The 72,089-nt window shown below is 39.6% G+C and overlaps 2 long non-coding RNA genes and 5 other non-coding genes across 7 annotated transcripts; 6 read left to right on the plus strand and 1 right to left on the minus strand.

Moving 5' to 3' along the window:
- Positions 1 to 10,082: 10,082 nt before the first annotated feature.
- LOC137186794 (uncharacterized) lies at positions 10,083 to 12,052 on the plus strand. The gene is made up of 2 exons (XR_010929108.1): positions 10,083 to 10,203; positions 10,302 to 12,052. It is a non-coding gene; the product is annotated as an uncharacterized lncRNA (long non-coding RNA).
- Positions 12,053 to 39,159: 27,107 nt separating this feature from the next.
- Positions 39,160 to 39,558, plus strand: LOC137186795 (uncharacterized). Its single transcript, XR_010929109.1, has 2 exons — positions 39,160 to 39,236; positions 39,358 to 39,558. It is a non-coding gene; the product is annotated as an uncharacterized lncRNA (long non-coding RNA).
- A 5,060-nt stretch (positions 39,559 to 44,618) lies between these two features.
- Positions 44,619 to 44,692, plus strand: trnai-aau (transfer RNA isoleucine (anticodon AAU)). Its single transcript has one exon. It is a non-coding gene; the product is annotated as a tRNA-Ile (tRNA).
- A 219-nt stretch (positions 44,693 to 44,911) lies between these two features.
- On the plus strand, positions 44,912 to 44,984 carry trnar-ucg (transfer RNA arginine (anticodon UCG)). Its single transcript has one exon. It is a non-coding gene; the product is annotated as a tRNA-Arg (tRNA).
- A 1,083-nt stretch (positions 44,985 to 46,067) lies between these two features.
- On the plus strand, positions 46,068 to 46,141 carry trnai-aau (transfer RNA isoleucine (anticodon AAU)). The gene has a single exon. It is a non-coding gene; the product is annotated as a tRNA-Ile (tRNA).
- Positions 46,142 to 46,370: 229 nt separating this feature from the next.
- Positions 46,371 to 46,443, plus strand: trnar-ucg (transfer RNA arginine (anticodon UCG)). The gene has a single exon. It is a non-coding gene; the product is annotated as a tRNA-Arg (tRNA).
- Positions 46,444 to 47,353: 910 nt separating this feature from the next.
- Positions 47,354 to 47,426, minus strand: trnaa-agc (transfer RNA alanine (anticodon AGC)). Its single transcript has one exon. It is a non-coding gene; the product is annotated as a tRNA-Ala (tRNA).
- Between the last annotated feature and the right edge of the window lie 24,663 nt (positions 47,427 to 72,089).

The following is a 72,089-nucleotide window of genomic DNA, read 5'->3' on the forward strand; positions in this document are numbered from 1 at the left end:
GTGATTAAATGTTGAGTAATGTAGTGATAATAGTTTAAAAAGGAATAACACATGATTTACATGATGAGAAGACCTGACTGACATGAAAGGTACTTCCACTTGAACAACATTAGTTTGACAGTTCTGCTATTTCACCAGCTGCTGTGATACTGGGTTGGGTGACATCGTCCTTCATTATGAAGAGTTTGGTCACATTCATTTGTATAGAAACGGTTCCAAAGACAAATAGCAGTGACCACAGGTGAGAGACTGTATTTGGTCTTTGGAGCCATGATCAAACTCTTCGGTGAGGGGGAAAACGCTGCCTCTTACTAACAGGCACTTGCTGCTGAGCTCGTTCAGTTCTCGACTCGACTTGACCCAACTCGGCTGCTGTTGATATGGATACCAGCTCTCGTACAGACTCGCTGCCTCCACACTTCTTGTACAGTAGCCTGTAGATACTTAACAGTTCCTGCTGAGACTCACTGCTGCAGTTTGGTTGGTAGTTAGATGAATGTCGAGCCTGTTAGTGTTAATAATTGTTTGCATTTTGATTTAAATATCTTTATTGTGTTTATTTCTGCTACTGTCATGATACACCATACTTACGAATTAGTAGATTCTTTATTTACGGTAAAAATACACATGCACTGTAGCATCAACACAATTATCACAGTAAGTAAAGTCATATTGATTTCATAAGTTATCAGCTTCATGCAGCATACAACCTTTTTTGGGAGGATAATGACGCGTAATTGCTTTTCCTATTGAGTCCCACATATCCTGTTAGTGTGTCTTGCATTATAGTGGCCTGAAAGGTCACCACCCACTACTGCAAAACACTCAGACTTCACAGATGACCAAAAAAAAGTTGGTTTATGCAGACACACAGACGCGTTTTCGGATCTGATATCAGCAGGATTACATTACCAGTTCAAAAATACAACCCCTTCGTGATCTGACAGTGGTACGGTTACATTTTGGTTTAGTTCTGATGGCAAAACAATTTGGTCATGATCATGGTTTGGGTTAAAGTGACAAAGGTAACGTGACCTTCGTTGTCATGGTCACAATAATAACTTTGTTAAAGTCTCGCTCCACTTGAAAATATGTTTTTGTTCTTGTTCTTACAGTTGAATGTTTGAGCTTCACTGCACAGAATGATGCAGGGTTTGACACTAAAAGGTTGTTTTCACATTCATCTGCTGAAAGCAGAAAGTTTCTCTGTGTTCACTGAAGATCCACTTTAAGGGGCGGGCCTTCGATTGTGATCTGTGACATCACAGTTAGTTTGGAAGCCAATCATGGTCCAGTTCAGCTTATAAAAGTGTGATGTGGAAACTTGAAGCCTCTAGTGCACAAACACTGAGATTGGACTTTTCAGTAAAGTAGGAGACATTTGGTATCCAGCAGTTAAACTTGAAAAACGTGAATTTTCACACACTCACAGCTGGACTAAACCGTCGTCTACAGCTGGTAACACAGCAGCTCTTGCAGAGTTCTGCTTTCCTTTAGTCAGTCTTTGGACTTGAACCAAGAATGTTCCAGTAACAATCTTCTCTATTCTCTCCTCGTCTTCTCTTGCTGATTATCATCCTGAAATTACATTTCTTGTTAAGTGGATTGGTAATTTTTTTTTTTGTGCTGTGTTAAGTTTTACAATGTCACCCTACGGCAAACTGAATTCAATTAGATGAGGAAAGTTTTATGGCATAAATGTAACAAGGGGAAAAAAAAAAACTACCTTCCTTTGCCTACTATATTTGGCCATTCAAGGGGCACAGAAAGTGTCTTCTGAACTGACAAGATAATTCTAACTTATTAAAACGTGGTTCCTTCATTACTGTTGGTATTAGTCTCATCACAGTCACATCTTTCATTTTTAATTCTTACGTGTGAAATTTATGACTTCTGTTACTTCATGGCTGCTGCTGCTCATTCACCCATTCACACATCAGTGGCATTAGGGTGCTGGCACAACCATCAGGAGCAATCTGGGGTTCAGCATCTCGCCCTTTGACACTTGGACAAGAGGAGTCGGGAATCGAACCGCCGACCCTCAGATTAGTGGATAACCTGCTCTACCTCCTGACCCACAGAAGCTGAACATATCTAATAAAGGATTTGAAAGTATCTGGATCTGATGAGTGGATACAATAAAGATTCAGATTTGATAACCCAAACAGTCTTCATGCAGCAAACCCACCCATCTGCCCATTAAGCTGGATGAAAGAGACACTGAGTATGTTTCATCTGTTGTTTGATTCACTGGTTTGATCTAAATTAAAAGCAGACACCAGTCAAATTGACGAAATGTGTCTGATTATCTCCCTCTCCGTCTTACTTCTCTCTCTCTCTCGTCTCTCTGTTTGCCACCAGGCATCGCCTAATAGGACCTGGAATGAGGTCTTCACATTACGTGAGACCTGGGAAAGACTCCCACAGATCTGTAATAGATTCAGAGTGAAACCATCCCTCCCTCGAACTGAGCTAACTTGTTCCATTTATCTCCATCCGGCAAGCTGCCCAAATTAATGACGCAGGACGTGTCCTAACGAGGAGCCAGTCCCTGCGGTCTGATGGCCTCCGTTCCGCTCCGCTGCTCGGATGTCATTTTTGTCTTTGCGCTCGACAGCAACCTAACAGGCAGTCCATTCCCCTCTACTCTGTGGGCCGGGCCGGGCTAATGTCTGATGACTTGACATGGACAGGAAGGATTATAGGGCTCCAGCAACTCACTGATATGACCTCAGAGGTTTTCATGTGGCCAAACAGTCACAGGTTTGAGCTGGATGAATCTAGTCAATGATAACACCTCAGCTCTGATTGTGTGCAAAGTGGAATTTGGTGATTTGCAGTTTAGCAAGTTTATCTGTTGTCTGATATTTTAGTATTTAGTGAGACTCTGAATCAAGATTGAACTACAGTCATTAAAGTCCTTTAGAGCAGGTTTTAAAAAGGGTTTAATTTTGGTTTTATAACTTTATTTGTTTTGTTGTTGTTTTTCTTAATAGTCAGATTTTGTTTTTCTTGTACAGTACCAGTCAAAAGTTTGGAAAAACTTTCTCTTGCAAGTGAATGGGAAGGTGTGTCCAAACTTTTGACCAATACTGTGTATTTATGTATATATATATATTATTTAGCTAGAGGTAATCAATAAGCCTACAAGGCTTTTTTTCTCTCCCTGCACATTGATTTGTTGTTGTCTTGTTGTTTGTATGTATTTGTTTGATTTTAACCTGTGCAAATAAACTCAACTCTAACTCAACATTTAAATGCTATTGAAACACTGGTTTTATTTAAGTCTGTTTTAAAAACTTTTCAACCTCAGGTCAGAAACATCTGGATGTCTTTTGACCAGCAAATCACCAAATCAATGAATGAAAACTGAAGCTTATAAATGACACATTAGACGTTTAACAGATACTCAGGCTGATTTAGTCCAGTTACACCTATTGCCAAGAGAGTTACAAAGTTGGAAGAGATTGTACCCCTGGCTCCAGAAGTTATAATCTCATTCATTTTTTTTCCATAGACGACATTTATGTGACACAATTTGAACACTTCTACAGCATCAATCAACATGAAACTCTCCCAGTAAAACTGCAATAGAGAATATTGGGTTCTTTGATAAAAAGTTGAAGGTACAAGACGTAAAAAATATGTAAAAAATCCAGGAGTAGAAGTTAACTACAAGGTGTGATTTGATGAAAAACAGCCAATCACTGAGCTTAAAATTCAGTCACAAGTCAGGTGGAAGATACCATGTTGAGAAAAGTGATTTACAGTCTGCAGCGTGAGTCGGTTCAGTTTTATTTTTTGGGTCACTTTTCACTTACTTTTTGTTTACAACTTCAACAACGAAGCGTTTGGAATTCATTACGCTCTGATTTGCACCTCTGACTGGCTTCTTCTTAACAGCTGAGGCTCATGGGTTTTGTATTGTAACATCAACAACATGATTTCTCAGCAACGAAGATGAAATAATTGATACTGGTGGTCTTAATATAAACCTGTAGGATCAGTGTTCAGAATACAGGGGGTCTCTGTGGTCTGAGAGCCCTTAACTGACAGCATGGACCCCCCTGAAAATCTCAACAATGGGCCCAATTATTTTCTATTTGTCTACACAGTAAGGTTGATTTTTATGTAACTATTGAAATCTTTGGTCATTTTTAAAATAACAAAATATATATATATATATATTTCAGTTGGCATATGACTGCTATCAGCTCCACCTCTGCATATTCAAAACACCTAATAAAATATATGAATGTGAACTTATTCATACTGTGTACAGAATAAAAGTCCTTAAACAGTCTTTATATGTCAGAACAAACATATAAAAAACCCACGCTTGTTCTTGTATAGCTGCTTGGATCTAGTGGCTGATATTCACACACTGTGTAGGATTATTACATTATCCAGGAGAGTCATGTGTTTCTATGTTCAGTAACATTAACAAGAATCAACAAGTTCTCACTCACTCAGCACACATGACCTGCATTCCTGGACACAGCGGTAAATGATGAAACACTTCATTTTCCTGGATAATTTGGTCCACTCAGTGCCAAGTAGAAAATCATAATTATGGTAACTCTGACATGACGTGAACACTGCATTAGTACAAATGTTTTCATGTTAGTGTTGGTAACTCTATCTGTATTGAACCAGATAGCAGAAATATAACATGGAAGCTTGGTGTGTGACTGCGCTCTACTTCAGTGGAGAAAAAAACGCAAGTGATGAAGCGATGATGCCGTCCTCTCCCTGTCAGCTGATCTGACGTCTTCCAGGAAGTTTAACAGAGTGGCTCCATTATCTCTTATTTGCTTCTCTGACAAAAATGAGCATCATCTCTCGAGAACTAAACCAAAGCTAAGTGGCTTCACTTGGACCGATTAGCTACAGCATGATGCCTTGGCAGTGAAGGGATTTAAATGACATATATTTACTTAATGGAAGCCTTATGGGCAGTCAGTAAAAGCACACATGACAGAATTATTTGCCTCATCTGCTCATCAGAAGCATTTGGATGTCATTAACTTTATTTATCTTGTGAAATTCGTTCATTTCACCGATTGCACATGCTTTTTATTTATTTAATCACGCACATTCACATCTGGGAGGCTGCACGGTAAAAACTAAAGTGTCCTTCTGGCTGCTGAAGCAGCTGACGGTCTGGTGCCTTGCTCAAAGGCACGATAACTGAGTTTTCTGAATGAACGGACAATGTTTAGCAACAAATGCTATTCCAGGGATTTGAATCATTAACTTTCTATTTAAACGTGCTGAAAACAGGCTGTTGTCATCCAAATACGTTTATGCTAATTGGTCAACTCTGCAATTAGTCTGAGGTCGATTCAAATGGTATGAATGGAGTGAGACCGTTCTGGGCTATGAGGCTTTATTAGGGGAGAAGTAATTTGGAGATGACTGAAAGCAAACTCTGCCATTAATAGAAAAGAATAATCTGTGACTCTCAGTTAATGAAGCCATTTACGCGACATATGGTTGGTCACTGATAGCCTCACAGTGAGCCGTAGGGAGCCAACGTGACATATGGCTTTAAATAGCTAGCTAGCTAGTTAGCCAGCAAGGTTGTGTTGCGACAGATGGTTTTGTTAAAACGCAAGAGCTGGATGGCTAAAGGAGAGCTGTTTAACTCAACTGTTTGTGGATTTACAGCTAATATTATCTGTCGAGTTTCGGTTTATTTCTCTTTTTTTGCTTTTTGTTTCATCTCTTTCCTCCATGTTTCTTCTTCTGTACTTTATGTTCTCTTGTTGCCTCTGTCTTTCCCCCCACCCCCCCCCAGGAGTGTGAAATACACAAATTACCACATAATGTGGCTCAGGAGGTAGAGCGGGTTGGCAGTTTGATTTCCAACTCCTCCTGTCTGCTTGTCAAAGTGTCCTTGGCCCAGATACTGAACCCCAAATTGTGCCAGCACCTCGCATGGTAGCTTGCCACCATCGTGTGTGTGTGTGTGTGTGTGTGTGTGTAAATGGTTGAGTGAGCAGCAGAAACACTGTAAAGCTCTTTGGATAAAAGCATGATATAAATGCAGCCGTTTACCATTTTAAACTTGCGATTAAAGACAAACATTTAACTGTAATATCTAGTTTCTTGTTTTCTTTGGCAGCTGCACCGTCAGTCAGTCGGTGTGATTTATTTATGTCTTTTTATATGTCATGTCACATTTTTAATTCATGACCTTGTTTTTGTCAACAGTGCAGCTGCTCTTGTGGTGGATTGTAAATATATAATGATAAAAAAATACCAATCTTTGGTCTTGAATCTATGAAAGACTTGTATTTTCATTAAACCTGTAATAAACCTTCTGTTTCTGTAGGTTAGGTGTTGCAGAAAAAGGTATTAAAACAACCACTGAAACTTATTCAAACTTCTCTGCTGTCAGTTCATGCTCTCAGTCTGTTCCAAACAGTCATTGCTTAGCTAGTACATGACTAAATATCATTACTTTATATTAATTAACGTGCCCTTCTTATTTTAATTCCCTGCTAGAGCAGGAGGACTTGTCTACTTTACTAAACCTCAGTTGGAAAAAGTTTCAGATCAGCTCAAGGAAAAACTTCTCTTTGGTGTCCAAAAAAGAATCAGCAGAGCAGCAAAATGTTCTTTAATGCCGTCAAAAAAGGAGTTTAGCAGTGCACACAAGGTTCACCAAACTCACTCTGAGTTGTCAGTGCTGCTTTTTTTATACTATTTGGCTTGCATATTGTCCAACCTCTTCATACTGACCAGTTACACCATTAGAATCTCTTTACATCACCTGTTGCAGGTTTTAGATGGGCCTGGACATGTCTGGGTATGTTTTGTTTTGTCCAGACATGTCCTTTTATTTTTTTTTTTAAGTTATTCTTATTTTACAACCTTATTTCTTGATCCTTTCTTGAGGGTATTTTTTTTTTAAAATAATGAATTTTAACACAAACACACTTTGTCTCATCAGTGCGATTATCTTTAACATGTTTTGTGCCCACACATCAATCACAAATATCTGTGAGGCGTACATACAATATGACTGGTATAATGCTTCATACTGATAATAACTGCATTGCATGTTGTTTTCCTTCAGGTAGGTCGTTGTCCTCACCTCACCCTCAGTTTCTACATCCTGGTAATACGCTGCATCATGAAAAACAATGTTTGTTGGTCCATTAATGTGGCATGATGAAATAAAATCCCCTTTATTCCTTTTATGACTACAATGAAAAAAGCCATAATTGCTCAGTGACATTAACTTTTTGCAGTGGAGAGAAGCGTTTATGCAAAGAAAGCTCATACATTCTTTATTAGCTTGTTTGGGATGTCGTCCCGTGGACAATGTACTCACATAGGTCAGTGTCATCACAGTTTCTATCGTATAAACTTGTTCAGGAGCAGGCAGAAGATAGCAGGAGAGCTGCCTGCTGCATTTTTTATAAAGCGACACTCATGAAATGTTGATTATTATGTGTCAGTGCTTGTCACACCACAGACAGGGAGTGTCGGGGGGGAGTGGGGAGAGAGCGTGTTGTCAATAAAGCTTGTAAGTGAAATTTGGCTTCATAACAAATCTCTTTACCTCAGTGACATGATGGGACAGTTTCCTTGTATTGCAGCAGTTTAAGCTTTATGGATCCACCGCAGCTTTCACTTTAATGAAAGGTTTTATAATGTGACAGACTGAGACTGAAAACATAATCACTGTTATTACGTCTTTTGGAGCCGTTTCAGGCTTTGTATACACTCACGTTATTTGTTAGTAGATCAGTTGATTGTTGGTTTGGATCTGCACACGACATTTGTTGACGGTAAACTTTATCCTCTAATGCTGGAGCTTCAGACTGAGCAGAACTCTGCAGCCAAACACGCCTCTCACATCACTCCAGCTTTAACATCCTCACACCGGGTTACCAATTTCTTTTTAAAATCATGACTTACACGTCTTACGAGTACATCATCGAGCCTTTGACTTCTTACCGTCCGGAAAGGCCTTTCAGATCCTCTGGGTTCGACATGTTAGCTGTTCCAGAGTCCAGATTAAGGTCAAAAGACGGTGAAGCTGTTCTGGCTCCTCGGCTTTGAAACAGTCTTCAAAGCTGGTGTTCAGTCTGTCTCAACTTGTCTCAACTTTTAAATCCTTAAAACACATTTTTATAGTCTCATTTTCTTGTCTGACAACTAGACTTATTTGTTTACATCATGCAGCTCTGTTGTGTTATCACCAGAATCTTATTTTAATTATGTTACTTGTTTTTACCTTAAGGATTATTTTATTTCTCAGTGTGTTTATGCTATTTCTGGTGTTTCCATATATGTGACTGTCTTTTAGGATGTGCTCGCAGCTTGAAAAGTGCTATACAAATACAATTATTATTATAAAAAGTTTATTACAGTTATAATTTTGGGACAGTTGGTCAAATTAGCCACCCACTGAAGATAATATAATGGTGCTTGACAGTAATAAATAACTACAGAAATGATCTGATTGGGTGAGAGGTTTGTAGGAGGTCTCAAAGAAAAAAACAAGATTAGGTCAAGACCTCGTACATCACTGAACCGTGTCGGCTTAACGTCGACCAGTGACTCATCACTCAGGGCTGGTTCCTGCGGTCCAGCCAAAAAGTAAGAGAAGCTGATACCGTTATGCAACTTGACATATTCAGGATGTGCTGATAATGAGCTTCACAAATAGAGATAGTGAGACATGAACATGAGCTTCATTAATTGGACAGGGGGGGATCTCATTATATCATGAATGTACTAAACTCCAATGTCACCATTGTCTCTATAAGTTCCTTCAAGTGTGCAGCGTTTTCATGATTAAGAGTTTGCGTGTGTCAGTGCTGTGATTAAAAGTGGATTAGCTTGTCTTGGTTTGACAGGAAGCAGCATGTCTGCCTGTTCTTAGAAACCTTTTTGCAATTTTTTATTTATTTTAAAGGTTTTTTTTTTTCTTCTTCTTTTTAGTCATCCAGTGAATGTCTCTCCGCCAGGAAATAATCCCTCAAATTAACGTCGAGACGTCACGTTCGCGTCTCCTAATTTAGGAAGTCGTCAGTGAGTTAAATGTAATTATAAGTGGCACATGTTATAAAACGAGTTTAAGAAAAAAAGAAGCTAAACAGCAGTAAATACGAACGAGCTGCTGCAGCTGTAACAAATCACACTGTTCTCCTTTAAACACAAATCAGGCTTTTACATGATAATATGATGTGTGGATATCGTATGTGTGGATACGAGCAGAGCTACAGCGTGTATAATTGACAGCATCGATTATACACGCTGTGTATAATGTGTGCATCTCTATTGTTTTACCGTCTGTTAAAGGATAGTTTCACATTTTTCCAAGTCTGTCCTGAAATAATAATCAGGAGCCCAAATGAACATTGACATGTTTTTTTTTTTTGCTGTAATCATTCTTCCTGTTCATACTGACCATTAGAAGATCCCTTCATAATGCACTTACAATGTTAGTGATTCCCTTCAATGCATTTGAAGGGAGTAATCCAATGATCAGTGTGCAATATTTGGGCACCTGACTGTTGTGTCAAGGCAGACTTAAAAAACTGTGAACCTGTCCTTTAACCCTCCTGTTGTCCTCGGGTCAAATTTGACCCGTTTTTATATCACAAATATAGATTTCTTTCATCTAATTGCCTGAAAATCACATGGATGGTTCCATATCACACACTTTGCAAGTAAAAGTAATGATCACTACTTTCATTGAAATTTAGGTGTTTTATTAAAATTTATAGCATCTGTGGACTTTTGTCCTCCCGGGTCAAAATTGACCCGGGAGAACAAAAGTTGCATGGTCGATGGGAAGACAAGTAAGTATCATCAGTTAACAGGACTGATTCTGTTGTTTGTCAGTCAGAGAAAGAGTTTTACACACGTGACATAAACAGTGGCATATACATGTGAAGCTGTGCGTGTTTGTAACATCTGGAAGACAGTAACCGTATCTATTATGCAAATGCACACACTGTTACATACATTTTAATGTGTGTAAGAGGTTAATGTCAGGGTTTTTAAAAAAAATATAAACATGAAATATATTTAAATCCTCTGTGTATAAATAGTTCCTCATCCGCTCACTGAGAGGACGGGCGCCAGGAATATCTGGCAGAAATATCGTCACGTGACACATCTCTATCGAAGATTCGCTCATTAGTTGCGGGTGAAGGTGCATGAAGATATCTTCCACATGTGAGGATTTACCACTTGTGACACACAGACACACACTGGCAAGCGCACAAATGACAGAGAGTTCAACCAATTATAATTTTAATTACTTTCCTTTTCAGGGTCATCATCATTTAGTAAATCTCATTATGTTCATATCCAGCTGGATGGATTAAAGCGAGTGAGCAGGTATTTTATGTCTGCTGCTAGCTGCTGAATAAACACCCACTTGGAATCACTTGTTTGAAAGCCTTGTTTAATTTCTTTACAGGGCGTTCTGGTCCCTTTTCACTCCTTCATTGGCTTTTTTTTCACAACAGTTGAGTTATTTTTGTGCTGGTCAGCACTGTTCTCTACTGCTGGCTGCACAGAGCAGACAGACTCACTTGTTTTCTCACCATGAGGCTCGACTTCCTCTCACTGAACACCGGGAGGAACCGGTCGGTCGTCGGATCTCGCGTCGAATCACCTGCAGTGACCCACGACCTTGAAACAGCAGGGACGTCCACACTCGGACATTTGACATCTCAACAAACAAGCAGCATTTTACAAAGTGTGTCGTTTCATTTCAAACAGTGTTACTTTTACATTTGTAAAAAGAAACATCATGAGCATCATCAGCATGACTCCGCGACCTCTGAGAAACAACGACAGGCTGTTTAAACACTGCAGCAAAACCAACATGACAGCAAAGAGGAAGAAGAGATGGAGATAAAGGAATAAAGTCAAGGAGATGTGAGGAGAGAGGGGTGAAGAGGAAAGGGGTATTAATGAAAGAGGAGTCCAGTTTGGAAGGAAAACGTGCAGCTCACTTGGTGTTCGATGTGTTCGAGTGCCAAACGCTCATCAATTCTCCAACTTGGACTCTCACTTCGACAGCACGGTGACACCGTTCACCGACCAACCTGGAAACCTCCCATATGCCGGATTCCCCCAGCAGCGCATGAACGCTGCATGATAGTTTTGGCTGAAATTAAAAGACAAAACTGTCCAATGGCAAAAATCCCAGGTACTGATGCATCGCCAGAATCAACTGATCAGCTCTCTCCTCTAAAAGTCTCTGTGGAGCTCTTGCTAAAAACAAACAGCAGAAAATTACTTTTCACAGATAACGATGTGTGTTGTGCCCCATTTTTCAGACAGAACTCGCAGTGTAAATGTGTCTGAATTTAACAAATGTTCAGCAGTGGAAACCGACTTATTGAAACTTCTAGAGGCCACTTTGTGTTGCAGTTTTAGTCGGACTTCAAATTAAATTATTTCTAAATACGAGGATGTATCGGTCTGCTAGAGGCCCTTGTCGTGCATGTGTACTTGTAAAAAGGTGATTAGAAACATGGTTACCCAAATACTTGGTAAAATAATTAGCCTTCTCCTGGAGAAATCTACCAGTTTCTCTAATCTGCTTGGAGAAATTTATCTTGCACTAACTTGCATCTAAGGTTTGTTCTAAAGCAGAAACCCCTCAGACAATGATCACCTTTTCATGATGTAGGGGTTTATGCCTCTTGTGACCCTGGGAGCTGTGTTCTTGGAGTTTTTTTTGGACTACAATGCTCTAATCAGGGAAACTGGGGCCCCCGTCTGGACCAGTTCTGAGTGAGGAACTTGCAAGCAAGTGCCCAGAGGCAGGGGCCTTAGCGTGCTGAACCCCAGTTGAGAAAGTATCCAACACGTTTAAGTTTTCAAGTCTCCCTTTGATGTCCCACTTACTTTCAGAGAGAGGTAAAATCGGCTGGAAGGTAGACGAGACAAGAGCACATACCTGGAACACACACAGAGCTGTAATCTCACAGGAACAGCATGTTCATGCTTGTCTGCACACCCAGATAAAACATATCCCCCCCCCCCCCAAAAAAATAGCAAAAAGAAATTTCAAATTGGCACATTTCCATCAATTGTGATGTTGAACCTAACAATACGTCGTGTGGTGTTTTTTATGCTGCAGTTTTTATTTTTTAGTTTGGATTTCCGTGGAGCAGAGGTCTGTAATGGAGATGAGAGCAGCGCTTTTGAAAAACAGTTTCTAGGATTTCTGTCAGCTTGTATTTAATCTGTTGTTCATCAGTGTGAAAACTAGTTCACCATTCAGACAAATACCAGTACTGAATACATTAAATACTGTTTAGAAAGTTGTTAACCACATTGGTAATGGAAAGACTGTGCAGTTTTTACACAGACACAGTGCAGTTGCTGCAGTACTCACACTATTATTTGCAACAATGCATAGTGCACTTTATGACAATTTCTGCTATTTGCAATATTTGCATTAATGTAGTTTACTTTATGATCTGTTGCTCAGTCAAGTCAGTATCACTGCTTTCTTTTTGCACAATACTAAGCTGTGCAATACTGTACTTTACACATACTGTGTATTGTGCTGTGCAATACTTGAACTTATTTAATTTAACTCTTTTTTTTTGTGAAGGGTGGACTAGCAAAATAAGAATCTCATTGCATGGTGTTTACTGTGCACCTGACAATAAACTTGAGTCTCTGGTTTCTATTTACTCTTACGTCTGGGCTGAGGAAGAGAAAAGGTGAATTATTAGTTGGGTGATGATTTAATTTTGGCTCCAATAAAGGTAATTAGGAGGAAAATTGTTTGATTTATGAAGTGTCAAACTCCAAACCGACAAAATATGTCTGTGTGAGGGCGGTTTAAATGATGATAAATTTACCTGCAAGCTGCTCTTTGCCTCTCTGAGCACAAGTAACTCTAATGGTGGCTTTATGGCTGTGCTGAAGCAAACCAAAGCATACAAGCATTATTCATTAAATTTCATAATTACCATAACCTGTATTTTCTGCCTCTTCTCTCATAAAGATGGCGATGCTTTTGACAGTGGTGTCAGCGGGGAAGCGGAGGGGCGAAGCAGCACAAACTGCAATGACAGCAGAGAGACAAAACATTTAAATGTGGTTTAAATATTCTTCAGCTGAAATGATAATTGGATGACAGAAATGCGTGTGAACAAATCCCAGTGAAAACCTCGGAGAGTTGGAGTCCCACGGTGATGACAAAACAGAACAATCATTTTCTTCCAGCTTGTGCCTCATTTTCACATATGAGTGATTGTCTCTCCGAAAGCTTTCTTTAAAACCAGAAAAGTTTAGCTGGAGGAACAATGTTTTTCTTCTTTTCTGTCCCATTAATTATCTTGCAACCCCTCGACTTGGCTCAATTATTGGTACCCAAAAATAAAAAAAGCAAAAAAGGCAACTGATAGATAGCTACAGATACAGAAGTGTGACAGGTTCAATGCAAAAACATGAAACACGAAACAGAGATTTATATGCAGGTGAGCTAGAAAACATTCATCCAAAATAAGTGCAATGTTAAAAACTAGAAAAATTGAAAAACTTTACCTTAAAGGAGCGGTTCACAATTATTCAAGTGTGTCTTAAAACAACAGTCAGGAGCCCAAATGAACATTGAAACATGTTTTTCTTGCTGTAATCATTCCTGCTGTTCATACTGACCATTAGAAGATCCCTTCATAATGACCTTACAATGTAAAGTCCTCCTTCTGTGCAAAAATGTATTTAAAAGTTTATCTGAAGCTCATATGAAGCTTCAGCATCAAAATGAGTCAAATCAAGTAGACATCTTTCAACGTTACAGTCTTTTTAGTGTCAAAGTTCCTCTTTTTGTTACTATACTTCCACCTGCAGCTCAACAGGGAAACACAAAGAGGGAATTTGGTGCTAAAAAGACTGTAAATGCGTCAGATATCCAGTTGATATGACTAACTCAGACTGCTGAAGCCTCAAATTATCTTCAGATAAACTTTTAAATATTTTTTTCTCCAAACGAGGACTGAGGACATTAATTACTGGGATTTGTGGAGACACAAATCATACAGTTTCTACACTCACCACTGAAGTTAAGCAGGGAAAACCAGCCTGAACTGATTGGCCAAAACAAAAACGAAACTTGATCTGTTTCTAATCTCAACACAGCTAACCCACAAACAGTAATGAGTCTTCCGCAGTTTAATTTAATTTCTGATGTTTCTAGTTACTTATCCTCTGGGTGACGGCAGCAGAGGACACTGAAGCCCTTTGTTGTGTTAATTAAATCTCAGCAAAACAACACAGATTACAAAATAGAATAGCTCAAAGCTTCAGAGGGAGAAAAGTGTTCCTGAGAAACCCTGTTTACTCTGTTTTTAGTCAAATAGTTTGTACATAATTGGCCAGAAAACATTTCACTGATGTACGGTTGATGATCCGTCAGTGTTATATTGATCTGAAAGATGAATCATCTTGTTGATTTAGTCTTCACCTTCTTTTCTTTCAGTTAACAGAAACGATCCAAATGTGAAACAATTAATTTGACGATGATGTTTCAAAATGCTCCACATAGCAGCTGTAATTCTTTCTAGTCGGTTAAAGGAATATTCCAACATTTTTGGAACATTTACTAAGCTGAAAATTGTGTGTTTGGGCTCATGTGATATGTGATATAAATTTTTCCTCTTCAGAGGTGTAAAATATGGAAATTCATACAAATATCTGCTCAGCAACACAAGAGTCTGCTATCTTTCACACAACTTCACTTTCTGTTTTCCTTCATCTCTCCTGCTGATTTATGTCTCAGCAGCTGCAGTCCGGTGTGATATGACTGAAGCAGCCAGTTATAATTAAGTAGGCCGTTCTATCATCTGCTTACAAAACAATCTTGTGAAAGGAGTTTAATAGTTTTACCAAAAACCTCCCTTTGATTTTTCATAAATCACTCAACCGCTAGTCTTTTTGCTAAGCTGACAAAATCAGGATATTTAAGTCATATTTTCTAAGTGTTTAATACTCTTCTACATCCACTCAGCAGCCAAAAAACACTTCAATTTGTGCTCCATTCCTTTCCAAACATGCACAACGCTGGTCAAAGCTCTTATTTAGCTGCACTTTATACAAATTAATAGAACTGTGGCTCATTTACATTTGTAGTTTCAGTAAATACCCTGCTAAATTAAAAAAAAATAATGTGGCAACACAATAGTCTGCGGCCCTCACTAATTTGCAACAAGCTTAGTAAATATCCCCCCGTATTGTCTTTGCAAGTAAGCTAATCACCAACACATTCAAGAATCAGCTGGGCTTTGTTCAGAGTGAGTTAAGCCTGATTTGGACCATTTCCACGATTTTTAAGATCTGAGACAAAAGCCGTCGAATCTAAGCTCGTGTCCGTCATGACGGGTCGTTTAGTTTGAGAACAACGTGAGCTCCGCCACGTGCTTCGAAAGTTTTCAGACGTTTGATCCTAAAAACAAGACGTGCTTGCGGTTGGAGTCTGAGACGGGAGACGAGCCGTGTCGTCCGATGAGAGCGCGACGAGAAACTGGAAGCAGGAAGAGACGGAGGCGGCGGACACATACGCAGTGACTTTTCACATCACAATCACTGACACCACTCACTATTATCTCAACACTATCACCAGAGAAGAACGTGGATTATTCAGCAAAATCTCTCTGTTTCCCTAACCATAAATATACCATTGTTGATATGCACGGATATTATAGGAAGTAAGAATTATACTAAAAAAGTGATGTCAGTATATTGATTTAAACTTTCTATCTTTTCACGGCTGCTTTAGAGCAGCGTCCACACATTTTCCCCAGAAAACTGACTTTCCCCAGTCGAAAGTTAAGATGGTTACCAAGGTGCTGAGTGATGCTCATGACCTTTTCATCCTTTAAAAACAGTCTTCATATATATAATTTCAAAAGGACACGGGTAAGATAAGCAGCCTTCATTCTTAACAAACATAACACTGACAAATGTGCTGCAGACTCGCTTGCTTGAAACTGATCCGTTGCAATGGTGAAGTGGAGTGTGTGTGTGTGTGTGTGTGTGTGTGTCATCTAGGAAATGAGTTTACATTGATGGATCACACTGCACAGTATCAAACACACTACACACACACACACACCGACGGAGGCTGCCTGCTTTGAAAGGCTTATTGAATGACAGGCTTCCCATTGCCGGGAGCAGACACACCACACCGTTAGATAAGGAGTGTGTGCTTTTTACATAAGCGTCACTGTATAATGCTATTTCCTCATGTGCATAGAAAGATGAGGAGTGTGTGTGTGTGTGTGCTTGTGTGTATGCGTATACTGTATGTGGGTGTTTCTGAAGATGAGAAACAGAAGAACAGGTTGCTGCTTTAATCATGTCAGCCACCTGAGAGAGAAAGTTACACAAGAAAAACAACAAAAAAAAGTTCCAATAACCCTTTGAAAATAAAAAAGTGAACAAGTATATTTGCTCTGGAAGGATGATGGTGATCAGCTCATGTGAATTCACCCATGTCATTTAACTTCTGACAGACTTTTTAGGTTTATGCGATGCATTGCACCACTTCATTCATTGAACAAAACACTCATACACAAATAGTATCGATATTAGGAGAGGAGGACATTTGTTGTCGTTTGTTAATGTTAAAAGTAAAGTTAGGCTTTGTTGTTTTAAAAAAAGAGTGAGAAAAAGAGAAGAAAGCATGCAAACCAGATGAGAGCATGAGCGAGAGAAGTAAAACTTTACTTTCTGATTGTTTCATGACGTTCTAATGCAGAAATAAATGACCATCAAACCCTCAGCAGATGGGTTACCATGGAGACAGACACTCTGAGGAGTTTTCAGTCTCTTTTTCTTCCTCTGCCTTTTCATGCATTGATTACATCTCTAACTCAAACATCAGAATCATACAACAATAAAGAACAACAGGATGACTTCAGTTGTAAAGCCTGAAACCAGAACAATGGAGACGCTTCAAAGGACGGATTCACAATTTTTCACATCCAAATGAACATTCACACAGTTTTTTCTTGTTGTGATCGTTCCTCCTCTTCATCCTGACCGTTAGAAGATCCCGAGGAAACACAAAGATGGAGTTTGATGCTAAAAAGACTGTTGTGAACTGATCCTTTAATGCCTACGGTGTTGGAATGAGATGTTCAACAATCACATATGGGTGTAATATTCTGTAATGAGCACATCATTTTTTAAGTGTCTTCACAAAGCTGAAAATAAGGTTTAATTTTCAAAATATGGAAATGTAAAACACATCTCAAGCACGGCTCTTTAGAGACAAGAGACTAAGCAGCTAAACAGGTGGTTCATCATCAGACTTTTCAGTTTTGTATGTTTAAGCATCAGTGATGAGATCAGATCTGACTCACCAGCGGATAAAATAAGTCTTATATCTGCTCTGAGTTTTTACATTCCTGGAGACGCAGCCTGTGTGAAGAAGAGGGCTGGTGGGATGGAGCGAGGTGAAGGTGAGATTTCCCTTAATGAAAAGGAGGAAGAGAGGAGATTCATTAAAAGACAGAGGGATGGAGCGGCTGCGGGAGAGGAGGTGGTAGGATGAGGAAGAGAAGAGAAGGGTGCTAATGAAGACAGGGAGGAGAAAATAATTTTCTAATTAACACTCCTCCAGTATGATCCCACCGGAGTTCTCTCTGCAGACATCTTGATACTTCTCTCCATCTCTCCGTCTATCCAAACCTCCATTCATCCCTCCTTCCCTTTGCTTCTTCACTTAATACAACTTTTCTCTTGAACCTTTAAGAGTTAAAGTTAGAGGGTTAAAGGTTAACATCTGTCCATCACAGTGATGGAAGAAGTATTCAGATGCTTTACTTAAACCTGCAGTGTGGAACATTTACATATGAATGAATGAACACCCTCTACATTCAAGCTGTTGCCAAACGAGTTCACACAATACTGATTAAGTTTATCACCACCAGGTAAATCTCTCTATATTTCACAGTATAGTAGCGTTTTTAAATCTGGTGTAGAGACTTCCTCCAGAACGATTAGCCAATTAGCCAAGCGGCTAACTTCTGGTTAGCCGCTTGGCTAATTTAATCGTACAGCTCTTCTAGACTTTCCAAATGTTATCAGACCGAATTGATCAAATTCTGATAGTGAAACGAATCATCTTGCAGGGGTTGAGTGAGTTTTTTTAAGTAATGAGAACTCAACAGGCTGCAGCGGTGGCAGCGGGTTGGTGGGGAGGGAATATGGAAGATGGAACCGTGTCTCGAGACCATTGAAGTTTGTGTCACAGTTTCAGTCTTGGTTTCAGAATCATTACACATCTATTATATACAGTTAGCTAGTTTAGTCCAGTGGTTCCCAACCTAGGGGTCGGGCCCCTCCAAAGGGTCAGCAGATAAATCTGAGGAGTCGTGAGATGATTAATGGGAGAGGAAAGAAGACAAAACAAAGTTCTGATACACAAATCTGTTTTCAGTTTTTGGACTTTTTCTCTAATCTTTGATTTTTGCTGAAATATTGGATCATTTGAACTTTTATTAAAATGCAACCACGAGAGAAGTTTAGAGGGAAAAATCACTATTTGGTGGAGCTGTTAACAACTCACAGACATCTGAAATGTGACCCCGACTACACACTGCTTTTTGTAAGACATCAAACCACTGGTTTCATTTTTAACAATGTGTTGTATTTTAAAAGCTTGTTATATTATCCATTGTGTCTAATAAATGTAGTGGAGTAGAAAGTACAATATTTCCCTCTGAAATGTAGTGGAGTGGAAGTATAAAGTAGCATCACATGGAAATACTCAAGTAAAGTACAAGTACCTCAAAATTATACTTAAGCAGTACTTGAGTAAATATACTTGTTGTTTCCCACTACTGATCCATCATCACATTTTAAAAGTCTTCTGTTTCCTCTTTCCTTCCTTATTCTGTCCCTAATCCCCCTCGTTTCTTCCTCTCTTCCCTCCTTCCTCCCTCCATCTCCCCCTCCTCCCATTTTTTCTTTCTGCCTTTTCATCTGTGTTCACTCCGTCCCCATCGCCCCCCCCCCTTTGCTCTCTCTCCTGTCTCCCTCTCTTTCTCCTCCAGGAGATGACAGGCTGAAGCAGGTTGTTATTAATCCAGTCTGTTCTCCCTGGGGTTTGTACAAGCAGACTGACATGAGAAGTCTCCAGGAGAAGGCAAACACTCTCTGCACTGACACACCAGGGAGGAGAGGCAGAGAGGAAGGGTGGAGAGGAGGAGTTAAGGAGGGGATAAAGGACCCCGAGTGATACAGGAGGGAAGGAGGTGAAGTAGGGATTAATTAGTGAGCAAGAGAAGGACAGGGTGACAGAGGGAAAGAATACATGAGGAAGAAATTAAAAACACCAACCTTGGCCAGACAGTAACACTGATATTGGATGATGCTGCCAAAAGGATTGAATTCAGTGGTGATGAATTTGCATTAAGCATGGTAACTACAGTATGATTAAGGTCAGGGAAAGATCTAACAAATAAACTAAAGGTATAGTTAAGGTTAATGTCCCTTTACACAGGGTGATTTTGTTCTGTCTGAGACCAAAATTGACAATTGTGAGAGAAACGTGGTGAAATCATCGGTCATCAATCCAAAACGATGTCCTGATGACCGATTTGGAGCTTCGGAGACCAAAGACAGACTGAAGCAGAACTCATAACTCAAATGTGACAGCTGCTATGACCCATGTCTAGACATCATGACATTTCGTAAGTGCGGTTTTTAAAATAAAGTTTAGGGAGAAAACACACTTGTTCTCCTTAAAACATCTCGCATGTTCAAACATCAGAGCTGCGGATGGATGACGAGCTGATGATGTGTCTCTGCGCTACGATTCACCACACGTTCATCTCGCAATCTGACAACTTCAAACTGATATCAGACACACAGATTGTGACCAAGATTTTATTATAGATGTCCTGCACAATGTGATGTGTAATAAACTTACACCATCATTCTCATTGCACAGTCTAAAGGCGCCTTTAGGTAACTAACACACTTTGTTGGTTGCTTTGCAGTTTGATGGGGAAGTAGAGGTAACTTTGCAAATGGATTGACTGGTAGCACAACCACAATGTAAATGGTTCAATCCCAGCTAGAGACATTTATATCATACCCAATCCCTTCCTCCCCCTGTTTCCTGTCTTCCTCTTCACTATCCCCTGTCCAATAAGAACAAAGCATTTGTGAACGTTGACCACGTTTAACATCCAACAGTATAAAAATAACAAAACCACAAAAAGCCATGAGACATGTCCCCGCGCCTCTATGGATTATACTTAGTTCAATAGATCAATTTAACCATTTTAAGCTGTAATTGAACGTTCCCATGTTCCTTCATGAGTTGAGTATCATGACCCCGAGTGCTGAAGCCATTTTAAATCCTCTCAATACTCAGTACACGTGCATGAATCCAAACAAAAAGATTTCTGTCCTTTGATCATGGAGAAACCATTTATTTCTCATCGCATCATCCCAGTATGACAAAACCATGGAGCTCTGGCAGAGCACAGTATCGGTAAAACTGAGCTCAGCGGAAGGCTTAAGGTATTGAATTCCTCATCTTTCGAAAAAAAAAAAAACCACAGACCTGTTTTTCCCCTGGTCTAAATAAAACGTCTGCATTTAGACGGCATACCACACAGTTGAAGCTTCTCCAGCTGAAAGGAGTGAGTGTAGCAAATATGGCTTTAAATGTCCTTGTTTTGCTCTGACACCTAAATAAAGGCATCTCCGTTTTGGATGAAAAGAAGCAGAGTACCTTGGTTTTCTTTCAAAATCAATTTAGATCTATTGCCTTCTGAAAACCCTTCAGATGTATATTGCAGTGTGTCAGAGCAGCGGAGTCATTTTACATCTTCACAGAATACATCCTGGCAGTTTCTGCTCTGAATCATAAACCCACTCCTCCTCTCCTCGCTTTCATTCGCTTTCCTGAGGTATTTTGAAAGCTCTTATTTTTCTCTCAAGAGAGACCACTGTCTCACCTGAACTTTGACTTCATTACTACTTGTTGCTCACAGTGTCGGTGCCAGAGCTGTAGATTTAAAACTTGGACTCAAGTCACACTTGCATCACAAAAATGAAGACATGAGGCTTGACATGGACTTGACCAGTGTGGGATTTTACATGACTTGAGTCTGGTAAAATCTAGTAAAATCCCCCAAAAAACAAAGAAACCCAAAAATAAATAAACAGCTACAGAAGGTCATACATAGCTACACACCATAAATATTTAATTATCAGGCCTCTGCACTGAAAAGATTTGATCTCAGTTACGTAAAAACACTTTTAACACACCTTTAAAAGGAAATACTCAGTTCAATACTTGACAATCAGAAACCTGAAACGCTTGCAACTGACTTGAAATTTGTCTGCGAAGACTTGATTCGAACTAGCCTCAAGGACCTGTGTCTTAATTTGAAACTTTTCTTAAAATTACATGAGACTTGACTTAGAATCGCCCAAAGATAGCCTGAGCATTGAGACCTGACTTGAGACTGGATGAGACTGGATCCAAGAATTCTTCAGACTTTACTTGGACTTGTCCTCATGAACTTGAGATCCGATTTGAGACTGATTTTGAAGGGACTTGAAGGTCTCTACCCTCAAAGACTTGACACTGGACTTCAGTCTCTTCTTAAAGAGGACATATTCTGCACCTTTCCAAGAAACCCTCCTTATTTATCTTATACTGGTCCTTTTTTACAGTCCCTCAGTTCAGCCTCTGTCTGAAACAGGCTGTTTTAGCTCCTGTCTCTTTAAGGCCCGCCTCCTGATGAGCCCACTCTGTTCTGATTGGCCAACTTTAGGAAGCTTCCTCCGGCTCTGCAGGCTACGTAAACAAACAGCAGTAGTAGGATTTCATTTCTTTTTCTTATTCTTTACTGGAAATATAAACTTCTCAAATACATCCATACATGTTGGAGCCGGAATCCAAAATATAAAAATGGACAATGTGAACAACCCATGGAGCAACCTTAGCGACAAAGGCCGCAGAACAGACAATCGTTTGTGATAATCTGATGTCATCACGAGGTGGAAGTAGAGGTATCTTTGCAAACAAAGCATTTAGAGTAGGTTGGATCCCTGGGATTTGACTTAAAGGCTGCATACGTTCACCTAAAGTTTTAGGTTTTGTTTAACGCCCGACATCATGACAGTATAAAAATAACAGAAAATCATAAAAAGCACGACATGTCCCCTTTAAATTACTTGACCTGACTGACTTGAATTGCCTTGAGATTTGAGATTTGACCTGAGGCCCGATTTGTCCCAAAATACCTAAAAACAGCTCCAGTCTGTGCTAGTTTGGTTGTGCAAGATATCTCAACCACAAATGTCCAGGTTACCATGACATTTGGTATGAGTGTTCAGCACATCTGCACATCTGGCACATCTGTACATGGTATTTTCCAAGAATTCTGATGGTTGGATTTTGAAATGAAGTGAATTTTTTTGAAGATACTGACAGTTATTTTGGTAGCTCTTCTTGTAGCATCACCATCAGACCAAAGCTACAGTAGATATGTGCATTTCAGCACTTGATTCCAACTGTTTTGACTGGATTAAGAACAGTATTTGTCAGGCCTGACCGGCACTGTAGGAGCTGCTACAGAGTCATCATCTGCATTTATGTAACACAGTGAAGTGTGTGGGCGTGTGTTTTGTTTCTTGGTTTTTCAATTTGTCACTTGTTGTTCTGTTTCTGTGGTTTGAAAATGTCTCACAGTTTTGTTTTGTTTTTTGCTTTGCTTGAAACCAGACAGACACCTAATCTATGAGGTGTCCAAATGCACCAATATCCTTTGGTATCATGTAGGACAAAACATCATTAAATGGAGTTTATTGTGAGACACATGTTTAAACACATGTTCAACCAATGGAAATGCTGTATTTCTGCAACCAGAATAAATATTTGATTCGTCTCTTTTTAAGCTCTTGTCTACTGGTTGAGTTAGACGGTCTCACAGCTCTTCGCTCCCATGGCTCCTCTGCCACTGACAAACAAAGGGAAATATATAGGACAGGTTAATGGGGTTCAGGTATGGCTTGTTGCCTTATCAGGCTCCCCCTGTCTTGCTGGACACAGGGGTTTTTGGTGTGAAGAGGAGACAATATGGGAAGAAAAATGAGGGTGAGAGAAAAACAGGCCACAGAGAGAAACAGCAAAATCATAGCTCTGTCAGTCTCTCAGTAACCACTGTTATTCAGTCCATATTTAGCTTTTACTGCAGCCCCTCACTCACTCGACAATAACTTTATATTTTGTTGGTGGAAAATGGCTCCACATCATCTTCTGCATTCACTTAAAAAGAATTGTCTCCTGAAGTCTTTTGAAAAATCCCAAACAAGAAGCGTTTGAAGCCGAGCGTGAGCCTTAAGGATGTTTCTTTGTACTGTAAATGCGGTAGGAAGGAGGGAAACGGCACAGCAAAGCAGCTCATTTGTAACTTCAAACTTCGCTGTAGAGAGCCAATTTATGTCCTGATATTATTCATAAGAACATTTTAATAAGCTTTTGTAATTTTGTTAGAGGTGCAAATGAGAAAGTCTGGATTCCAAATTGAGAAATCCCAGCGTTTGAACAATGTAACACACAAGAACAATAAACAGGTTTTTTTTGTTTGTTAATCAGATTCTTTATCAAATATCACCTGAAGGGCACCTGAAACTGTATATATATCAGTTTATAATCACACACATGCATATCCATCAAAACACACACCCTGAAACAGGTGAAAGACATTTTATTAAAAACATTTAAGATCACACACACAATGGCCTGTTTAGTTGTGTAATAGACCTTTTTGACATCAGACATTTAGATTTGTCGTAGTAGATTCAAGATTCAAAATCCAAAGACTTTCAACAACTTTCTTGTCATCCGCACAGAGCAACAAGTTACACCATTGCACACTTTTCAGTCTCTCTGCATTGCTGTTAAAGTATATTAAAAGGGAGAAATATAATAACAGTATCAGTTATATACAAAAATACAATAAATGCATAATAATGAAGGTGTACACATTTGTATGTGCAAAAAAGAGTGAACTGTGCAAACTAGGCGTGATAAAAGTCTTATGGTCTTGCCTCAACAACATTGTCTGGTAAAATGCTGCATTTGCCAATTACTTTGTATCGTGTATGCTGTATTTAGTTTTAGTTTTGGCATCTAGTAAGTCTTCCAACTCATGGCTCAGTTACTCAAACTGGACTTCCTTTTTCATATTTTATTATTTTTGTTATTCATGCTTTGTTTTTAGCAGTTCTGTTTTCAGACTGAAAGCCTGAAAGCTGAAAATACTTCAATTTATCCTTTAAGAAGAGAAGAATGGAAAAAATACACAAACATAGTTAAGGATGGAAAATAACTCCACAAATAACATGTAAAAACCAAAAACACAGACACACGACACTGTTGATCAGGACAAGAGAGATATATTAAGATGGAGGATGGAATAAGAGAAGGGAGGGGAAAACAACAAATAGAGAAAAAAGAGGAGGAAGAGAAGGACAGAGTTGGGAGGGGGAAGATGAGGAAAAGTGAGACTGAGTAGGATGGAGAGAGGGAGACAGATAAGAGGTGAAAAAGAGATGTGAGGAATACAGCTTCAGGCCATGTAGGCGGAGAGCAAATGTTAATTTATGGTGTGCTCCGTGCCCAAGTATCTCTCATAAGAGGCAAGCTGGTGCAGATTAGTAGATATTCAGTGACAAAAGGGATATAAGATGTATAAAAGAAAAGTTTCCATTCTAAATAGCAAACTTGTGAAAAATTAGGACACTTTTTAAGACTAGAGAAGCTTTTCATCCTCTTTTGTTTAAGCCCAATTTGTAGGTTTCCCTCCTCTGCCTTTCTTAAAATAGACCTTTTGACATTATTCAGATTTCTTGAATTCATTGTCTGGTTTCCTGTGCTGGTAATGGATTCAGAGGGTTTAATGTCAGAATCACACTGTTTTAAAAACACCTCAATTGCAAAAAGGGCTTTGATAGGTGATGTAGGAGAAAAGCCCTTAAAGAAATAGTTCTGCATTTTTGGATATTTGCTTTCTTTCTGAAACTGAGATGGGATCAATATCAGTCTAATGTTTCTGTGTTAATTACAGAGCTGTAGTCAGGATGTCATTAACCTAGCTTAGCATAAAGACTGAAAGCAGAGGGAAACAGCTAGCTTGGCACTGTCCAATGAAAAAGAATAACCGTAAAGCTGTCAGTCCTTCACGCTGTATCTTATCCCATAAAACAGGTCAGATATTTGCTAAAAATGTAGGCACAAGCTGAACACAAGCAGCAGATGTGAACGAATGACAGTTTAAAGACATGGAGTCAGAGCACTGCCTTGTTGCTTAAGTGCAGAAGATCAATAGTGCAGATTGAGAACAGTTTTGGTTTTGGTCAATTTACAGGTACAATGGTACCAAATACTATGACAACAAGTGGCACACAGTCACTGCACCTTCCTCTTGTTCACCAAGAAGTAGTTCTAAAAATACTAATATATAATAAATTCAAGTTGTAATTTTTACATTTGTTTGAGTACAGGAGTTTTCCCTCTGTGACTTGGATGTAAACAAGCTACAGATGATTAGATTTGCAAGTGCAGTTCTCATTTCCTCTGGCTAAAGCTTTCATCTCTTAAAAACTATCAAGACTACATTTAAGACTATAACTGAAATAATACAGAGTGATGCAGAGCAGAGTTTAATGACAGAGAGAATGTGAGGGAGATGCTTGGACAAGCTGAAACATGGATGAGAGCCTTGGAGAAGACTGGCCTGCCAGGAGGATTCAAAGTCTGAGCTACCAGCATGGAGTCCTCCTGAGACTCCTTTGGCTGCTGCTCATGTATGAAATGCCCTTAATAATGGTCGAGACTTTGGAGAATAGCATTAGTAATAGCTCCTTGAGGGGGTGGCTGTCAATCCCCAAGAGTTTTCCCTCCATCGGCTTGTACAGCTCTGGAAGCAAACTCCAGCTGCTGATAACATCAGTTGTGGAGGAATACAAGGTATCCAAGGCTCGGCAAGTCATGATGCCGAATGTGACAGCAGTGACAAAAGGGTTTGCCAGGCAGGCATCATCATTCAAACCGGAAGAAGTGGTCAGCAAACAAAGCTTTTGGTAGATACAGAGGCGAGATTACGCCATGCAGACATTGTAGGAACAGTCAACTAGGGCAGACTGGGACTGAGCATCATACCTAGGGCAAGATGGAAGGATGCAATTGCTAAGGATCACCGCAGCCTAGTCCAGAAAGAGCTCCAGGTGGTGGAGGAAGAGGGCAGTCAAACCAGGGCAGAGTCCATGAAGCAGCAACATAGCTGGACACACCGGGATGGTGTCCAAGGAAGATCTTTTTGGTGGAAAGATGTGTGGAACATGGAGGAGAGTCGAATCAAATTTCTCCTATGCTCCACTTACGATGTCTTACCCACACCAACAAATCTCCATCAGTGGGGGTTGGTGGAGAACCCGAGCTGCACCCTTTGTGGAAGACCAGCAAGCCTTGAACACATACTATCAACCTGCCAGACAAGCCATGCTGATGGGAGTTCAGGTGGAGGCATGATCAGATCCTGGCTGAAGTGGCTGCAGACCTGGAAGAGGAGAGAAGGAAGAAGAGCAATAACATCAAAACCAAAGAGCTCTGCTTCATCACGTTTGACAAACCAGGGGAAAGCTCCTCCAGATCATCCACCAACAGCTGCAGACTGGGAGATGAGAGTGGAGATTACCAGCTCAATGCTCAGGCCAGATACAGTTCTATGATCTAGAGCAACCAAACGAGTGGTGCTCCTTGAGCCGACTGTGCCATGGAAGGAGAGGATGGAGGAGGCCAATGAAAGAAAACTCGGGAACTACCAAGCACTCATCCTTGAATGCCAACAGTGGGGATGGCAGGAATGGAGTCTCCCAGTGGAAGTAGGCTACAGAGGATTTCCAGGGCAGTCACTCTGGAGAGCCTTTTCCATCCTGGGGCTCAGAGGACCAACCCAAAAGAAGGTTGTGGCTAACAAGCAAACAGAGTCAGCATCCAAGTGGCTATGGCTGAAGCACCATGAGAGAGTTGAGTGGATGTGGGGCTTGAGGAGCCGAGGAGGATGCCCCAGGATGCTGGAGTTTTCTGTTGAGCCTTCCAGGGGTGTTGTGGGCTCAAACTGACGAAACAACTGAGAAAGAGGATGCCCACCTGACGACCCAATGAGAGTTTCCAGGGCCCACACTACAATCGTCTGTCAAAAAGTGGACTTGTGAAGGTGCAATTGCTCGCCATCCATCTCATGCAAAACACAAGGAACCTCTCTCTTTCATTTTGATTAATTTTGATTTTTTGGATAGACTACAATTCGTCATACATTGCTGCCTTTTAATAAATGTTCTGTTACATAAAAATGTCTTTTGCCTTATCTTCTTTTGTGTCAGGTGTTTTAGTGGCTCTCCATCTTTAAGTGTAAAACAGAGCTGATCCTTTTTAGATCACAAAGATTAGAGACATATTGTTATTTACAGTACATGTCTGCAATTTGCAGTAGTTTTTAGAAATTCTGAAATGTAGAAAACTTCTAAGTAGTTCACAGTAAACTCAATAAAAGTTCGCAGGGCCCACACTACAAAGCTCTGTCAAGAGGTGGACTCGTGAAGGTGTGATTGCTTGCCATCCATCTCATGCAAAATGCAGGGAACCTCTCTGTCGATGAGATGGTAGCGATTAATCTATTGTATTGCAGATATAAATAAGAGATTTTGTGGTGTACAAATGACCTTTTCTGAAATCATAATTGTGATATTAAAGTGATTAACCGTCCGTTCTTTTTATCCAGATTTTATCAGCAGCTTAACAACCAACATCGCCTTCCGTCTGCTGTCAGGGGAAATTAAAGAGACAAAAGTTCTGCTTTTGTGTTTCTGACTTTCCCTTTTCAGTTTTAATGACAGATTCAGAGCACGAAAGAGCTGACAGGTTCTGCAGTGAGGAGAGAAACTCCTGCTGAGAGAGGCCACAGGGTATGTGTGTTAGCTGCAAACACACAAATAGATGTAGACACACAACAACATATACTACACACACACACACACACACACTTGATCTCAGATGTGTCTGTTTCTGACTTGCTTTCTAACTTTTTATCTCTTCGTCTCTTCCTCAGAACTAATTAATCTTTGTCTTCAGATGTGTGCGATAGTGCTGATTCTCGCTGCTCTGCTGATATTAGAAAAACTGCACCTGATTAGCATATTATAAGCAAGCTGCTACCAGACAATCAGCTATAATAGATGTCTACCGCTCTGAAGACACAGAGATCTGCCTGGGAAAAACTTCTGCAGACTGAGCAGAAATCCTTGACAGGTGTCGGATGTGAGATGGAAGAAAATCGCAACATGAAATATTTTAATTAAAGCAAGAGTGTAAGATTAACAAATCGTATGTTTCTGCTTACAGCAAAACTGTCAGAGGCAAAGATCAGTAGTAAGAAGGAATAAAACAGAAAGAAAGAGAGAGTCATTAAGAGAGAAATAATAGCAGCTAAACAGACAAAAGATAAAAGAGAAATAAAAACAGACAGCATGTTTCAGGCCCAGAGGAAGCTTTAGCGCTTGCTGGCTCAGAAACTACACGAAACCTCGTGCAGAACAAAAGAGAACAAAAAACCTCGACTTCAGTGACGCAGTGTTGGATCACCATTTTGTAGCTTTCACCATAACTTTACTGATGTCTCATCTGTGAAGATCTTAAAACTGAAATAACTGATTTTTTGGCCACTTGGGGAAGGCAGGAACAAGCTGTGAACACAACACTGACATATCATCACCTTTTAAAACATCATGTTAGTAGGGTTGTTGTGTTGTCGTGCACACAGGAGCATATTTTCGCTGAGGGGTGTTGCACAGTAGAAATCTGCGCACGAGTTTGTATGTGCATGTGCTTACACACTTTGCTTCCATCCATTTGCAATAACCAGCGTTACAAGTTACTTTCACTCCCTGTTGACAACCTAAGTGACCGTCATAAACAACAATGGAATATCTACATTACACTTTAATATTAAATATCAAAAGCAGATTAGCATCCCCCATTTATCAGCATAGGCACATGCTGATAAATGGGTATGTACACTGTACATACATCCCTGTTATGTTTAGCTCCTTGGCGGAACAATGTTGCAGTTCAGATGACGTATAGGGGTGGATGGAGGCAACAAGAGACCGCTGTTCGTTTCCTGTTTCCAACCCCAAATCGGGACAGTGTTTTAGAAAGCATAACTACGATCATCCCCTAACCTTAACCCTGTGGTTATTATTGTAGCCATGACTATGAAGGTGGCCCACACCACATGTTTCTCTAACCTTAACAAAGTGATCATTTGAACCCAAACCATGATCTTTCTCTAAACCTAACCAAGTGGTTTTGTGCTTAAACCTAACCAGACCTTAACCACAGCGTTGTCGCATCATAAATCATCATTATTTTTTAACAGTGATATGTAACGGTTTTGGAAAGCACAGACAAGAGACGTTGTCCTGCTGATTACTACCAATAGGGGCACTGGATTAGAAAACACTCATGTGTCGTTCTGGAGTCACGTGGTCAAACAACGTATCTGGTATTTTATTTGGAGGACCTCTTGAAAACCAAACTAATGGAAGGAGTTTTGACACTGAAGCAGTGTGGACTTTGTCTTTCTGTTCTCTGCTGTGCTGTGTTAAGATTTGGGTTTGTGTTGAAATCACAGATGAACAGCCTCACGCATTGCTGTTCTCTGATTCACCAACTTGTTATGGAAGCAACCCAGATGGCAAAAATTGCTGTGGCCCAGATCTGGCTCACACCTGGCACTTTCGGCACTTTCATCCGGCCCACATACCTGAAACAGTTTCCCAGATCTGGGTCACAAACAAGCCGTAAGTCAACCAAGAAAAACCAAATTAAACAAGAACCCGGCCCATATCCAGAATAGACATACCTGAGAGCACTGCGTCTTTACCAGAAAAGGCCCACATTTGATTAGGGATATTTGGGCCATATTTGCTATTTTACCTGTGGACCATTTCAGGCTCGCATCCATTACGTCTGGGCCAGAAGAAGGCCAGCAGTGCTGCATCATTGCCTGAAGTGGCCCACTTCTGTATACTATCTGTGTGTTAATCTCAGAAGCTATGGAAAAAGGAATGTTAAGATAGAGAAGGAGACATGTGAGGAGAGAGAAGACCAGTAAGGACAAGAAAAAAAAGCGAGAGACACTCTTTAAATACAGCGGTTCATTTTTAATTGCACTCAAGGCTCACAGACATCAATAAATACTAAATCTAAGCACCAAGGACACAATGATAGACAAAAATAAAAAGACCAAGAATCAAAGAAAGGAGTCGAGAGCCACTTAGAGATGCAGAAATTATCATTTTGTTATCTGTTTTTCATACCAATAATAACATTGCTTACCATCCAAGGACAAACAGACCTCTACGGAAGCCCTGAGGGGATGAAGTGGAGAAAAAAAAGCAAAGTAAACTCTGCTTTTTCGAAAGTTAATAGAATCATGCAATTTTTGTATTTGCACAAAAGTGGATGTGGCCCCTTCAGACCATCACCCTGACAAGGACAGTGCATGATTGTGATTAACACTGACTGGCTGAATGTTATCTCTAGAACACCTCCCGAAGCATAATGTTTTAATGATGACAGCTTGGAAATCAATGCAGTTATGACCCAGAGCATATTATTCCACCGAGGCTGAATTAAATGAATATTCTAAAAGAAAAAGATAACATTTTCTCTCTTCTACATCTGGATTTGCATCAAGAAAGTGAAGTAGTTCATATCAAAAATACATAAAAAGTTAAAATTGATCTAAATTACAATGTTAAACCTGCATTAACTGATGTTTTGTCCAATAGTTTTCAGCAGAAACAACACAACACTTGACATATCATCGGTTTTTAAGTCAATATGTTGAACTTTTAGCTCTGTTGTTGCTTTCTACCAACTCCTGAGAGAAATATCTGGCTCTTTAGCTGCTAAATGCTCCACTATGTTCACCAGCTAGTCTACAGCTAACTGTGTCTGCTTGCCGTTTGATGCTGAGCTGCCTGCTGTGGCCAAAAACAACGCTGTGAGAGCGCTGAGAGTGAACCAAAACAGTAAAGTTGCAGCCGGACAACTAAACAATAAGCTGTAACTCGCTATAAAGCTCGAGCCACAATCAACACATTACACGCTGACAACTCAGACATTGCTATGATCAAAAATATTGATTATAACCACCCTAAGAAATCTTTTAACAAAAGGAACTTTCACCAAATCTTCCAACACTTTTTGTTTGTTGTGATATCCTGCTAATAAACAGGCAGGACTGAAAATATGTCCTTCTTTCAGTCAGACGCTTGTGTAAAGGAGCGTGATCAGCAACATAAACAGTGATGTCAGTTTATAATGTTCATGCTGTACACATAATGTATGACCCAAACCCTTAATTTAGTGGTTTCAGGTGCCTTCATTCGCCTGTTTTGGACAGACTGACAAGGGATCTAATGTATAGCATCATTTAGATATGATTAGTTTTATTTTAACATCAGATTATTAGGTGTTGTGTCTCAGGTGAGATTTTAATTAATTCAAAGTCAACCATGCACAGCTTGCAACAAATATGACTCTTGTATTATTTCTGCATTTGATTACATTACTGTAAACATAACCGATCATTGAGTTTTATTATCTTGGGCTCCAGATTTGCTGGAGTGTTTGCTGGCTGTGTTGACTCTCAAAGTATGAGATATCAAAACATTTGCATGTACTGGTTGTAATTACCACCAGGGAACTCATATTTATCTGAAATCCACATGACATGAACGTGACATGAATCAACTCTTTTTCTCTGCAGCCAGACCGTCAGTGGACCGGGATCAGTAAGCTGCAGTGTTTACAGGATGGAGCAGCTTCACACTTTGTCATGGCTAAACAATAAATTGTCCCCTTGTGTGCAGCATTCAACGAAGCTCAAAAACAAGAGGCATCAGCTTCGACGAGTCTCCCTTACCGTCTCTGGAACCGGTACACATGGCGGCAGAACAAAGTGAAAGCAGCAGGAGGATGAAAATGATTTCCCCATGAAAAGAAATAGCGACCTTTTGTTTATTATACATACAAAAGTTGGTTATTCAGCACATAAATGAACAAGCCAAGCTGTAGATGTCTGTCATGGGGACTCACATTTGTGCTCATCTGACAAACTGTTAGGAGACGTGGTTAAAAAAAAACATCACAGGGCAACCTGGTGAGACTGACGTGTTGGGAGCGACTTCAGTCATTTTGAATTTGAAAGCTGGTTTATTGTGTTTATGCAAAGAGCAGGCGTCTATAGTGAGTTAGTTAGCTGTGTCCAGAACATACAGGTGCCAATGAGGACTTACAAGACACTAGGGGTGGCATGGTACACAAAATTCATGTTTTGGTAGGTATCTCATGTCACGTCCTGCCTGGACTTTGTCTGTTATTTTTGGACTCTTTGTGTATTTTGATCTCTTGAGTTTTCAGTGTTGCATTTATGTTGCCTGGTTTTGTTTTTTTCTGTTTCCCTTGTGTGTTTTCTCCTGTGTTTATGTGCATCTCCTCTCACCTGCCCTGCATCACCCTGGTTAGCCCAGCCCTGCTCCTATAGTCTAGTGTCTTCCCCAGTTTATCTGCCCCCAGTCTGCCCGTGTGTTGTGTCACCTGTTGTCTGTTTACTTTAGTTCCTGTTTTATTTTGAAATATTTTCTCCTTGTGTCTTGTCACCTTTACTTCCTGTGTTTGATTGCCTCATGTGTTTCACCTGTGTCTCATTTCCCTCACCTGTGTCTAGTTTGTGATCACCCTGTGTATTTATAGTCCAGTTTTCAGTTCGGTCTTTGTCAAGTCGTCTGCTTTCACACTGTGTTTGTTCCTGTGGTCGTTGTCGTGGTCGTGGTCGTGGTCGTGGTCGTGGTCGTGGTCGTGGTCGTGGTCGTGGTCGTGGTCGTGGTCGTGGTCGTGGTCGTGGTCGTTCTTGTTCTTCATGACATCTCAGTTTGGGGTCATAGTTTCGGATGATTTTGGTATAGCAGGAAAAAAAAAGAAAGGAAGAAAATAACATTTTGGTCCCTTTTTATTTAAAAAAATGTAAACATGCAACAACGACTCATTGTCCAAATCACTATCACTTAAACAGTTTAATTGTGCTGCAGGAAAACAACCTTTCTTGTAAGGAGTCAGGACACCTGCTGACAGCTGTTTTATGATGATTTATTGTCTCTCAGAACTGTTTCATAAGACGTCCTGTCCAACCACGTCAGAAATCAAATGTGTTTATAGTCGCTCCGAATAGCTTCACTCAAAGGTGGAGCATTACAGTATTGAGCAACTGTCTTATTTTTATTTGTTTCTATATTTCTATCTTTTCTATTTTCTGTTAAAATGTGTAATCTTCTACGCTGTTTCTTTTAATCCTTTGCTGCTGTTAGGAAGCCCAAAATCACCAATATGTTGGAATGCATTTACAGTAACAACAGTTTAGTTCAGGAGCTGATTTTCTTATTTCCTCTCTCTTATTATCCTCTTATTCCCTCTGGTGATATCATCTTGTTTATATCTATCATTCTGGAGAAAAGGCTGCATGTTCTTTTGCCCAGCTGTCTCCTCACACCTCTCCTCTGATTCAGAAGAACTGGTCCAAATGTGTTTCCGACCAGGTGGGAATCCTTTCCAGTTAACCAGGATGCTTCTAACATTGAGCCATCAGAGTTTATATAAAGTGTTGCTTGTTGTTTGCCATCTGACAAATATCTGTTAATAAACACAAATATTCTTCTACAGCCTACTACTGGGTTTCTTTCTAGTGGTCCATTTGTCAGTATCATCTTGCCTCCCCCTGCTTGACTTGTCAAATCTTTTATGTGTCACACTTTTATGCTGTAAACTGAGCTGTTTGTTGTTTCTGGATGCAGCTCACTTGCTGCTGTTTCAGCAAATCCGTGATACATTTTGCCTCCCTGCTGTTCATCCTGCTCGCTCATTATCCTCTACATTGAGCCCTGGCAGGATACCCAGGAGGCTACCTGTGGCTGTTAGGTTTACTTAAAAGGGACACTGCACACTAAAAAGTTAAGGCTAATTTCATCTGATGCCTCTGGTCAGATGTTAATAACACCCTAAAAATCAAATAATTCATTTCTTACAAAGTTAAGAATTGAGCAAGGACACTTTAATAAATATCCTTCTGAAAATCACATGAATGTGCAAAATTAAATATAAATGGGCACTGTGAGATCAGACTTTACAGTATTTTACTGTATTTTTGAAAAACAGTACACTACTGTTAGAATTTGGCTGTATTTTTACAGCAGTTTATTACAGTGCACAGAAATGAGTGCTGAGTAACAAAACCGGAGTCAAAATAAATAAAACTCTAAGTCCTTGGATGACAATTTGGCAAAAAACCCAGCTCATCTGCTCTGAAGACATGTTGAATGATGACTTTCAGGAAGTGATTTTCCTCTTTCCAAATTGGATATATATCACTGGAGTGGAGGTTAAGTGGGTATTATGGTACACATTGTGTTCAGTGTTGCATGAGATGTGTATGTGTGGTGTGTGTGCATGTGTGTGTGTGTGTGTGTGTGTGTAGCTGAGAGGTACTGAGGAGGTGAAACAAAGAGCTTTCTTATCACCATGAAACACTCCTCTGCCTCTCCTTCCCTTCCCTCTCTGTGTGTCTCACACACACACACACACATACACAACATGATACTCGTACACATTCACACTCAAACCCGCACAGACTGTGGATGCAAATAACCTGGACACACAGCGCACACACATGCAGGTGTAGACACTGAAAAGAAAAAAACAAACATGTGAGATCACATGTATGCACACACACAGTGTCTCAGAAACACACAAATACGCACAAATAAACACTTACAGACTATTGTGGGAGTGTAAAAATGTGTCTGATTAGTTAATAATTGCTTTTCCCCTGAAGTAGAAGTAAAAATAGCTCCAGTAAACAGCAGTGTTTGTGAATGTGTGTGTGTGTGTGTGTTTTTCTTTATGTGTATTCAGTTCAGAAAGTAAGTATTTGGACAGTTATACATGTTTTGTTCTTCAGGCTACTACATTAAAGTTATTTTTTTCTCCACACTTTTTCCTCTTCATCCATCATTTTGACAGAGTTTGATTTTTGTTTTATCAGTCCACATAACTCTACTGGTTTCTTTGTGTATGTGTTTTTGTGAACTGCAGCCTGCCTTGCCGTCTTTGAAGCTTACCAGGGGTTTTGCATCTGGTGGTCTACTCTTGATTATTGATAACATGTACGCCTAAATCCTGGAGAACATTCTGGACTTGCTGTGCAGTCAGAAAGGGATTTTTCTTCACCATGCAAATGATTTTCCACTCATCCACGAGACCATTTTCTAGTTTTCCTGTATACACCTGCTTTTTTTTACAGTGTATGATTGTATGATTTCGGTGACTGTTGATTTTGGCAAACCAGCTACCTGGACAGATATCACCTCAATCTAACTGGCAACTTTCAATCAACTCTGAGCCATGTGTTGAAACAAAACACAGCTGCCCAACAAACATTTAGTAGCCAAGTGACCAATTACTTATGAACCCCTAAACTTTGGGCACTGTGTGTTAAAATGACTCTATCTACCACACAGTTCTGTCTATAATGATGTAAACCTGCTCAAATTGAAGCTGAGACTTGGCACTTCAATGCAGTATCTACTTTTTTATTTCAAATTGAATGTGTTGGAGCACAGAGCCTGAAGAACAAAACATGTGTAACTGCCCAAATACTTACTGTACTGTGTGTGTGAAAAGATCCATGTGTAAATTTGTGCACACGCTTTATCAACCGTGTTCTCAGATTCATAATTCATGCCCACAGATTCGTAAACCGTGCCCACGGCTTTCTAAACCTTGCCTTCAGATTTGCAATACATGCGCTCAAACGACTTTTTTCTTCAGACAAGGACCTTCATGCATGGTGCATTTTGATGGCGACCGCATCCGCCAAGTAAGTCCAATTTATCTAGATTCAAGGGCAGATTTAATGCTATGTCATTTTGTGCACCGGACGTTTCACAGCTTTCATTGTGTAACATTTATTGTGCTTTTCACTCCAGAACCAACCTTTAAGTTTGAGGCTAGCGGAGAAGCAGCTAACATTAGCTTCCCAGGCTTACTTGTGAGCCAAACTTTCATAAGAGATTTACATTTGTGGTGCGACTGCTTAAGGTAGATTTAATGCTGTATTGCGTTGCGCATTGGACGTTTCACAGCTTTCATTGTGTATTTCGCACCTCATTTGGATATATGCTCATCTAGGTCTTTGTGAAAAGTCTACATTTATAGTAGGAATGAGTTAAATGGACCCTCTTCAGTCATATATGTAAGGATTCAGCCTGTTCTCACTTCCAACTCGTCACATATCGAAGCTTGGTCAGGACCCCGTGGCGTCACTTTTTAACACACTGGGTACCCCTTTAGTTCCCACAACGTCTGAAATAGACGCCATGAGACTGATGACGTCTATATAAGGTGACAAATTTCAGCCTGGTCGCCAGAATAAAACGTTGGTATTGTACATTTCTGCAAACCACAGATCTGTTGAATATGTATATTTCAACACCTGTAATACGGAGCATATTAACATTTCAACAATACGTATCATATCAATATTTCTGAAGTGACGTACTTCACATGACATCAATATAAGCTGACTTTCTCATTAGATTAGGAGGTGGAGGGATTGGTGGATGGCTTGCAATGTTGTTGGCAGAAAGTTGGAAATCAGCAAAGAGTCAGCACAGAGCATGGTTCGAGACCACCGAGCCGTTTTTATTTTATTTTTTATTTTAACCCAAACCATGACCTTTCCCTAACCCTAACCAAGTGGCTTTTGTGCCTAAACCTAACCAGACCTTAACCACTGCATTGCAACATCATAAAATAATAATAATGACACTAAAGGGGTACCTAGTGCATCAAAAAGTGACGCTATGGGATCCCAACCAAGCTTCAATATGTGTCAAGCTCGGAGTGAGAACGTGTTGAAGGATTAGAGGTGTTTTGACATGCATTGATGGTTTATTAAGATCTAGTTTGGTCTTGGTGTTCACAAATGTGTGTATTACCAGCAGTGTGTATGTGCATGTAGACTACAAAGTAAAGAAATGTTCTAAATAATATAATAAATGTCATGTGTCCCTGTTTGACAGGTGTGGGACCTCTGATGCATAAACTCATCCTATGACTGTACCAGCATAACCTGGAAACAGCCAGAGGGAAGAAGAGAGTAGAGTCCATCATTTAGACAGTGACACATTTAGGTTGTTTTGGCTCTGGTATATTTGATTAGAAATGAAACAATGACTGAAACGAATGTGCTGATTTGGTTTTAAGTAGGTTTATTGTGTTGACATCCATACTGGGTGAACAGTGAAGCAACTGTACCCCCTTTTTTTAGGTAGTCTGCCAATTTTAGGACAATGCAGGAGGAGGACAATCCTAAATATACAGCAAATGCAGCCAGTTTTTTATGACCCAGCAATGGGATGTTCTTGACCGTCATTGTCATTCACCTGACCTGAGTCAGTCAGGTGTGTCATCCGCCGAAAATCAGACCGAAGGCAAAAGTTCAGGCAAAAGTGCAGTTCAGGTCTGGTGTTGATCCTCTGGGATCACAGACTTCAGACAGTCAATGACAGTGAAAACAGTTTGACACCAAATATTATATATCACAACTAAAGTTTGTTTTAATTGGTCAAATGATCTTTTGGTCCACTAAAATTAGAGGACTTTAGTTACAAATAAAAACAGTGTATTGCAGTATATCAGCTCCACTGTAATTATGTTTTACAGCACAATTGCTTTACTATAATTGTTTCTCAGTAACATAAATATTAATATTTTGGTGTATTACTGCATATTTAAACACAGGTTAACTGAATTTAACAGTACTACAAGTCTTTTCAGAATATTTGGCTATAAAGTGAATTAAATTTCATAAGAGTTTGTCTGAAGACAATTAATAAAACAGGTATTTATTGTTAAAAGACTTGTATGAATTCAATCCATTCATCCAAGTATATAATATATATAAAGTTGGAGAAAGTCCTCGTATGTTTCGAATGCAGACAGTACAACCCTCACACAACAGGACCAGCTCTTTCTTCTTCTTCTTGTCTCACCACTTGCTCTCTCTCTTGTGATTACAAGTTGATTAATGAACGTCACTACGACTGTCATCATCTTCATCCACAATGGGATCCATCTTGTGGTAGCTGAGCTGTAAAGAAATAGAGGTACAATGTGAGGGGGGATGGCCTGGGCCAACTTAAGTGACAAGTGTCCAAATACATAAATGCAGTAGGAGGAATAACAGCATGAAGTTCCAGCGCTGGTAACTGTAATAGCTGTATTTTAAAACAGTTGTGGCCGGTTTCACTGACAGACCTTAGTTTAAACCATGAGTTGGCTTTAATGTGGACTAGATAAACTAGGACATTTAAGTTTTATGAATGTGACTTAAATTTGGCTTAGTTAGTTGGAGACTATGGAGTCCTGGAATAACATAAGTGAGCCTGAATGAGAACACCTGTTAAGCCTCATTAGGTTAAGTATGAGCACCTGCTGTTGGTCTAATGGCACTCATTAAAAACCCAGAATGGAAAAGAAAACACCATTACTGGTGGTGAATCTTGAGACAAAACGACGGCAGAGGTTAAAAGAATTTATTGAAAAAAACTTTAGTGAATATGGAAAAACGCTACTAAAACAAATTGTGGCAACCCATCCAGTTATTGAAAGTAAAAACCATCTTACTGCTACTGAGCAAAAGAAAAAGAGTAGCTGGGCTGCAATTTGTAGTGAATTCAATGCAAATGTAACCACAAGAACAGTACAACAACTTCAGGTGAGATATCTTCGTTATTATCAGTATTTCACATTTCTCATATTCATATTTTTGTGACATCACTTATATTGAATGATATCTGCCTTTATAGACTCTGGAAGAACCTCAAAGTGTCTTTAAAAAGAGAGAATGCAGATATCAGATGAGAGCTATTTAATACTAGTGGTGGACCAACAAAAATATATAAGACTGATGAATTGAGTGACTTGCTGTCTGGAATAATAGAGCACCTGCAACCTCTGGATGGTATACCAGACGGTGACCATTTGGACAGTTCAGATGAAGAACTGAGCTCAAAAGGTAAATATAGAAAGAAGAAAGTAAATTTTTACTTCCTTCAGTAAATATATTCCTCTGTGTGTTTCAATCTTTATCCTTCTTTCTTTCTGAGGACCATATGAGTTTATTTTCCTTCTAACAGTGTTCTTTTTCCAAAGGAAAGGAATCTGAACAGGTTGGAAGAGCCAGTGCACAGTGAGTGTGTACTGTCCACATCTGCTGTAGCATCCCTGAGAGAAGATGCTGCCACCACCTTTGAGCAGAGAAGAACAAAGATGACCATGCATGAAAAGTTAGCCAGAGAATTTCATGAGCATAAAATGAAATATCTGAAGAAAGAACATGACATGAAAATTCTACAGGTTGAATTGGATATGAAGTTAGAAGAAAGAGAGCTTTGAGAGAGCCAAAAAAGATACAGTAATGAGACAATTGTGATGACCAGCCATGGTGAACAATGTATTTAAAAAAAAAAAAAAAAAAAAAAAAAAAAAAAGTTGTCATTTGGATATTCATGAGTGTGAGTATTTTAATCATCACAAACTACATTTAAACAAGCCTCGGTTTAGTCACTCATTTAACCCTCCTGTTGTCCTCCCGGGTCAATTTTGACAACAGGAGGGTTAATTTTATTGCACACCATTTTAATTTTGTACAGAACAAACATTATCAAAGCAATAGAAATATAAAACCTATATTTAATTGCATCCCATTTAGTTGAAGTACTGCAATGTGAAAGCAATTGTGTTTTTGCGAGTCCTCATTGGTCATCGCCTGCCTCAGCCATGGGAACATCTGCTTGATCCTGATCTTAAATTGGAGGATCAGGACAACAATGCTGCTTCAGCACAGCTGTAGCAATGGTTATCTTGCAGCATCTTCTTGGCTTGTATTGTGTAAACACTGGAATCGATTTTTTTCATACTCCAAACATACACTCGACCATCCCTCTAGTGCAGATATGAGCTCTGTTGTATCTTTGCTGCTCAGCTGTCTGATTTATGAATGGAGTAAATAAAAAATTTATTATAACCATATTCACTGATACCAAGTAGTAGTCCACTACGTTGACCTCTCTGATACTGAACACACAAGAGTTGAGAAAAATCCTTGAATTGTGAGATAAACTTTCCTAACTGTGTTTGAAAACTCTCAACTAGCAGTACATACGCCCTGAACCATGATTCCTGTACTCCTCAGCATCATGGGTTGATGGACACTTGATAGGAACATGACATCCATCTACACAGCCAATCACTCTTGTGAAGTAACCATATAATAGAATTGCCCTTTATAGTTGGCTTGGCCAGCAACATCAGGAAACTTGATGTAAAGACTCAAAATGTTCACAAAATGTCCCTGCAGACTTTGTGAACTATTCTACTTGCTTCACTGGCACCACACAAATAACCAGTTTCACAATGTTTGATTCCAGGTGCCGAAAACCTCAAAGTGATCAGAACTTGGAGAAAATTGGGTAAAGACCTTCCTCTTTGAGACAGAGAGGAAAGTCTCGGTTCAAGTAAAGATATTATCTCCAATGTATTTTCTAGTGCATCATTTAGACATTCCAAATAGTCCATACTCCCTCACAAACAGTACTAAGCAGAAGTTGTGCGAGTGTCTGTGCAAGTCACTTTGAGTTAAGACAGCTCGACCTTGAAGCACTAATATAACTAAATATTTGAGTTCTAGCAATCAGATAGTAGTAGTGGTACTCTAGTTGTAGTAGTATGATTGATTGATATGAGTGACTGCATTTAGTCATTGTTACCAGTCTGTAAATTTTCACACTTTTTTTTCTCTCTGTATAGCGTGTATAAGCCCTATGACTCTAAAATTCTACTGTTTCCACCTGTACAACAATACAGCTACACCAAATGTATCGTTTATGGCATGCACATGAAGAGAGCTGCTCGCTGCCTCCTCAGTGAGTGACTGTCTGGACTGAGAGAGAAATGGAAAGTTTGAAGAGAAAGAAATGCTCGTGTAAATTTCAGACGTCCCGGAAAGAAGAATTCCTGTTTCTTACAGAGAGTTTTAAAGGAAAGGGGCATGCATTTTGTAAAATCTGCCATATTGATTTTTCCACACAGATGCAAATCACCATTGAGAGGCTTAGAAACATACAAAGGCGATGACAGTGCACCAGGGCCAGCAAAGCATTCATAGGCCTGCTTGGTAAAAGGAGACCTGATGCAGTAGTATATGCAGAGACTGAGATGGCGAAAGATAACATCACCTTCACCTTCAGTGATGAAATACAGAATTTCCTTAGGATGTAAGAATTGACAGGTTTAGAGCTATTATTGGAAGAGATGGAAGGTTCAAGTATCTTGCTCGACTGACAAAGGCACTTGTGTGCGCACCACACAGCAGTGCATCATCAGAGAGGGTGTTCAGCACGGTCAGAAAGATAGTGACAGAGAATAGAATGAGGATGGACAACTCTAACCTTTGCTCACTCCTTCCCTGCAAATTGAATTTCACAGGTCTGGCCCACACCTATTCTCCCTCAAGGACAGTGCTACAGGCTGCAAGGCATTGCACTGTTAACTACAATACGCATTTGCACAGACTCTCTGAAGGGAAGGGGCAAAAAATGAAAAAAGGGCACATCCTCCACATGCACCAACATAGGGGCCCACTGGGTTGGGTTGAATATTAGTTTACACCAGAGGGGCAAATTATTCTGTATTCTGTCCTGAGATTCTTAAAATTAAACGTATTTAACATAAAAATGCTGTTGCAGTATACTTACCATTTTGTTATTTTCATTCTTTAAAAGTCACCAAAATGCAAAGAACCAGAGTCTCTAAAACCCAAATCTTTCTGGCAGAAAACCCAGACCCTCCACTTTGGTTTTAAATCATCCCTACTTAGGAGTTCTCATGGTTCGCTACAGAACTTGAAGAAATCAGCAAGTAGGAAGTTTTGTTGCAGTTATGTTGAAGAGTGGTCTTGACAATTTAAAGCACCAGTAGTGTTTTAGCTGCGATGTGCAGGCTAACGGCTAACAGTAAACTAGCTGAGTGAGTCACTGGTAGTATGGCTGCTGTCAGCAGTGTTGCCAACATTGTTGCTAGATGTAGTGATTTTTTCAGACCCCTTTTTAGTGACTTTTTTTTTTCAAAAAAGCAGCTATCGACATATCTAGCGACTTTTTGGACAGACCTTAACTCCTTGAAGGAAGTCACCAGTAATTCTCAGTAAATGAGAGGTAATGAGGCTGTTTAGTGGCGGGACAGAGCAGCAGCATGTTCAGTGGACCAATCATCAGCCAGACAGAGTCGTGAATGAGCTGTGAATGTGTGTACCTAATGACCAATCACTGATCCCCATTGCTTTTATTCTAAATGATTTAACTTTACTAAGTTTGATTTTGTTGTCAAAATAGACAGTAAACAATAATGACTTTATCTCTCTATTCACGATATTTCAGTTAGAGTTGATACAACAGCCTGCATAAAAGTTTTTTTAATATTAGAGGTAGATTTAAAATAAGTAGCTAATGATATACAGTAGCTAGTTCCAGTCAGTTTAGTTTAATTTAACTTAATTTTCTTTAGATTTTAAAAAAATCTTGTATGTATGTATTTACATCATGATGTCATAGATATGCAAATTAGCACGTGACATCATCTAGCAACATCTAACGACTTTTCCTGCAGGCTTTAGCTACTTTCCGCTAAATATAGTTGTCAACACTGGCTGTCAGGGCCGACAGTGGGTCCGTGGGTGGGTTTTATTAACTGTGAATGTAGCTGTACATTTATATTATGAGCCACATTTTATGATAAAATAAATTATGCAGTCCTTCGAGCAAAGCAGAGTTCCTCAATTTTGTGTAGATACTGCTGAATGTAGTGACGTGAATTTAGAATGAGCAACAATTTATGCCATGGAGCAGTAAAGGTGTCTCTGAGCTTTTCAACCAGCTATGGAGGATGAAGCAGGACACTGTTTGAATAAGACTCCTTTATTTCTCAAGGGAGAGCAAAGGACATGCTGTAGCAGGGAAAAAGTATGGATTTAATTTAAGTTTGGTTTAAAATGTTGATGATTGTGTAGGTTTGTCAGGTTAAAGGCAAATAAACCTGTTGAATTTTATATGTGCTGTAGTTTGAATTTGTACAGAGCAAAAACAAGTGCAAAGATAGCCGTAGACCTGTTCTGATGATAGAGCATTGAGGACTATCAATGTGTGTTTGTGTGTTTTTATGGCAAGACAGTTAAAGTGGGTTTTGGACAACCATTCATCTCTAGCATGAACAACAGTTGTAAACCAGTAACATTAGCTTTACAAGTGTGTTTCATTTGAGAAATAACATGTTTTTTTGGGTGTTCTTGAATGTGTGTCATCAGTGTTGTTATTTTCACTAAAATGCTAATTGCTGTTTATTTTCACTGATTTGTGACATTGTGCTTTAGAATAAGATTTCACAGCTTTAACAGAGCATCACAAGGTGATGTTAGGGCCAGAAATTAAACAAGCATTGTAGCTAGCTCTGAATCATGAAATCCTGAGTTTGGTCTAATTGATATCATGGCATTGTTCATACAATAGATCTATCCATATTTCTGTAGGAATTTGGACAATATTCCTGATGTACTATATTCTCAAAGTTAATTTTATTGTAGAGGAACAATACCTCTCTTCTCTATGTATATCTTTATGAAAACAAATTGCTTGTGTATCATTCATAAATTTCAATATTTACCTACCAAGTTCTGTCAAAAATAAACCACATGAATGTAGAACAATGTTGAATAAATCTGCATGGTTGGGCTGACAGTACCCGAAAATGCATCAAAACACCCAACTGTTAATAAATAATCATTAAAAGTAGCCAGACCTGTACCAAAGTTTTGGCATGTATTGAATGATCTATTATTGTCATGTTTTAATGTAATCAAAACTGTAAAAGTAAAAGTGTGCTTGTTCTATATATTTTCTAGTTCTAACTATTTTCTAACCACAAGTCTGGGGAATGTGTTATTACAGGACGTCTCTGTCTGGAAGAACATTTCTGAGCTTGAAGGCTGGACAGTCTACATTTATTTGTGACTCTTCAGTAACGGTAAGTACAACAGCCATCTTACCATTTAATGACTAGAAGTATTTAACATTATAATGAAAGGTCAAAGTTTATCTTAAAGATTAACACTAATGTGGGATACATTAAAGTAATCATTTTTTTGTTTTATTTGTTTCATTTTAGTAACATGAATGTAGAAGTGTAAAGACTATGCTGCAGTAGAAACTACAAGATATCAGTTATTGAAGCACTGCAGGTTAAAGACAATTACGAGAGAGGCGCAAACAGGTTGTAAAATACTCCAAAGCAATTGCTTCCCTGTCATTGTATAAGGGACGTGGTTGTAAGAGGACTCTCAGCAGCAGGCCAGTTAGCTCAGCTGGTTAGAGCGTGGTGCTAATAACGCCAAGGTCACAGGTTCGATCCCTGTACTGGCCAGGAACTGTTGTTGTAAAGGGAGAAGTCCTTGTGCCACCTGCGGATGGAATGAAAGTTGATGGAAACTTCCCATCAACCCACTGTTGGCAGCAGTGCCACATCATCTCACATGTGTATCCCATGATGGCCAAAGCTTCACATCCAAAGTCCAGCTCCTTCTTACTCTAGACTACTACCAACGTAGCCCCATTGAAATGCAAAACACGTCCCTTTCCACATGACCACGTGGCCTAAAGGACAAGGCGTCTGACTTCGGATCAGAAGATTGAGGGTTCGAATCCCTTCGTGGTTGGATGCCCCCACTTCTGTCAGATTTGCGTATGTGTCTGTTGAGTAAAGAAAATCCCAATCAGAGGCTGTGAACATGGACATCAAGCAATGCGACGTTGCTGACTATGGGTCAAAACTACTAGTCTGGTCACAGAGATGCAGGAGATTACACAAGGTGTGTGGTAAAAGCTTTGGGAACTTAGAGGAAATATGTGTTTTCTGTGATTAACATTTGTGTCAGAGGGTGTACCTGTAAGAATTGGGCACCCTTGCTCTGCTTGTTATGGGCACACTCAGCAGGAGTAACGCTCTGGAGGAATCCTGCTTTACGTCAGTTCCTTCGAATCAAGGCATTGTGTGTTTCCTGCCATGAAGATTTGGATGCACAGCGTTGACTTCACGATGCTGCGACATTGACTTTCAGGGCAAAGACCCATTTTACACCAAAGAAGAAACAGGAATGGAGAATGCGGGCGTCGATCCCGCTGCCTCTCACATGCAAAGCGAGCGCTCTACCATTTGAGCTAATTCCCCTCTGGAGGTGCCACCTGGGGAAGTATTCACCAGGTGCTGAAGATTTCCAATGAAGTTAGTGACTGGTTTTCCCCATTGACATACTGTATGTCTCGTGCAGTTTTTTCTTGAGAAATTCTTGGCCACGCCTGTGGGCTCAGAGGATTAAAGTGTGGAGTTAGATTCATCAGCTGTGTGTATTCAAAGTTTTCAAGGAGATGATTACGAAAAGGCAAAAGCTGCCTGAGAACAGAAGGTAAATGTCTTTTAGAAGGTCAGGCATAGTTATGTTTCTCATCAAGAAAGTATTGTGGTGACAAAACACAATATCCTTTTGTAATGGCGTGATTGTAGGACATCAAACAAAATGTAGTGGATGCTGACTGGCTCGACAGAAAAGAAGGTAATGGAAAATGCGGGCATCAATCCCGCTACCTCTCGCATGCTAAGTGAGCGCTCTACCATTTGAGCTAATTCCCCTCTTAAAGACAGTTACGAGAGAGGTGCCAACAAGTCGCAAAATACTGGAAAGCAATTGCTTCCCTGTCATTGTATAAGGGACGTGGTTGTAAGAGGACTCTCAGCAGCAGCAGGCCAGTTAGCTCAGCTGGTTAGAGCGTGGTGCTAATAACGCCAAGGTCACAGGTTCGATCCCTGTACTGGCCAGGAACTGTTGTTGTAAAGGGAGAAGTCCTTGTGCCGCGCCTACCGATGGAAAGAAAGTTAATGTAAACTTCCCACTGTTCCCAACCCATGGGTTGACCAACAGTGCCACATCATCTCACATGTGTATCCCATGAAGGCCAAAGCTTCACATCCAAAGTCCAGCTCCTTCTTACTCTAGACTACTACCAACTTAGCCCCATTGAAATGCAAAACACATCCTTTTCCACATGACCACGTGGCCTAAAGGACAAGGCGTCTGACTTCGGATCAGAAGATTGAGGGTTCGAATCCCTTCGTGGTTTGATGCCCCCACTTCTGTCAGATTTGCGTATGTGTCTGTTGAGTAAAGAAAATCCCCATGAGAGGCTGTGAACATGGACATCAAACAATGCGACGTGGCTGACTATGGGTCAAAACTACTAGTCTGGTCACAGAGATGCAGGAGATTACACAAGGTGTGTGGTAAAAGCTTTGGGAACTTAGAGGAAATATGTGTTTTCCGTGATTAACATTTGTGTCAGAGGGTGTACCTGTAAGAATTGGGCACCCTTGCTCTGCTTATTATGGGCACACTCAGCAGGAGTAACGCTCTGGAGGAATCCTGGTTTACGTCAGTTCCTTCGAATCAAGGCATTGTGTGTTTCCTGCCATGAAGATTTGGATGCACAGCGTTGACTTTACAATGCTGCGACATTGACTTTCAGGGCAAAGACCCATTTTACACCAAAGAATAAACAGGAATGGAGAATGCGGGCGCCGATCCCGCTGCCTCTCACATGCAAAGCGAGCGCTCTACCATTTGAGCTAATTCCCCTCTGGAGGTGCCACCTGGGGAAGTATTCACCAGGTGCTGAAGATTTCCAATGAAGTTAGTGACTGGTCTTCCCCATTGACCTACTGTATGTCTTGTGCAGTTTTTTCTTGAGAAATTCTTGGCCACGCCCGTGGGCTCAGAGGATTAAAGTGTGGAGTTAGATTCACCAACTGTGTGTATTCAAAGTTTTCAAGGAGATGATTATGAAAAGGCAAAAGCTGCCTGAGAACAGAAGGTAAATGTCCTCCAGAAGGTCAGGCATAGTTATGTTCCTCATCAAGAAAGTATCGTGGTGACACAACACAATATCCTTTTGTAATGGCGTGATTGTGGGACATCAGCCTCCAAACAAAAAGTAGTGGATGCTGTCTTTTCTGGCTCGACAGAAAGGAAGGTAATGGAGAATGCGGGCATCGATCCCGCTACCTCTCGCATGCTAAGCGAGCGCTCTACCATTTGAGCTAATTCCCCCCCTAAAAAATGGCCACAGACACTTTATCTATGCATACGTTCAAATTGCCCATACACATTTAAAACTATGAATGCACTTCAACGTCACTTATGTAGATCACATTTTGATCAGACATCTCAAAGATCAGTAGAATGCACAACATTTAGCTTCCATCATGTAGTGACAGCCTCAACGAGAGATTTTTTTACTCATGTTAACAGCCATCTAAAAAGACATGAGACCATCTGTTGTATGTTTGATAATTGTTCCTTTCCAACAAATATTTATGGAACATATAAATCTCACAAGAAAAGAACAGAAAGTACAAGACATATACACTGAATGATTTCAAAGCCTGAATTGTGAAAGATGACACAGCAGATTCACTATAATTCTACTTTGGGAGATACATGTTTGACAGAGAGTAATGAGTTACTTAATGATGCTGAACTAGAAGACGGTGCACTGGTTCCAAAACCAGAAGACTTGCTAAAAGTTATAGAACAGAAATTCCATGGACCAAGCTCTGCTATTGATGAGCCGAACAGGCTAATGAATGAGCTAAATGAGTTGCAGTATTTGATTAGTTCCGTCCTGGTGCCTGTACCTAACAACAATTTGCTGACCAATTGCTCATCAAAGAGTTAGACTTTGCACTTTCTTCATCTCTGTCAAAAGCTTTAGGAAAGGAGGGACCATTAGCCGCTGCTTTTAAGTGGCAGCAATATTACAAAGATCATTTCAATGTTGTTGATCCAGTTCAGTATATACTTGATGCAAAGGATAAAAGAAGTTTTCAATGTGTTCCTTTGCTGAAGTGTTTACATCAGCTACTTAATCAAAAGAATGTTCTCAGCAAGTTTGTTGAAAAGAGAAGGCAGCAACAGATAGATTGACCACCTGCAGTATAGATTTTTTGAAGATGGCCAGTACTTCAAGAATAATGATTTGCTGTCAGGGGAGGAATTGAGAATCTCTGTCTGTATTTTAGACATTTTCTTCTTATCCATCTTATAATACAAGTTAATCAGAAATGCTTCTTATGTCTTGTTTGAGGGATATTTTCTAATAAACCCCTTCAGTTAATATGAAACATTTCTTTCTAAAATGCTGCAAAGCAGTGTCAGCTAAACACCTAAAATATACCAAAGAGCAGGGGAAGTGTTTCTCAAGTGCATACCGTATTTTCTCAAATAGTGGCCGGGGCCTTTATTTACCTCAACTGCAGAGGAAGCGGGCTTATATTAGAGAGAGGCCTTTATTTCTAATTCCCTCTGTTTGATAAGTATATTTGCTCATATTTTAGTACAAAGCCTCTTTGTTTTCTGATCTGCTTCTGTTTGCTCTGTTAAATTTTTGTTACTGCATTACAGGTAATCCACTAACTCTGATGTGCGGAACAATAATTGTGGCGCTTGAGTTCCACCTGGAACGCTTTGGCAGTGCAGCGCTTAGCATGTAGCATGTTAGCATGCTCATGCGTGTCTCCATCCACATCCACATCTTACATCCAGGTAACTACTACTTATGCTTAACTGGTATGCACATTATATAACTGGCACCAGGAGTTTATCCACCCTTGTTTTTTCCCTGGCTGGCCTTTATTTGTTCGTGTCAACCACGCCCCTAGCAGGAGACCTGACTTTTAATTGGCTACCGGCCACTATTAGAGGAAAAACAGTACATATGAGCCTTGTGTGTTCAGGAGGATGCTCTGTATCCCTGTTTCCAGGCTGCTGTATTATCTTTTAATTCTCAGAGTGTTAACGCTGCTTTCAAGCTTTTTATCTATTGTCTCCTTTGTTCTTTATCTGTGTTGTTGCACTTTTTTACTTTCTCATTACTGGATCTTGTTCTCGTTAGCTCTGCATACCACTTTATGTGAAACAGACATACACACACTCACCCGCCTTCCGTCCTCCAAGGTTCATAATAAAAACCTTATCAAGGCTTTTTTAGTTTTTAAAGTTTTTTGTTCCTATTCAGGCATCCCTCAGAGATTCCTGTGAACCAAGAAAACCCAGTTACACAAGGACCTGAAGTTAAAAAGAAAAAAAAAAATCAAACAAGCTGTGCAGAAAAAAATCGGCTCAAAATGGAAATCTGAGGATAAACATGTAACTACTGGGACGATATGACACCAAAAACTTTTTACATTTCAACACAGTTTTTGGATGAGTGATGAGGGATGAATGGGAAAACAAAATAAAGGTAATACAGTGGAAACTGCTTATAGTGATCACTGTCCGGCTCAAATTGATCACTATACTCAACCGATTTTTAAAATTTTATCTTATTTCTCATGCAGATTACCACCTAATTGACCTTTGTACATTTATTACATGAATATAAAGTATGAAACAGACAGCATCGCTATTTACTGAATTTTACTGACTGTTTGAAAATACTGTACAGGTCTCCAACTTCCGTTGCGCCAAACCGGACAGTGATCTAGTTTCTTGTCAAACTCTGATTATAAGTCTTGACATTTTAAAAGTTGCCTCTCTGAATATTGGAAATGAACGCTGGTTTTTAATGACTTTTACATCTTTTAACTGATCTACAGTTCAGCATTACTTGCTGGGTCAGCCAGTGGGTCATTTTTGCAAAATGAACCCCAACAGGGTGATGCAGGACTCCGGTTGTGCTCATGCTTATGATTTTATTATGATGGAGTACAAAAAAATCAGAAACATAAATATTTTTTGATGAAAACAACTCATGCAGAGACTTGAGGGTTTCACACTCACACTCAATATGTTCAGTAGTTTTTTTGTTATTTGACTATTACGTACATCATTTAGCCATTTCCAATTATGCCCTATGCAATTTCCAAATCAACAAATTTTATCCTGAATAAGAATATTCACTCATACTAATCCAAATTCATTTCGAGATTCAGAGAAACACTCTACTGCAGCAGCAGAGGATGGTCACCACCAAGACTGTGATGATAACTGCATTACTGCAATGCCACAGTCATGTGATGCCTACTGTGAGGTTGAGCTCATTATTGTCATCACTGCATTTAAAAAAAGTCAACCACAACTGTCATATACGGTAGTCTAATGTGCTTGCGCATATACTGTGTGATATACGGTAATACAGTGGCGACGTAGGAGGCTACGTGATATGTTGGAGAATCTGCGTGTCCCGGCTAACTGCTCTCCAGTCAGACAGGACCTACTCATTATTTGAATACCTGCTTTTATTTGAGTATTTGAGATATTAAAGGTGGTGTATATTATATAAAGCTTTGTGGACAGTATCATATATTAGCACCAGTCCACACTCTGTGCTCGCTGCACGTTTTCCAGCTACCTTGAGTTTTTGGGGCCTGAAATAATCAGGACATCAAAGGTCAAAGCTGCTGAGAGAAAGAATGACAACACACACACACGCACGCACACACACACACACACACACAGTCAGCATGTAATGACAGATTTCTGGCTGATTAACGGAGATGTTATCGAGGCTCAAATGACCATCCATGACCTTGTATACCTTGTTTCTCACAAGAACTGCCTTCTTTCACCTACATAACTTATTCAAAATACACTTCATTTCATCAAGTTAAGACGCTGAAACCCTTCTACAAGCTTTTATAACATCCAGAATCAACTAGTGCAATTGAGGTTGACCTCAACACAAAAGAGAAGTTTGTGTGAGTTTGAGTGAGTGACAGATGTTTCTAATAATTAGAAAATATTAGAAACAGCTCTCAGTATAACGCCACAGCCCTAAAAAAACTGATCATAAAGTTACAAACTTCTCTAATATAGCAATTATTTATTAAAGGGTTGTTGTATCAGTTTGTGCAGATCATGAACTTTTTCATTCAGTAATTTGATCAAATAAATCCTTTCCAAATAAGATCCCTTCACACCAATCAACCTTTTATCCTGAGACAGTCAACCTGATATCGATACGCATTCAGATTTAATCCCCACCTGATTATCACTGTTCATGTAGCGTCTTGAGAGTGATGATTATGCTTTTTGGTTTCTTGGAATGAGTGACAACAGGCATGCTTGTAGATCCACCTTGAAACGCAGCAGATGGGTGTTGTGTTTTTAGGATTTAGTACAATTTTTATTTATTTTACTCAACGCTTGTATGAAATTTCCCCTTGATCCTCATACCTATGTCTGTGTTTTTAGTTGATTGTATTTCTCAGTCTCTGAAAAGCACTTTGGTCAACTTTTGTTGTTTTTAAATGTGCCCTATAAATAAATTGACTCGACTAGGTCTCCGGTTCTTTGACCTTAACAGTTGGAGATAACAAAACAAGGTGAGAAGCAGATAGAGACTATAGGAAGGACGAGAAAAGCTTGACTGTGAAGGAGAGAGGAATAATAAAAAGAAAGGGAGGAGGAAAGAGGAATATAGATTGTGATTCCAGTGATTTATGAGGGAGAACTCAGGAGCGACAGTTTTTTTTCAGCGGGCCCATTCAGCCGAACCCCAGAAACCCAATTATGTCTGAAAAGCCTTTAATGCCTCCTATTACACCGCGGGCGACGCTGTCATTCAACTCATTTCTCCAACTCATTGTGAATATCTGTAACACCGAGCGACTATCAATGTCCTTACAAAGCAGAAATGTTCAGTCATCCCTCTGTTCTGGAGACTCAGACAGGCGAGGGTTTGATGAATGAGTGGCAATTATACAGTTATTCTAAGTCTGGAGCTGCTCAAGAGTGGAGAAAAGAATGACAGTCAGCTATCTGTCAGACATGGCTGGTGTGCACACGGCTGTCTGGACTGTTGGTTCTGAGCTTGAACAGGGGCAGGACCCACCAAACAGGTCGTAAAATGATTTATGGAATGTGAAAAATCTGTTTCGAACATTGGTTTCTAATATAAGATGAGCAGTCAATATTTTTGAAGGGGCAGAGTTTCACAATATTAATGTTCACACCAAACCAAGTTGTTACCAGTAATTATCTGCTTTGGCTTCTATGTTTATACCATTTTGTATTTAGTAGCAATATTGAACTAGAACATTTTAGCGAAAAGGCTTTAAACTCAGGGCTAATGTTAGCTGGTTAGCTAGCAGCACTGTTGATTATTTAAGTAAAAAAAACTCAAAAACATGTAGCTGCTGTTTTTACTGACACTATTTAGCTCTTGACTCTTTTTAAAAAATCTCCTTATGTCCATCACCTGTTTTGTAGGTCGCATTTCAATGCTGCTGATTTGATTTGACAGTAACAATAATTTAGCTGCTAATAATAGCAAAGGACAAAAAGCTAATGCTAATGTTAATGACTTGTGGGTTATAGTTAAAACCACTGATGCTAAAGTCACTTTAAATATTGACATTTTGAAGCTGTAAGCAATTTACAAATTCATTCAAGTCAAACTGTTTTATATTGTGAGCTGAGATTGGTTATTCATACCTCACACTGTGGTTAACAATGATTCTACGTGACTTCCAACCGCAGCTCCACTGATACTATGTAGAGTTTTATAGCTGGAAGGAACCAAGTAGCCTAAACAGAGAGGGGGGTCTGTGTGTAGCAGGCAGAGTTAAATACCGATAAAAACATACAGAAAAGACACTTTTGTTTATATATTATTAGGCTAATTAAAAACACAATGATTCACACTGCTCCACTGGGTGCCATGTTCCTTCATCACCATGAAGACACACACTGTAGTTTATTTTGACTCAATCTAACACACACACACACTGTCCTGCTGCCAGAAATACTGATTAGAGCAACAAATGCGGATTCATTCACCACTGAAAATAGTCCCCAACAAAGACACTGAGTAACATTTGCTAAAAACTACAATATGCAGCTGTTTTCGGAAATTTTCTAAGGAAGAAAACAATATATTTGTGAGTTTTTTTTATTTTTAAAGATTTATCTTTTGTAGGAATCAATTGGTTTGGAGCTGAGTGGTGCAGACAGGGTAGAGAAGTCAGAACATAGTGAGAGATGGACTAACATGTTGGTTCCGGTCCTTTCATGTATTGTGAAATATTTGACTGTACATTTACAGTACACTGGCTACTAGTTGCATTACTTTCACAGTAAGTTACTGTATCATTTTAACAGTAAATTATTGTGAAATGACAGCTGTATACTGTGACCTCACAGTATACAGCCATTATGCCATCATATTACTGAGTTAGCAGTATGGTCCTTTAGAATTACTGTATTTAACTGTATCTTCACAGTTAATGTCCATCCAATTACCATAATTTAGCAGTATGCTGCTGTAGAATTACAGTGCATATTATAATAGATTCAAGAAGTTTATTATCATATGCACAGTAAACACAGGCAGTTACACCATACAATGAAATTCATACTTTGCTAATCCACCCTTCATGAAAAAGAAAAAAGTTGGAAATGACACTCATTCACTCAGTAATGTGCTGTAAATTTGCACTTAAATATTATTATAAAATACTATAAATTTTACATTTTCACCATTGTTATCTGTTAACCCATCAATAATCAGTAACCTAAAACATTGAAAAATTAGGTTAAATTTAAATAAACACAAAAACATGATCAATTTTACACATTTATTTTGCAGTTTAATATAAACTTTGCAGGACAGTACAACTACTGCATGTTTCTTTTAACCTTTTTACATTTTCATCTTTTTTGTGTCACCTCATTTTCAGGACTTACATTACCAACACAAAGCATAAAAGTTTACATATCTCAAGTCATATCTTCTGGGCCCAGTAGCAATTATAATAACTGGAAGCAGTAATGACGTAGCCACATGCTAAAGGAGAGATCTGGAGGAAAGAAACTAGTTGTGAGTGCACACATAGCTTAATTGCTGAACTTGAGTCCAGTTAAAAACTCTCCAGACATTGTTGCTCTGAGACAGCTCTGTGGTGAGTGTGAAGTCTCTGGAGTGGTTTCAGATACATATGGAGGATTGTGGTGCCCGGTATTGCTCCAAATTACGCCAGATCACCTTTCTTGAATGTTCCTGAGCTCATCACATCCCTTCAACAGGGAGCAGCTGAAAGTAGAGAGAGAGAGTGCCATGCACTTAACTAAAGCAGGAAGCTTTAACAAGGACTCCCAGTTTCAAAACCAACAACATTGAAAACCAGATTCAGGGACTGGAGCAAAGTTCAGAAAACCAATTTTGCCATCCACTGCAGCACTCTACACAGGTAGTCCAAATTCTCCACAGTCTGTTCTATGGCAGCATAAGTCATACGTCAGAACTATGTACAGAGAATACATTCAACATGTGAAGGGAATGTCTGACAGCAACGTTCCTCCTGTGTGGAAGAAAATAAAAATCAGTCTGTTCATGGTTGTGTTTCCAGACGCATGTTGAGCTGTCGCAGTCGATGGGACTAAATACAGAAGGTATAATTGTGAGTCTCACCATATTAATGACAGTGTGTTCACACTGATTGACAGGAAACCTAGCAAGACTTGACCTCACATTCTTTAGAGTTGAAGGCTGATAAACAGCACACACTTTGCCTCTCACCTGCTCACCTACTCACACACACACACACACACCTTTGTATGTGTGTATCTTTGTATATATGACATGAAAGTTTCAAAGCTTCAGTCTGAAGTGAAATTAATCAAGTCTAGATCTGATGCCAGTCAAACTGTTTTTTTTGATAGCTGAAATCTAGACATTATCTTCCACTGGAGAGATTTTTGGTGTGTTCTGTATGTGCATGTATGTGTGTATAAAGCTCAAGCACTATCACATATGATATCACATATTTCAGGGTGGCCGCGGGTCCTTAAGAAGTCTTAAAATGTCTTAAATACCAAAATGACTGGTGCTCAGCTGCTAAAGTTGATTCTTTTGTGGGTCTTTGTGAGCTGATTGTATTGATGTGTTGATGCATAAAAGTAGTTTTTCAGAGACGCACTCTTAGGGTCAAAAATGACCCATGTACGCAAGTGTGATTTTAAAAAAATAAAGATATGATAATAATAATTTTGTTAACATAATTATTTTAGCAGTGATTTGGACCAAACAATAATACATTTAATGTTTGAAATATGTCACTTTGTCACACATAACATACACATATAACTGATAACCTATAACACTGATATGGAACTGTAGTGTATCTGTAGTGTAACTGTAATGAATTCTAGTGAACTGTATAAACCTGATGAAATAAAATCACATGGGTATGGCGCAAATTACCATCTCAGTGCTTACATGCCTCACATATGACAACTACATGTCTATATCCACACAGGCCTGGTGCACTGGGAACACCAGCTGCTGACTGTTCTGTCTTTGGCACCTGAGTAGATCTTGCAGATCTTCCTCTTAGCTTGGCTCTCCTGTCTGATGTCCTCCTGTGGCTGTGTGGTGTCTGTATTTAGTTATTTTTTTTACCCCACATCTTGCCATGCCTCTATAGTATGCTTTTAGAGGTGGGGTTTGCCCTCTATGCGCCCCTTCATATGTGGTATGACAATCTCTTTGCCCAGCTCCCTGATGAAAAGCCACTGTGCATTGGTCACACAAACCATGCAATCAAGGTGTTGTGCAGTGAAGTGGTGTGGCTACATCCAGCACATTGTACCAGAGCACCATGGGCCTCCTCTGTGATGATCAGGAGTATGATCAGGATATGGTGTGAGTGTGGGGAAAAAGCACAAATGTAGCCATTTTTGAGGCTGCAGAGCGAGAGGTCAGTAAGGAGAGGAGGTTTGCTGTGATAACAAATAATGTCAACTAATAATAACATAATAGCATAACTTTATAATGTTTTGAGAAGAAATAAGTTAACATTTTGCTATGATGATTGTTTCTTACAGTAGTTTATTGCAGGGGTCCCCGGGGACCCGAGTTGGTAGTTAACCATAATTTTCAAATATTATGTACAGTTATCTTTCACAAGATATCAAATATTTTCTTAGGTAAAACAATTGTAAAAAACGTACATAGCAGCAGCCGTGTTGAAATGTGTGGCAGGTGAATAGTTGTCCGCAGTAAATATGTTCATAAGTGCAAAAATTTTCCAAATATCAAAGGTTCCTATCAAATTCCATAGTAAATACATATGGGTCATTTTTGACCCATGTGTGTAAAATTGATGTAGAAATACAAAACCTGTGTTTGTTCATGAAATAAGAAAGAAAAAAGAAAAATAATGATTTGTGGTAATCAAAAACAAGATATTTAATTAAAACCTGGAAGATTAATTGATTTATTTCATTTGTTCACATTTATTCAAAGATATATCAAAAGAAATACTCACCCTATGAAATAACATAGGGAATGAATATGGGTCATTTTTGACCCATGTTGTGAATTAGAAGGGATAGCGATACAAAAATGATTTTATTCAAAAAGTAAGAAAAGAAAAATTAAAATGAAGATTTGTGATGATCAAAAACAAGTTAATTGAGGAATACCTGGAATACTAAATGAGGAAATTAATTTATTGCAAAGACAGAAAATAAAAGCTCAGTTGGGTCACTTTTGACCCATGTTGTGTATCAAAGGGTTAATACACACATTTGGACAATGTCATTTTACCTAACTGTTCATGTTGAACTGACATCAATGTGTTTACTTTGAAAGAGTATATTTTTGTTTTTGGTGTTTATTTCTATTGCTAAGTTTGGTCTTGAATTTCATTTAAAGTGGTATTAAAAAGGTCTTAAACTTAACTTGTTTTATACGTGTAAACACCCTGGATTTGGGCATTTTAGAGTTTCCAGTTTGCCTGAACATTATGTCATGTCTACGGAGTGTGGGAGGAAACCAAAAAACTCAGAGTAACCCCACACAGACCAAACAGCAAGACCTTCTCAGAGACCAGAGTGCTAACCCCTGAGCCACCGCGTTGTCGTGAAATGCTGCACCAAGGTACTCAGACGTTTACCACTCCGAGCTGAGACGTGCTGCTGTATCGAGGAAGATATTTTCATTTTCTTGTTGTCATGGGTCGAGGGAGGGTGATGATTTGGTTTACAAGATTAGGGGAGTCTTAGATATCAACTGGTGGGAGACCATCATCCACTTACAGCCTCACACAAAGATGTGGCTGTAGAAATAGTCAGTTTCAGTCATGAGCTCGAGCCACTCCTCACGCTGCACAAAGTGTTTTGAAAACCTGTGACGCCAGTTCTGTCTTTCACCTGTCCTCCCTCTCTCCATCTCAGTTTTCCTCCTCTCTTCCTCCCGTCTCTCTGCAGAGCTACCATATTTCACTTTATTTTATTCTTCAGTCTGGCCACTGTTCTGCGTCTGATCTATAATGGATCAAACAATCTGGAGAAGAAGAAGAAAAAAAAAACCCCATTCAGCATGTGGAACAAAGCACACACCCAAGCAACTCACTGCTCATGCGTTTTCATGCTCGTACCTCTCAGCAGGGGAGCGTTATGCAAGTCGGTTTGTATGCGTGTTTCTTATGTTCTGGGAATATCAGTCTTTTCACACAGTCACATTGTGTTGTGTGCGCCTGGGAAAGTTATTCAGATGCCCTGTTGTAAGTGTTAGCATGTGAACGTGTTAATGTGCGTATTAGTTATTCTTTATGTGTTACAGTCTGCACAAGTTTTCAGCGGGTGTTTCAGTGTGTTGAGGTTGATTAATGATGTGTGGATGAACTTTATGTGTGTACAGGTGTTTTATAGGTGTGCTACTGTGTAGTTAAGTTTGAAACATTTAACTTTCATTCATTGTATAATAGATTAACCTGCATTTGTTGATTTCTTCGAGAAGTTAGGACATTTCTCCAATATGCATCAGCAATGTTTGATAGCAGCATGAAATATACAATTAGAGCTTCCTTGCACACTCTGTGATTGTGTGTGTGTGTGTGTGTGTGTGTGTGTGTGAAATGAGGGCCAACTTCTGTTAATCTGTTTTTAACTAGTGTTTAAAATATTTAACATGTTGCTCTTCATCTAAATTCTACTGATAATTAAGAACTTGCACGAAAACTAGAAAAAAGATGATAACTGTTTTTCTGTAATTAGTACTGGTTATTATTTATGGGCTGAGTTTCTTGTTATAAAGAAGAAACAAGAAGAAAGCCTTCTTGTTTTAATATGATCTTTTCATGTTATCACGAGATCCTTTTCACGTATAACAACATAGTTTCATTTTATAATGTCATATTTTTCTTATTATTACTAAATTATTCCATTCTAATGCTGTCACAGTCCAGCTCTAGACTGTGGCTAAAAAGGCTAGTCACACGGGTATTCCATAAAGTTAATTTATTTAAAACAAAATACTCCAAACAAACCAAAATAAAAAAAAATTGTGGGGTGAGTGACTGGAAAGTCAGTAATGTAAGGAGTGGAATGTGTGATGTATGGCTGTTTTACAGACAGCCATGAAGATTATGGGAGTCCCTCAACATCCCGGTCTTCAGGATATTTTTCAGCAAACCATGAACACACAGGCACAAAAAAATCATCTGAGACCCAACTCATGTTCTTCACCCTGATTATCAGCTCCTCCCTTCAGGCAGACGGTTCAAAGTTCCCTTAGACAGGCACAAACACTCCTTTGTCCCCCTGCTCATTAAAGCCCTCAACACCATGTAGGCTGTACATGTATATGTGTATATATGTTATGTGTATATGTGTATGTGTATATGTGTAATGTGTATATGTGTAATGTGTATATGCCGTAGCTGTACTACTTCTTCTTCTTGTTCAACACAGTATTTATTTATATATTTATTGTAATATGTGTGCACTTTTGTGATGGTGATGCAGAAGAGCACGTGCAACTGATGGATGAATGTATTTGTTGTCTTTACTGTTGTTTTTTACTGTGTTTTTTTTTTATACTGCAGACACTGTGAAGTCCAAAGCAAATTTCCCACTGGGACAATAAAGTCTATCCTATCTTATCCTTTTGTGTTGGAACAAAGGAAAAAGAACTAAACAACTCAGGAGCGTGTGGGGGAGAGAGGAGACTCTGGACCGGCTGCTTCTCCAGCTTTATACATGGGGCACACAGGTGTGTGCCATGATGCTAATCAGTCTGCCTGCATGCCCCCCCCACCCCCCTGCAGAAAAAACACAGCAGCAACAAGCAAAGCTTCTTATCTTCTTTCTTATAATAACAACATACCACTTTATCTTATCTGGCAAAACATTCTTGTTATTTCACAAAATGAACATTGAAACAAACTTTTCTTGTTATAACATAAGTGGTGAAAACAAGAAACTTCTGAAAGTTATTAAACAATAAAAAATATGAAAACTATACTGGTTACTCCATTATGTTTATACATACAATATATATACAATATATATATATATATATACAATATAAACATCCGCAGTTATGTCCAGTATGTGATCAGGAAGGAGAGTCACTTTTTTGTTATAACAAGAAACGATTTTTTCACTGTCGACATTTTTACACTTGATTCACTACAATAAAAACACAATTCACATGTTTATAATTGTTGATTATAAACCTTTTTGTCCATTATTTTCTCATCAGATGTTTCTTTGTTATATTCCTGTAACTGGCTGCAACAGTTTCCCTAAATCAATTCAATCTGAAGTGATATGAAGCTGTGGAAGAAGTCTGGTTTCTGTTTACTGCAGCTAAAACTGGCTACATGTCCTTCTTCTCAGAAGCAATATTGGACGACAAGGTCAGTGTGCTGTCAATCATTTTTTTTATTTTCATAACATTGTCTTTTGGGTCAATAAACCATTGACTGGTCATGAGATTGTGACTGACAGCATTACATCGTGTTGTTTATTGGACAAAGAAATGTCTCCACGGCAGAAATTTCAAACGGGACGCTTGATACATGTTTTTGTCTTTTTGGTCTCACATTTGGCAGCACAAAGCATCACGCAAGAAGCAAGAAGCACCTGTACAAACAGATTTATTCTTAAGAGATACATACAAGTAACATTTGTGGCATTCATCAATTTTCTCATACGAGTCATGAACAAACAGGCTGACTTTCTTCACAGGGCAGCAACACTTGTTTGACTTATAATTATAATGTCTTAATCTGAATCTCTTTGGAGTTTTAATATGATACTAGGGTTGAGCGATTCCCCCTACTTCAACCCATATCCATTTCACACTTAAAATACCAACCTCCAGTTAGGCCCTGCCTATTTCCAATGTAACGGATATGGATACAGATAATTTAGTTGTTGAAACAGATACAGATAACAGTGTACTCGCTCACCCCAACCCTAACCCAGAATTAACAAGTTAGATCTAACCAAAACAAATTTGATGCAAAATTAATCTTCTGTTTACTATATTATCATCATTGAGGCTTCCAATTTGCTGAAATACTTGTTAAGATTTTTATTAGCATATTTTGTTGCAGCAACTTCTACATTTTACTAGTTTCTCGGACACTTCTCTCACTCCAGCAGCCTCCTCTGTGTGTCTCTGCAGCTCTCTGTCCACTATCATGTGTTGCAGCTGACAGTGTAACATCACCAGTAATATTCTCTCCTCTAATATCGCTGAGACTGTCACATGACTGCCTCTCATATTAGTCATGGATATAGGCACCTGAGAAATGGAGCAAGTGGAGCAAATGCATCCCCCATTATTCAATTAGGAGGAGCAAAGTTATGGTTTTGCTAACCCACTTTTTGTCTTTTTAAAAATAAATGTATCAGGAATTATATTAAAGCAACCTATATCAATCATTTTACTATTTTCAGCAACTGACAAAAACAAGTAATTAAAAATCAGACGTTTTTGGGACCACCCTTTGAGTTGGTTCAGTCGACGGCGTCGCTGATCGATTGGAGCAGACTGACAGTGCAGTGAGAGACAGACAGAGGGGAGGCTTTTCCTCACAGCATGAAAGTGTATGAATTAACAAACAGTCAGATGTTCAGTGGTGGAAAGTGACTTATTTAGACTTCTGCAGACTACTTTAGTTTAAGTTTTAGTCAGACTTTGGATGCAATTATTGCTCCGTGTAATGATTTCTGCTTTCATCCAGCCGCTCTGCGCTGTGCTTTCATTATGATTATGATTATTCTCTCATTTTCTCATACAAGCTAAATGAGAGCTGCATGTTTACTCTGAGGGGAAGTAAGGTCTAGTCCTCAACTGAAATGGCCCTTTATGTCTCGAGGAGCAAAAGTCACCTTTTGAGTTTTGCATTAAAATAGTGATTTGAGATAATGTAGGTTAAAATAATCTGCTTCCGAAGTTATGATTATTCATTCCTGTTTAACTTTACAACGACATCAGCTAGTAGTGCTACTGAGAATAACTCACACTAGAACCTGTGTGTAAAATAAACATGTGGGATTGTAATAAGATTGTGAGGCCAGTTCATTCATAAAATTGTTTGTACTTTGTTGCAATTGTTTGACTTTGAAGATGGCCTTGTGAGTACTGAGAATAGCAACCCACAGTTTTAATTTCATTTATATAAATTGTTTGTCCTTGTTTAACCTTGAAGATGGGTTAGTAGCCTGCAACCTACCACCATTTTAGGCTACATAATGTTTTTATTAATTTATAATTATAATTATGAAATAGCCATTCTTCTCATAATCATTTCCTGTCCTGATCCATCCAGTTATTTACTGTTCTTGGTGCATTCCTGGTTTTCATAGCATCCTCAATCTAACTAATCTAGACTAGTGCAGGTGGCTGTTTTTTTTATTTAAGGTTAGGTGGTGTAGAAATGCAGGAAATTTGTTTTAAATTACAATTTTTCTTTCCCCGCCAATTATGTATCTTTCCAAGTTGGCTCCCCCATTTTAAAACATAACCAGGTGCCCATGGTCACGGAGCACTTTGCTTTACAAAGATGTTTTTTAGCATCTAACTTCATGTCAAAGCATTCCTCTCTGTTCCTCTCACAGTACAGCGCTGCTCTGATGGATTCATCATTTCTAATAGTTTCAGGTCTCCTACTACTGACACTACTAAATTGGTGTCTGTCTTCTGATTTCAGCAGGACTGGAAGCTCAGCTGTGTTTTTACTCTTTTCTGTGAACATTTCTGTGAATGAAACTTGCCCACAAACGGAGCGGAACATGGAGCCTTCAGGCCGGTTCATACTATCCGTCTGCAATGGTCCGTGTGACGTAAATTTCGTCATCCACCCATGTCGGACATCTGTGCACAGCCCAAAAATGGAGACTGCACGCTGTACGCATTGCAAGCATGTCAACTGCATGTGCTAGAAAAGCAAACAGGAATGTCTCGTCTACAGTATGTATGTACTGTATTCCTATTCTCATTAAACTGTCGCTTTTCTCTTTTCGACTTTTTCTTGTTGTTCAGCAACATAGAGGAACTCCTCAGCTGCATTCAGACTGAAAACAGTCCTGTGCATAACAACACAAGGGGCTGTGTTGGTGTAAGCGAGACAATGAAATACGATCCAGCAAGTCCGGTTGGAGTAACACAATATTGTGTTTAAAGGCTGATCAGAAAAACACGGTACAGCGGTTTGTAACACTCACAGACTGGATTTTACAACTCTGGAAAGTTATCACGCTGCAACTTTGTTTACTAGTGCACACATATGGCCGATCCACAGCTGTCCACACTAACACACTAACCATGAACTGGTCTTTACATGGCAATTTCAGGGGTGTGGATTATGCTAATGAGCACATCTCATGAATGCACACCTGCTCATGAACAGGTAACATCCATCAGGCTGAAATTTACAACAAGTTCAGTCCGTTAAGAGAGTTTGTTGACTCCAGGTTGGTACACTCATATGAGCAAACCTCACAGAAAAAATCCTTGCGTGGGGCCAATTTATCGGATATTTTAACGCCTGCAATTCTAACCTGATCATTTCCATGTGAAATAATAAGAGTTAATTTATCCGTTCCCATCTGTTTGGTGGTCTTTCTATTCCTGACACCCACTGTCAAGTCTAAAATTGCTAAATCCCTGAATATTCACACATGCTGTTTATATGTGTGTGTGTGTGTTTGCATACAGTGTTGAGACCGGAGGCTCTGGGATACAGCGATTAAATCCTGGCTTGTTCTGTTTGGCCCTGCGGTCATATCCGCTGAATTTCTCAAATCTGTATTGGTGTGAATGGAGATGATTACACACAGTGAGGGAATGCGTTTCTCTCTGCAGTGTGTGTGTTCATTGCATGAGCGTGTTAAGGTCTCGGCTCTGTGCATGGGTCATGTGTGTGTACATGCACTCGAGCCTGTGTGTATGTTTTGAGTGTGTATATGTGCGTACAGTGAGGTTGTGCTCCCGGGGGTGTAAGCCTTCTAAAGATAAGCTATCTACAGCACCCAGACACTGTAACACAGCAGCGATAGACACTGGTTATCACTGCAACAGTAGACCCCAGGCAGGGAGAGAAAGATGCAAAAAAAAGAGTAAGGGGGAAAACAAAGAGAGAAAGGACAGTGGAAAGGCCCTCGGGAGCGAAGGATGAGAGAGATGGACGGCAGGAAGCAGGAAGTAGTGTTAAAGGGAGAAAAAGAAGAGCGAAAGAGCAAGAGAGGAGGGCAGGGTGGTGATATTGAAAACCGGAGAAGGAGAGGGTGGAAAATGCGTAACAATTCAATTTTAGAAATCCTCTTATTCAACTACTAAAAGGCACAACAATTCAGCTCTGACATGTCATTCACTAAACTCAGAAACAAGAAGACAACAGTGGACAGGAAGCCTTGTTAGACCTGTTGTGTCATTTTTCTTGGGAGGACAGTCTTGATTTGCAATATGAGATCATTTTCTCTTGCATTCATTTTGACACTTTTCACATATCAAAACAAACAGCTATGACCCATGCAGGAGTAGAGATGTGCCGGTACAGTTATCATAGGTAAAAATATCACAGTAAACAGTATTATCATGATAATAATGTTTCCTGAAATCCCACTATTAGTGCTAATCTATAGTTAATTTACTTTACACTATGATCCCATTTGGATTTTACTCACTGAACAGTGGTCTGTACAGTCTGTTAGACTCAGCATAAGAAATAACATCGAAAATGGTTAAATACTGTTCAAAGTTGAAGACGGTTGACTGGAAATCACTTTGAGTGCAGCTCAGTGTGTGTGTGTGTGTGTGTGAGTGTGTGTGTGTGTGTGTGTGTGTGTCTGTTAGATTCTATGCACACATTCATTTTGGAAATCCCTGAATTTTTCCTGATGAAATCGGTCGATTGATTTGTTTTTTAAAAGGCAGAGAAATTTGTAAAAGCACACAGAAATAATGAAAGTTACACTGGGCTCTGTGTTCATGGTTTCCTTTGAAAACGATGATAATCACGGTAATGAAAATAGTTATTGGTGGTTTTGATACTGAAAGCATGTTTCACTGCGGTACATATTAGAGATATATATATATATATATATGTATGTGACAGCGCGGTAAGACTCGCAAATGTTGCTGCAATTTGGAGCAACAGTCATTTGTGAAACGTATGCTGATGACATTTGTGATCTGTATTTAAGCAGTGCTCACAAACCCCCTGGTGCACTGTGTCCCCCCCCCCCAACTGAAGGTCAGCAGCAGTATGCAGCTTGTACAGGGACCTCCAACCACATTTTGGGGACTTACCTGGTCCAAAACCCACCTTGACAATTTCATCCCGGCCAGAGAGAGTAAGTGACCGACATTAATGTCAAAATTAATGCTTTTCTATCTTTGTCAAACATCCCGAGAGAAAATAAAAGAGAGAAAAAAGACATGTAAAGGGAAAGAAGTAAGGTTAAACTTAAGAAAGGAGGAAAAGGAAGGAGAGAGAGAGAGAAACACAGGGAAGCCGTGCAGTTTTTAGAAATGAGAATAGTAACATTAAAGAAAAGAAGAAGGGGAAGAGAAGGACATACGGGGAAATTTGACTGAGAGAGAGGAGAAGAGAGGGTGACATAAAGAAAGAGGGCACAGAGAGGAGGGTGATGAAAAAAGGAGGAGAGCCGAGGAAATGAAGGGAGAAGAGACGAAGAGGGACTTTTGGGAATTGAAATGTTAAAAGATGAGAAGGGGAGAGACGGTGATGTAAGAAGACGAGAGAGAGAGAGAGAGGGAGAGGATGAGGAGCTGAGAGGACGGGCAGACAAGGGAGCGATGAAGAGAAAGTGATGGAGGAGGGTGGTAAAAGAGACGGAGAGGTGAAAAGCGGGTGAAGCGAGAGAAAAAAGAGGAAATTAAATAAGAAAGGAGGAGAGAGAAGAAGAGGAAGAGGGGAGAGCGGTGAAAAAAGGAGGAAGAGGAGTCATGAGAATATGTTGCTGATGAAAGAGGAGACGTTTTTGTTTATTTCAATAAATCCAAAGATTTTTCATCATCTCTGTAGATAATCAGAGTGAATCTCTGCTGTATGATTCTTTAATCTAAATTATGTCATGACCTAATATCCCGTCTCTACATCCACGATGCACTTGATGAAAATATAACTGATGATGCACCGGAATCTGATAGCAAAGCCGACTCTCCTCCACCGACGCAAATAAAACAGATTTTAAAAGACAATAGCAGGGATTTTGCATATTTTACCATGTTAACTACAGATTGTTTATTATACAGCCACTATCAAGTTCTTAGAGCGAGCCCGCACTAACCCGGCTAAATTCATAAATACATCTATTCGTCTCCGTTTTGTCCCTCCGTCCAGACTAAAACAGCGTTTTTCTCCCCTGAAAACTGAGCTTTTCCAAAATGGCCTCCAGACTGAGTAAATGTGAAAACGCCGGCTCAGCGTTGGTGTGTGTGTGTGTGTTTGGGGGAAATTGAGCTTTGTAGAAACGCTGTCACATCAGTGACAGAACAGATGGTGGCAGTAGCGCAGCATTGTCCTCCGCACATGCCCATTGGGAAGATAATTACCCGTTTCGGTGTCGAAATGTGAACGGAAGTATTTGCAGAAATGAGCTGAAACTCTTGTTGTGGACGCATGTCGTTTTGCACTAAAACTGCGTTTTAAAATTTAGCCGATTTAAGACACAGGAAGTACAGTGTTTTTTTTCCCCATATGTAGGTATAGCTGGAATACAAGGTGCGAAGCATTCAAAGCTCCACAAAAAACAGAATTCATAGCTTTTTTTCATTCTCTCTCCACAGCCAATGAGCAGAGGGTATAAGGGGTGGGTGGGTACAGGCTACTTTTATTTGTTGTGTTACTTCTGTAATGTAAAAACACTGGACAGAGATGTTGTCAGAGCTTTTGATGGACACGGAGTTTATGTTCTTTTTGTGAGTGCATTCAACCCTTTTTGTGTTTTGTACCTTTACCAAACTACATGAGAAAAAACAATTAAAAAGTTGGAAACAGAAAGGATTATTTTAAACATTTACATCATGTGTGCAAGCAAGAGAAATAATGAAAAAGAAACATGCTGAATTTGATGGCCAACCTGCAAACCAGTGTGACGTGCTCTGAGTGACAAAGTCCCTAATATTTTATAATCCACTTCATCCGTTTCCACCATGTCTTCCCCTCATGAACACTGGTCATCTCTGGTTTGTATCCAGCTGTAAGATCATTTAGGTCCCAGCACATCCTCTCCCCCTCCTCTCCACTCTGACCTGTATATCTCTCTTCCTGTTCCTCTCTCTCTCTCTCTCTCTCTCTCTCTCTGTCCTGATTTCATTTCTCATCCCTGCAGTACTTCCTTCCTTACACCTTCCCCAATTATCCTGTCACATTTCCCACCTGGTGTGTGTGTGTGCGCGCACGCACGTGAGCGCATGCGTCACAGGTTCCTCTGACATCTCTATCCTTACAGATAATTGGATGTTGGGTCATGACATCAAACAGCTGCCAGGGGAGGACATGCGGAGAGAGAGAGAGAGAGAGATGAAGGGAGGTACAGAATAATTTTGAATTTCATGCACTTTAATGCAGGAACTCACAACAAGACACTGGAAAAATAACTAAAAACACCTCAAACACTCCCACACACACTCACCAGCAGAAACAACAAAAACACCCACTAAGAGAGAGGACACACACACACACACACGCACACACACACACACACACACACACACACACACACACACACATATCCATGTATAAAAGAGGGAAAATAGGCTGGACCACTGAGACAGTGAATAAAAAAACAGAGATTGAGATGAGGAGGGAAAAAGTGTGAGAGCAGAAGCAGACTGAAGAATTTTAACGACATAATAATAATAAATTTTATGAAATGCACCTCAAGGTTCTTGCTGCTGAAAACATTTGAAGCACTTCAAAGGATGCAAATAAGCAATAAAATGCAATAAAAGGGAGTAAAAAAGTAAAATATTTCACTGAGATCCAATAAAATAGGCACATAACATTCTCCATAAAACTTCTCCTTAAACCCAAAGTGCAGAACTTTTAAATATAAATGATACATTCAAGCTCTTCAAACGAGTTCACACAATGCTGATTCAGCTTATCACCACCACCGCCAGATAAATCCGTATTTCTCAGTATACAGAGTTTTTAACCTGGTTGTCGGATGAATGCGTACTGCGCAGCCTCTATGTGCACTAGAAGTTAGAAGGCTGTTGCAATAGTCAAGACAAGGAAAAACAAGAGCATGAATTCATTTCTGCATCTTCAAGTGCCACACCATGGTCAACAAAGTGTACGATGTAGAGCGTTTTCTCCTGGAATTCTCTGATTCCTGTAAATATTTTGTTAATGCTGTGAAATGCATCGTACAAATGAGGTTCAATACAAGCCGCGTAGATCTAGGAGAGGCCTCAACACTCTGCATGAAATCAACTATAAGTGTCTAGAAAATCAAATTTTTACTAAGAAAGAACTAGAGAAGGTTTGAGAGATAGAGATCTTACGTTCACGACGCAACACAGAGCAGACGCTGTCAGGTTATTTGTCTACACAAAGATGAAAGCTCCTGAACTTATTCTCCTTGATGCCGATGAAGATCTTCCACAGATCTATTTTGAATGTGTGTGATGATGTTACTGTGAACAGCACTCACAGTAACATCATCTCGTCCTGTGAGAGAAGCAGACATGTTGTTTCTCGGGCTTCACAGAGAGGCAGAGTGGGAGTGAAAAGGAACATTAGCCCTGCTTAGAAAAAAAAAAGGTGAAGGAAGCAAACACAGACTGTATGCATAACAACAATAACGTGGCACATAATGCAGCATGGCAGTCTCACACTAAGCTCCTGCATTCTTTATACGTGGAAACCACTGACTCATGAAAATACGTATCTGTTCACACATGCCTGCTTTACAGAAATGTCCAAACCGTTTTCCACTGGACGCTGCCTTTGACTCAGCTGTTTTAATCTTGTGCTCTATACAACGCTGAGTTTATGTGATGCAGTAAAAGGCCGCATGGCATGTATGACGCCATGAAAACACTTTTTTCTATGTAATCATAAATCACAAACTTCCAGCCATCATACTTTAACTACCATATTGGGCTGTTTTTTGGGAAAAAAGACTTTTTGAAGATAGGGCATACTTTCACACTTTGAGATACTTTTAATCCAAGAGAGTCTTCATCCTTGAAGCCTTTTTCTTGTAAAAGTGAAATCCATCAGAGCAGAATATAAATTGCACATTTGTGTATCTTTATCAGTCAAACACTCACACTCTCCCTACTCTCAGGCTCTTAGAAGCAGTCAAAATCATTTTTTCTCCAGCGGTTAACATTTTTCAGACTGTCTGTTTAAGCTCCTCATCATCTTAGACTGCGGTCAAGTCATTCCGTTTCTGTAGTGAAGACATCGGAAGACGCTTTGGACTTGTTTTCACTTTCCTCTGCGGCAGAAAAATATGTTACTGCCGACCTTCAGAAACTTCTGCAGGTTAAACTGAACTCACCAAACACTGACTCTGAGAGACGCATGAAGTCCAACTGGTTTTGTTCCAGATGCTAATAAGTATAAATCCAGACTCTCAACATAATCTTTCTGAACAGTATGTCATGTGGCTCGCTTCATATGTTCTATGAAAAACAATCCTGTATATTTTTGTTTGTTCAATATTTATGTTTCCCATAAGTTCTAGACGATGTTTGTGGGCTAAATGGTACAACTCGACAGAGGAGATGAGTCCATGAGTGAATGCTGGGGACATATATGGAAATTTAAATATGGAAATTTAACTTGAGGAACTTGCTTAATTTTTTCAAAAAGGCCATGAAAGAAACGCTGAATGAGAGATTGTGTTGAGCTACAGAAGATAGTGGAATGGAGGCTAACTGGAAGTCATTACTCTATAAACAGACTGGAAGAAACTTGCTAGCCTAGCAACATTAAGGCTACAAACAACCCATAATGCAACACTCTCTGTAGGAGACTACTCTCTCCGTTAGAAAAGAATATCTGATCTTCTGAACATGCAGTTGTCTCATCCTTAAATATAAGTTTACCTCCGCCTTTTCAAACATAATTTTCAGAATAAAATGTCTCATATTCGGGGTAATATGGTATTTCTTCTGTTTGACGTGTCTGGTGTGTGCTACAGGCCTTTATTAATGCATTTCAAATGACGCCTTCTATTGCCTTGAAGATACAAATATAGAGAAAGAGACAAAGGAAAATTGAGCCAGCATGGTACATAAGAGGCTGAGTGCTGCGGTCCACATTGTGCTGCTCCAACATGTCCTCGTGAACCCCCACAGTAATGGAGCCTGGACACCAGCGGCGCTGGGCCAACACAGACATGGTTTTCCCATTAGTTCACTAACCAGCAGACATGTTAACTTGGCGTGGACACAGACCGTGGGGCAAAGCTTAATGCATTACATGAGACACATTCCTGTAAAGGCCGGTGGTTTTTCACAGTGGTTCACTCTGGGCCAGGTTCTAGACACAAATAGACATACTTCAGGCCACTGATCCACAGATTCAGTCCCAGAGATGCAACATGAGCTGCTGCAAGCTGTTTAATGTTGAATTATTGAAACAGAGCTCTTTGTCTTGTTATGCACGGCATGATACCCTTTACAGACTTTTTTCATAGCTGTGATGCAACACTGTCCCTCCAAACTTTAAAAAGTGAGGGGCTTTTTTGTAAATGTCGAGAGAATCCTCAGATTGCAGGCACAGGGAGAATCAAGACTGTTCTTTGATGATAGTGATGCTTTTGGCTCTTCAACCCTTTTGGTAGTGTGTGTCACTGGGAGGATTGTTGAAGGAACCCTTAAATATGTTGGCAAAGAAAACCAAACAGATTGGAGATCAAAACTGTGAGGATGGAAGCAAATGGTGAACACAGATTTAAACATTTGACTACATGTACGCTGCAGTTTAAAATGTAATGCAAATATGTAAATGCTACTGTACGTCACATGTTTCACGGCTGGAATGTAATGCACAAGCAAGAAGAAAAGGAAAAGGGTTTTGGTCAGACTGAAACTAAAGAAAAGCATCTTTGTTTTGTGCCGGCCAGGGAAATACAACCATAGCTCACTTCGTGTGTAATGCATGTGTCATGGAGCTTTATGGACATTTTTACTCACAGGGTTCAGAGGATGTTAGTAGGGGGGTTGTTGTTGCTTCTCTTCTTTTTCCTTACAGGTCTCAGCAGATGAGCAGAGGGGTGAGATCAGGTGTGCGGGCTGCCTAGAGGTGATTACGTTGCATCTGAGGAGAGGCGGGTGAAGGAAAAAAACAGGCAAGCAGCCAAGCGGCGACAACGGGGTCGGCAGAGCGGCCGGAGACGAGGAGAAAGAGCATTCTGAACATGAGAAAGGGACAGTCTGCTCTATGTGTCGGCTTGGAGCGAGTGAGCTGATCTCAAGTGCACTGATTCTGTTTTCCCAGCTGACTGACATCAGAGGACTGGCCTCACAAAGAGCCCTGCCTCTGACGGAGCGGAGTGAACGCCTGGACTGCCACGTAGATTTGCATCGCCATCATACAACTGGGGAGAGACTGGAGGGGGGGTTGCATTATTCAAGGGTGTTGCTTTTTCTAAGGACTTCCTTTTAATCGTTTGTGTTTGTTTGAGCGCTGAGCAGGCAGTGCAAAATTAGGCCTTAATTAATTGCTCCTTGCTGAAATAGCCATGAAGTGGGCTGAAATGTGTTAATGATCTTAATGAGGTTGATTATTGTTCGAGGTGTTTTTCAGCATGCTCCCAGGCTGGAGGTGATATTAGTGTGTTTTGATGCAGCGTACTTTTTAATTGTGCGATTACGATCTTGCCTACCATTTGATGCCGAGCAGAGTAGACATTGTAGAAAGAGCAGTTACAGAGCCGTAGCCAATTTGTCAAAATCTAGTGCTTTGTATTTGAGTAATTAAAACTGTAATAAGGTGATTTATCTTCCTACCTGTGTTTCTGTGTGTGAATGTGGGGATTTGGTCAGTCTCTACCAGTGCAAACCCTAAGTGGTGACACATGTGACATGTTTTCTGCACGTTCACCGTTTACTTATGGTGTTCTTAAGCTTCAGTGCTTTGGGTTTTCTCTCTGCCACCATTAATAAGGACTAACAGAAGGTGCATTTTGGCACCTCTAAGAGTTTACCACATTTTGATAGAAGTGAGATGGAAGAAACTTGGTCAGCACTCAAAAACAGTGTCCAAGCCCACTTCACTTCTGGATATTTTCCCCCCCTACCATATTAATTCTCCCATTACCTAATAATATATTAAATAAATGCATTAATACTCTCCATGAGGAGGCTTATTGCAAGCTGTCAAACCTGCTGTTTTTCCAATCTTCTTACATCTTACTGTGGATTTAAACTTTTTAATATGTGGTGATGTTAAAACCTGTTCATTTAAAAGGAATGAGAGCTAA

The sequence above is a fragment of the Thunnus thynnus genome, chromosome 7, assembly GCF_963924715.1.
Source record: "Thunnus thynnus chromosome 7, fThuThy2.1, whole genome shotgun sequence".
Classification (NCBI taxonomy): domain Eukaryota; kingdom Metazoa; phylum Chordata; class Actinopteri; order Scombriformes; family Scombridae; genus Thunnus; species Thunnus thynnus.